At 37.6% G+C, this 71,256-nt stretch overlaps 5 protein-coding genes across 11 annotated transcripts; 3 read left to right on the top strand and 2 right to left on the bottom strand.

The window, feature by feature from the left end:
* Positions 1-1,882: 1,882 nt before the first annotated feature.
* LOC104234716 (B3 domain-containing protein Os04g0386900-like) lies at positions 1,883-2,964 on the top strand. The gene is made up of 3 exons (XM_009788332.2): positions 1,883-1,960; positions 2,059-2,226; positions 2,534-2,964. The coding sequence occupies exons 1-3, from the start codon at positions 1,919-1,921 to the stop codon at positions 2,831-2,833; spliced, it is 510 nt and encodes a 169-aa protein (XP_009786634.1). The 5' UTR covers positions 1,883-1,918; the 3' UTR covers positions 2,834-2,964.
* Positions 2,965-3,761: 797 nt separating this feature from the next.
* LOC104234715 (protein NUCLEAR FUSION DEFECTIVE 4-like) lies at positions 3,762-6,657 on the bottom strand. The gene is made up of 3 exons (XM_009788330.2): positions 6,238-6,657; positions 4,596-5,473; positions 3,762-4,499 (listed from the first exon to the last, which is right to left on the bottom strand). Exons 1-3 carry the CDS (start codon positions 6,544-6,546, stop codon positions 4,025-4,027), a joined length of 1,662 nt encoding a protein of 553 aa, XP_009786632.1. The 5' UTR covers positions 6,547-6,657; the 3' UTR covers positions 3,762-4,024.
* A 10,704-nt stretch (positions 6,658-17,361) lies between these two features.
* Positions 17,362-51,921, top strand: LOC104234714 (uncharacterized). 4 transcript variants are annotated; one of them, XM_009788328.2, is made up of 26 exons: positions 17,362-17,713; positions 18,300-18,380; positions 21,034-21,167; positions 21,956-22,066; positions 22,309-22,359; positions 22,489-22,589; positions 28,246-28,339; positions 32,307-32,438; positions 32,656-32,919; positions 33,023-33,101; positions 34,017-34,105; positions 34,189-34,272; positions 34,620-34,694; positions 34,811-34,858; positions 35,051-35,146; positions 35,292-35,521; positions 38,550-42,019; positions 42,127-42,206; positions 42,387-42,467; positions 44,644-44,715; positions 44,793-44,898; positions 45,044-45,098; positions 45,839-45,967; positions 46,058-46,175; positions 49,750-49,829; positions 51,184-51,921. In XM_009788328.2, the coding sequence occupies exons 2-26, from the start codon at positions 18,350-18,352 to the stop codon at positions 51,596-51,598; spliced, it is 6,225 nt and encodes a 2,074-aa protein (XP_009786630.1). In that variant the 5' UTR covers positions 17,362-17,713; positions 18,300-18,349; the 3' UTR covers positions 51,599-51,921. The 4 variants fall into 4 exon arrangements, with proteins under 4 accessions (XP_009786630.1, XP_009786629.1, XP_009786628.1 ...); XM_009788327.2 differs by having other exon boundaries at positions 21,030-21,167; positions 44,644-44,709; XM_009788326.2 differs by having other exon boundaries at positions 21,030-21,167; positions 51,187-51,921.
* Positions 51,922-52,482: 561 nt separating this feature from the next.
* On the bottom strand, positions 52,483-57,087 carry LOC104234713 (uncharacterized). 4 transcript variants are annotated; one of them, XM_070164713.1, is made up of 5 exons: positions 56,527-56,925; positions 55,829-55,983; positions 54,859-55,148; positions 53,446-54,117; positions 52,483-53,293 (listed from the first exon to the last, which is right to left on the bottom strand). In XM_070164713.1, the coding sequence occupies exons 4-5, from the start codon at positions 54,057-54,059 to the stop codon at positions 52,609-52,611; spliced, it is 1,299 nt and encodes a 432-aa protein (XP_070020814.1). In that variant the 5' UTR covers positions 54,060-54,117; positions 54,859-55,148; positions 55,829-55,983; positions 56,527-56,925; the 3' UTR covers positions 52,483-52,608. The 4 variants fall into 4 exon arrangements, with proteins under 4 accessions (XP_070020814.1, XP_009786625.1, XP_070020846.1 ...); XM_009788323.2 differs by having other exon boundaries at positions 54,859-55,983; XM_070164745.1 differs by lacking the exon at positions 55,829-55,983.
* A 6,471-nt stretch (positions 57,088-63,558) lies between these two features.
* Positions 63,559-64,854, top strand: LOC138872385 (uncharacterized). The gene is made up of 3 exons (XM_070150394.1): positions 63,559-63,832; positions 63,896-64,403; positions 64,518-64,854. The coding sequence occupies exons 1-3, from the start codon at positions 63,559-63,561 to the stop codon at positions 64,852-64,854; spliced, it is 1,119 nt and encodes a 372-aa protein (XP_070006495.1).
* The last annotated feature ends 6,402 nt before the right edge of the window (positions 64,855-71,256 follow it).

The raw sequence follows: 71,256 nt of genomic DNA, 5'->3' as shown, positions 1-71,256 counted from the left end.
CATAAAAATCTAAATCCGAGATTGAATACTAAAAAGTCAAAACGTGGTCAAACCTTTTAAATTTAAAGCTTCAAACTGAGAATTGTTCTTCCAAATCCATTTCGATCATCCTGAAAACCAAAACCGACAATTTACATAAGTCATAATACATCACACGAGGATAATCATGCCCGAAAACATAAAAATTATTTATACAATTAGATCATTTATTAGTTAATTACAGATAAATCGTTATGGTAAGAATTAATAAGTGATATGATAAAAATAGTAGTTAACACGATATAATAGGTTATACTGCATTAACTGATTATAGTTAAGTTTATTTTTGTGAAAACATTGGCGAAATAAAAATCTTACTTACAATGAAAGAAATTAGTCAAAAAAGTTATTACGATTAGAAACAGTTAGGGAGACTGGAGTATGGGTTTCATGGCAGGTTTTCCTCACGCTACTAACAATCTTGTTGAGCTATCAACTATTATGCAGGGTCTCAGAATTGCTAAAGCTTATAACCTCACTCCACTTGAGATCGCCAAAAACTCCACTGAGGTAATCAGAATGATAGCCAATGGCAATATAGTTTACGAGTCTATTATCTATAAATGCGGACAGCTGATGCAAGAACTTGGGAATCTGGTAATCAAGCACAATTTCAGTGAACAAAATAGAGTTGCTAATGCATTGGCCAAGGACGGTGCAAAAAAGAAGGTTTTTGAAAATCCTACCCTTTTGGCCGTTCCTCCAATATTTGTATTAAATTATGTTTGGGCAGACATTTTAGGAACATCTTTTAAAAACGAACAACAGTATGTAATAATAATAGTGAGATAATTTCCTCTAACTTTTTGGGGGCAGAATGCTCGACCACTGTAAATATTGCTAATTAACAGTTTTTATATAATATCATGACCCCCCTCCCCCCAAAAAAAATTAGGCAAAATACCTTAAACCACCCCTAAACTTGGCTCAGATTATTAGTATCCTCCCCGAACTATGCCCGGTCTTAATTACCCCCCTCAACTTGACCTTTTGAGGGTCATTACCCCACAAGACGTTGATGTGACAAAAAGTGTAGGTGTATTCACCTGCCACGTGGATTTTTCTGTCTATGTGGCATTTTTTTGAAAAATAAAATATTTTTTTATCTTTTTAAGAATATTACTTTTTTAGATATTTTTTTTCGAATAAAATTTAAAATAAAACTTGGATACAACTACATTATTTAGGCTGAATATTTTTATTTGACCAAAAATAATAAAGTTTTAGTTAATCTTTTTTTGAATTTGACCTGAAAATAAAGATTTATACAATTGAAATAAATAGTCAAGGCATCTAAAAAGTTATAAAAAAATACATAGTTGAAATAAATAGTCATTGCATCAAAAGAAGAAATAAAAAGAGTGTACGATTGCACTTGTAATTTCTTGCAATTATACACTTTTTTTATTTCTTCTTTTGATGCAATAACTATTTATTTCAACTGTGTATTTTTACTTTTTTAGGTAAAATCTGTTAAAAAAATTAGAGTACCGTAATTTAGAGTTATATAAAAAAATATAGCCAAAATAATTAATTTCAAACTATGTATTTTTTATAACTTTTTAGATGTCTTGACTATTTAATTCAATTCTATAAATATTTATTTTCAGGTCAAATTCAAAAAAAGATTAACTGAAACTTTATTATTTTTGGCCAAATAAAAATATTTAGCCTAAATAATGTAGTTCTATCCAAGTTTTATTATAAATTGTATTCAAAAAAATTATCTAAAAATAGTTTGGGGAGGATACTAATAATCTGAACCAAGTTTAGGGATAGTTCGAGGTATTTCGCCAAAAAATTAATATAAATGATACATGTTGACCCTAAGTAGAATAGGTAGTACCGAAACTCCACTCGTTTGCTGAAGAATAAGAAAATGGAACAAGAACTCCAATTATCTGTTGAAACTGCAATGGAGGTACATTCCCATGATTCCTAGCAAATTCTCTCTTCTACATTTTTTGTTTCGATTCCCTTCTATAATTTAACGGTTGTATGATCCTTTGATTTTTTCAGAGCATACCATCTTCTGTACATGTTTCAAACCACGATGATATCTCCACACCCGAGATTGAAAGCACTGGAATCGAAGAAATCGACAATGGTGAATACTGGCCACTTTCTGGCAAACCCTATGTTGATATAATTCTCACAAAAACTACTGTCAAGCCCCACTATGGCATGGTAACTTCCCCCCCACCCCCCCCTTTTTTTTGTTTCAAATCTTTGATTTATACGTCTTCCTTAGGCCGAGGTATATAAGAAACAGTTTCTCTACCTTCCCAAGTCTTCCTTAGGCCGAGGTATATAAGAAACAGTTTCACTACCTTCCCAAGATAGGGGTAAGCGTGCTCAGACCCTAATTGTGAGATTATATCGGTTTGTTATTGTTGTTGTTCTAAAATTATATTATTAACCTTACCTGTATTTGAGTTCTGAACCCGCAGCTTTTATATTGGATCAGCCACTGAATTTGTTTGTATATTGACAGTATTTACCGAGAAAAATGAACAAAGAGCTACCTGCTGCTGGAGCGCCAGCAGTTCTTACTTGTGGTCGAAAGAAGTGGGATATGTTCTACTATTCTAATAATAACAAATTTAGTGCTGAGTGGAAAAAATTTGTGGATGATAATGATCTCAAGGTAGGGGATGCACTTGTGTTTGAACTTTCAGAGTGCAGCACTAACAAAATCCATTTTAAAGTTCAGATTCTCAGAGGTGATTTCCCTTCTGAATTGCTGCCTGAAGATGAAGAGGGTGCAACTGATGCCAACCCAATAGAATTATAGGAAGTTGTAGGCTGTTTACAAATATTTGAAACCATGTTTAGACGATTATATTTTCTGTGAGCATAGTGTTACTGTTCTGTTTGGCTTAAAAGAATGACTTACTATTTGTTAATGTGGATGTGTTTTCTCTATATTGTGGTTGTTTAGTTATCTTCTACTTGTGTCCGTATTAGCTCTGATATATCATTTTCAAAGAATGGCATTTAGTACCACATATTTTGACAAGTACATGCCATTTAACATGTCAATAGCAGACAATAATCATATTGTTTGAATTTGTAATCTTGAAGCTTCACTTCTTCCATTGTTCAACCCAGCTTCTAATGCTTACTCTTCATCTTTTGTCTGTTGAAAAAGCTGATAGTGTGCTAGACTGAAGAAATCCAAATTGCTCTAGATATTTTTTCCTCCAGATCCAATCAGCCTTGGAATGGTTTGTCAGTATGTTTCTACAATCATTCTTAAGAGGCTAGAAAAAACTCTTGGCACCCTTATATAACAATGTGCTATTGCAATTCCTGCGAGCAAGTACTACAAATATAGACAAGAGAGACTGGTTTTTGGGGCATTTGAAAAAGCTGCAACAGTTAACTTGTTCCTGGGGTGCTAATTGTCTTCTGTCTTCTTCATCGGTATTGTGTTAGTAAGTGCATTCTCATTACTTTTACATAGTGATTGATTTTCTTCTTCCTGTGCTCAACTTGTGCTGTGCCCCTGCGCAAGGGCAGGAAGTGGAGGAGGGGGGGTTTATAAAATTTCTTGGACTCAGGTATCTTTTATAATCTATTTGAAGAGGCTGACAGTATTTTAGTACTCTCATTAGAGGATTAATCTTTTCTGGAGAAGCCAGCATACCTTGTCAGTAGAACTTGTAACTTCCAACAATCATATTCTGCTGTGTCTCATTATTTCTCTCTCTGTTTCTTCCTTTACAATTCTCAACTATCTCTCTATTCTCAACTCATGCAAATGGTAGAGTATGCTAACCTGCTGGTGTTACATCCTTTTGTCTCATGGTCCTCATGATATAGATGCTTCGACCCTACCATTAGTCTCAAGTGTTATACCTCTTTCCAACCTTTATTAGAATGTTATGCATGACTGTTGTTATTCGTGCTATGGGGGTTTTTCGAATGGCATCTATCTTCATATAGCTGTCACAAGTCAGTTCAGAAGTATAATTGCACTCACTTATATTAATCTCATCCAATTTCGGTTCCTTTCCTGATTGTCATAGGCAGCTTTAGTTCTTAGGAAAAGCAGTAAACTAGATGCTACTCCCAACAAAGAAATGCATCCCCACCACATAAATGTCTGAATGTAACAGTTTCTACCCATGCAAACCTTTGATCCATCCAATACAAGAACTTGGCTTGATTTTCCTAGGTTTGCTTCATAGACTAGAGCTGCAAGAAGTCCATAGAGTAGTGATCCTAGAGGAATGTTGGTGATGAGAATGTTGTGATTGACCCCTGCACTGTTGGGGCCAAATAGCTCAGAGGTTATTGACACTGCTGCTGAAAATACAAAACCAGAACTCAACCCAACCAACGCCGTGGCAGCGGTCAATGCGGCTTTGCTTCCCGATAAAACAAGCAGAAAAAAAGCCACTGGTGTTGGAATCAGCGCAAATGCAAGCCATGCAGTCCTTGCATAGTACATCTTGCTGCATCCAAAAAAAAACCATTTTCAGTTCTCTGTCAATTTTTTTAACATTATGGTGATTGTTCATTTAAAGAATAGTGAATCTTGAAATACTTACTCGCGTAAGAAATCTGGGGCTGCTGAAAGTAGGCGCCCGAAGAAGGAACATGCAGAATAGAGTGCAACAAGAAAGCTGATCTCTGAACTATATCCAAGTGACTCTGAAATTTGGCCTAGATTGTTGCTGTAAACGAGTACGAGTGTTCCTCCGCAGAAATATGCTAGGTAATATAGCCAGAAATCCCACCTACACATGAGCTGATTTGCTGAATGTTCTTCTCCAAGCAGCAGCAAACGATCTCTCAACAAAAAGCTGCTAGTCCAACTTTCCTTCTCTTTCGAACCATGAGAATTTTCGGTCCAAAGAGTCATACTTGAATCCTCTTTCCACATCATTTCTTTGTGCATTCCAAAATCATCAATATCATTGTCTTCAAGTAACATATAATTAGGATGGATTAGTTGAGACCACTCTTCTGTGCGGATAGCCCCAGGCGCAATCACTGGAAGGACCAGCAAGAACACTGCACCGACCAAGAGGATACGAGCCGTTGGTGCACTATATGAGACCGAGTTCAGGATTAAGAGATAAAGGCCGGTAAAAACTGCTAGTATAGTTAGACATAGGAAAATGAGATATTCTCGGTGAACAGAATCAGCACGAAGAGTTTGAGAGTGAGGTTGCCGGAGGATTGGCAGAGCTGCAACTGATGTGACAAGGGGGACTAGGGCATTAAGAAGAAGGTATAGAGTGTCATCATTGGAATTAATGGCATTAGCAATGAGGTTGAACAAGGCTGCACTTGCACCATTGAAACTTACGCTGAGGGATAATGCAAATGGTCTATTTGCTGGGAAATGTTTGATGCACAACACATAACATACTGTATTAAACCAGCAGATACTGCAGCCAGCCAGCACACACAACAGAAATACCTGTAAGGTAAATCAGTGAAAGGTTGGGAATAGGATGTCATTATAATGAATTTTCAATGCATAAGAGCTGAAGAAATAATCATGTAACATATTGGAAGCGGTTTGCAGTTTCAGTGGAATACACAAGCTACCTTCCCAAGGCCTCATGGAGTTTTCCACAAGAATCTTGGATAGCTTCTTCAGATTTGCAGAGAACTTTTCAAGCAACAAAATTTGATTGATTAGAATGAAAGGTGGCTGAGAATAAAATGTTCTCAAACTCTCTCCTTGGATGCAGTCACTATTGGTTGTTAACAGCAATAGAGCTTACCTAATGAGAAACCTAAAAAATGATAAACTAAGTTTTAAATTGAGTGGTATTTAAACCTTGAACTGTGGAGAATTACAGAACCTTACTCTTCTTTCCATATTAGACTATGGTTTCTGGTTGAACAATTATGTTAGTCCTCACCAGCCATATAATTATGTTTCTATTTCTTGTCTAGTACTTAGTACTCAATAAGCATGTCTAAATTAATACTAATGGTTAGCTAATTTGGTGTGGTAGCTCTAACTACTAACAACCATTAGTCCACCAAAGAATCTAGAGAGAAGAAAATTTAACTCTTAGGAAGAAAAAAAAACAAGGCAAAAAACAACTGTTTATTAAGGCAACAACAAAAATTGGATTAAGTTCCCAAATTTGTTCAAGTCAGGATACATGTTCCTAGCATCAATTCCAAAATTCAAGAAGATTTTTGGGAGAAGAGAAGGAGAAAACTAACCAAGAAATAAGGCAAAATGATGATTCTCTGAATAACAAGCCATTGAAGGCCATAACCAATAAGTCCCATAAAAGCAGCTATGAAAAGAACAACCCACAATGGGAAATACATAAGAGAAACTCCAGAACACCACCCAAATGCTTTCCCCATATCTGATGCCATTGACAGATAATTCAGCTGCACCTGTGAAATTCCTAGAACAGATTTCAATTCAGAAGAATAGGAGGAGAAGTCGAAATTTGTGCCTGTAAATGCTTGAATCCATGTGCTTGCTATCAATATCATCCATTTACTTGAATATTGCTCCATAATTCTTTTTTCTTTACTGGGGAATATTGCAGAGGCGTTCTTGTTCTTGGAAAAACTTGAAAGCAAAGAAATGGTGATATTTTAGTTCATGTTTTGGGGGTGGTTGGGAAGACGAGGGAGGTTGGAAGTTTTTCAGGTCATGAAGTCAGAGTTTTCCTTTTTCTTTTGTAATGATAAAGATTTGTTAAAACCAACACTAACATATAAAGTTAAAAATACTTCTAAGTTACTCCCACAATTTATCTGTCATTAATATTAATACTTTTTACTTAATTAGTCTAATAATAACACGTACATAAATATTCAAAATAGATTGCAAAATATGGTACAATGAAATATACTGGATTTGATAGGGTAATTACTGTTCTTAAGAAATTTAAGTATTTCAATTATATTGTTGCAGGAATGGTAACAAATTTTTTCCAGTATTTTACAAAGCCAATAAAAGTCGAATTTCAACAATTAACTAAATTTGCTCCCAGATTTTTTTATGAGTTGTAAAAAATAGTAGTAAGAAGAAGAAGGAATTCAAAATGATTAGTGTGTTTGATTTGGAACAGCACCAAATATTTATAATGCCTTTAGGTGTCAGTTAAAAAATGAATGAGTTTTATAACTAATTAAGACAACCTTTGGGAAGAGGCACTTTGCAACAACCACTTCTTTAGAAATTAAAAGTCACCCTTTTGGATTTAAAATCTGTTAAAAATGTTTTGTATAAATAAAATAAATTTTTTTAATTAAATAAACTAATGTGATGGGAACTAAAATATATAATTAATTTCAGGCTATTTAAATTTTCAATCAATTCCCATAGAATATTCATACTGCATGTGTTCATCTATTTGCCGTTAGATTCTTGCTCATCAAACCCGAGAATGACTTGAAAAATATTAGTAGTAAAATATTTATATTTGGGAGTGATATAGCACTAGAGACACTCATTAAAACAAAGAAGGAGTAGAGACACTCCTTAACTTGCATCATAAACTTGAAATCTTTAGAAGGAAAGAATTAGGATTATATCTTGTACAAGGAAAGTTGGCGTTGAGGTGTTGATATCCAAGAAGAATTAGAAATTCTATCCTCTATAGTATTAGCAAGCATGCTGGAAGTGATGACGTAGAGTCCTAAAAGAATTATACTCAATACTACAATTTTATCCAATATCATATTGCTTCTTTAAAGAAATAATTTAGGGCATAAAAGTCAATCAATATGTCAAGAATATTTTGTAACATTTAGTGTTAGAATATTTGTACTTTTATAATAATATAAATATAGATTATTCTCTATGTTCTTGCGACACACGAATATATTTATTCACGGAGAAAGGTTAAAGAATAGGGACTCAAGTAAATCTTCTTCATTTGAAAATTATATTTACAAATAGAGCAAAACTAAATTTCTTTAATTATGTATAAGTTGTTAAAATCCCTTGACATAAAAGAAAATTCAAGTAAAGAGGTAAAGTGGTTTAGAATATCTTGTGTGAAATATTACGAAGTGCGTATAAAAAATTATAAAATTTCAGTTGAATAGATATTCTGAATTGGTATTCATATGTACAAAATTTAATAACAATTTAAAACAAAGGGTAGCAGCAACGGTCTTGAATATTCGTGAGCAGAATATTCTCAAAGTGTCACAATAATGAATTCTCAATTTATGTTCGATTTTTCTTTTTCTTCCATAATTGTGCTTCATATCCACATTGAAACACTTATTAATTAATTAAGTGATATATTTAGTTGCAAATTCCAAGTTAGTTTGACCCAAAAGCAACTTTGTAGGTTTGTCAAGTGTAGTTTAAATGGGAAAAGAATTCCAGCCTTAGGTGATTTACAATTGTATCCTCAAGTTATATAAATATTTAAGGTTATAAAAGTCGATCAATATTTCGAGGATATTTTAGTCGTCCAACATTTAACATAAATTATTCGTGCTTTTATAATAATATAGATAATTAGTCTTGAGAAATATATAGTGCCTCTTAATTTAAATAAGTTATTATATTTATTTTTAAAAAAGTTAGATTGTTGTAGATGCATGCCGTGACAATATCACAAAGATTCAAAATCAGAGGTGATCACTTGAATACGTTAAGTATCATTAAACACTCCAACAAAATTTCTAATTTTGTCTCTAAGAGAATAATTGACACAATCCGAAAAGGTGAGACCGAACTCTTTTGTTCATTTGAGCAAATAACTAATATAATTTTTTATTTGTAAAAATCGAAAAATAAATTATAAGGTATCGTAAAGGATAAAAATAGAAGTACAAAAAATTAAGTTAAGAATAAAGATTAACTGGTGTAATTTGTGACAAACTCTAAAAAACAATGCCCTGCTTTTACAAGGAAAAGGAAAAAGAAGCATAACCTATAATTAAGCAATTTTTCTCTTCCCCGAAAATTGAAATCGCTCCCCATGCCACACCTAAACCCATTCAAGTGAGAGAAAATCCTACTCTCTCCCTCTACTTACCACCATCCCTTGAATACTGTCAACAAACCTCAACAATGAATTCAACTAATACAGGCAGGGGCAGATCTATCTTATGAGGTAGAGGTGTCACGCCACCCGCTCCGATAAATTTTTTAGTACGTATAGAAGATAGTTGTGAGAAAACGAATATATTGTTAGAATGGCACCCGGACATCACAAAGTACACTCGGGTGCCACTGGTTCGGCGCCTAGTTCAAAGGCCTTGGTGAGCTCACGGATGCGAGCTCGAGTCTTGTTGGAGCAGACCTTCTTTGGTTTTTCATTTTATTCTACTTATTAAGATTTTTTTATTCTTAGTTTATCTCTAGGGCCCCACCTGTTCTTCCCTTTCTTTTTTCTCCTTGGTTCTCTTGTCCTCGTTTTCTTCCTTTTATTATATGCTAATATGCTAATCTCTCTTCTTCGTTTTTTCAACTTTCTTATACGGTCCTCTGTATCTATTATTATGCCTTACTTCATGAGTTTTTTTTTTGTTAGGTAACTTAAATTGATTTTACTTAGCATATAAATTCTATCTTTTTAATGATACAAAATTTGTTTCTATATTGGAGAATAATTTGAAGACTATCTTCTATTGGATTTTAAAAAATTTAAACTGGCTTGATCAATATTTATTTTGAGTTTATTATCATAGATTAAACGTTAAAGGTTTTGCTTTAAAAGTAATTATTTAATAACACGACAATTAAAATGGAAATATTAACCCACGAATAATAAAGGTAAATTAATTTAGTCAAACTAAAAATATATAGTAATTAAGCTACTTTTGGAGGAATTTTTTTAGTTGGAGGCACTCTTTCATGAATTTTTTTTTCATTTGCAAATTTTTTAGAATATATTTAAATTTGCTTTGTGAGTGAAAAACCTAATTCGAATTAACCAAAGACTAGCTTAATCGACCAATCTTTCCTATAAACATAAAATAGTGGCACCCGCAACCTTCGAATTCTGGATCCGCCTCTAAACACAAGAGATTTATCACGGATCATCATTCTACCAAAAGCACCCGCCATAGTGAGTGACCCTTCAGTGTCCAGTAATAACTCTACCCCAACAAATACAAACACCTCCTCTTTTAAAGAGAAACTACTCTCCCATGAAAATTTAACAGATGCCCCAATTAATACAAACACCCATGTGTTTGATTATTCCGAGCCAATGACGGGTGATTCCTCCCAAAACTCCATCTCCTCCAAATTAAACATATCACTCTGACAACAGAACATAGAGGAAGAATGTACACACCCGACAATTCTCCCTTATAATCAAACTCCTGGGCAAACGAGTCATCCACCAATACCTTAAAAAAAATCCAAGACCTTTGGAAACCAAACGAACCCTTTTCATTAATTGATCTTGGATCAGATTTTTATGTAGTCAAGTTTACCAAAGAAGAAAATATGGCCAAGGTTCTACAACATGGCCCTTGGTTTATCAACAGACACTATCTCTTCGTTCGGAGGTAGGAGCCAAATTTTGTAGCAAGCAAAGCTAAGGAAGTCCACTCAGCAGTCTGGGTCTGTCTTCCCCAGTTAACCACATAATTTTACAATGGAATAGTACTTGTAGGATTGGAAACTCAATTGCTCGACTACTACGCATAGATACATGTACAAGCCCAACCCTCAGAGGAAGGTATGCGAGATTATGCGTACATGTGCGACTAGATCAACCAGTCCAAACAGCTATACAAATTGGCTCTCACATTCAACAACTAGTGTATGAACGGAAAAAATTTCCATGCAAAGTCTGTGGTAGACTGGGCCACACGGCAGCAACATGTTCCTACACTTCACTTGACCCCGTTAAACAGAGACAAGAAGGCCCGTGGGCCATCACCTCCAACTCCACAAAAAAGGAAAAAATAGTAGAAGAGCAATGTCAAACAATCTCTTCCCCAGAGATAACAAACAAAAAAATAAATCTCAACGACATGCAGCCAGTACCTCCCACGACAAAGCACAAAAGACACCCCTAGGTATTAACATCAACATATTTGATACAACCTCAGGTAAGTTTTTAAATACTCAAAAGCTTGATTTTAAGTCTAAACACTCTGATAATCTGGACTTGATGGCTAAAAATGGCTCCATTAATAAAACTAACAATAACACTAACACTGTTACGATGAACACCATAAACCCTAGCAAGCCAATCCACACTACTAACAAATTTTCTTCTCTCCCCACATTTAATAATAGTGATTTAATGCAATTAGATGATTCCATTCATATGGATTTGAACGGACAGAATCCTAATCAAATTACAAATCTAGAACAATCATTCCTTCCAAGAAACCCCTCCATTTCCCCTCCTCTTGCGTCGCCACATGGCAAAAAGGTTGCATGCATCCATCCTGATCCTACTAAAATAGCGTCCCTAGACCTTAATCCCCACACATGCACGCCACCCCTACTAACACTAATAACCCCTAATACCACTAATACACACCTAGATGACTTGTCATTTAATACCTGTCAAGTGGCCATGCAACCCAAACTACCAATAACAGGTAAGCTATCCTTGGACGAAAAAAATCAAGACATGCAAACACAATCCTTATTAATAGATACTCAATCATTAGTACATGAACCCCAACTACCCTCATCCACTATATTTTCTTCCAAACACTATGAATCCAGTACAACCTCACTACCAAAGGAGAATCCCTCTGAGTCCACTCCCTCAACACCATCGTCCATCTCTCCTCTTCATAATGGAAAATCAAATACCAAATCCCAATCTTCCAATATATGTAACCAATGACCTCCCACAAGATCACCAACCAGTGACATGGCTCGAACAAGGCCTACAAGGCCAGACAATTCTTTTTACCTTCAATATCCAGAACCAAGAAGTTTTATTTCTTCTTCAAAACCCACAGATCCTAGCAAAACTAATTTCAGAGGGCATGAGACTAGCAATGTCGAACTACATCAACCACTTTTGGTTGACAAATGTTCTGGATCCCATAGCACCAGCGTTAGCACTTGCACTTCTCCACAATATGTAAGCTCATTGGAATCTCTCACACCACTTCAACCCTCTACTGAACATGCAACTATTGGATCCCATAGCACCAGCGTTAGCACCTGCACTTCTCCATAACATGCAAGCTCATTGGAATCTCTCACACCACTTCAACCCTCTACAAAACATGCAACTACTGTATCAACTCCCATTCTTTGTTCCATAGGATCAGAACACCCCAACCTTGATCCACGCATGACAACCTATTCTTCAACACTTTCCAGCTCTAGTGGATATTCATCAGGTGCACCCATACCACCATCACAATGCACCCGAACTAGGAGAACAAGAAATAGTAGAACAAGATCTGAACATTCCACCACTAACCATAACATCATTCATAGAAATTTCAAACCTACGCGAAGTCAAAATCATATTAATCCAAGCGATGGAGGACAAGAAATATATTGCAAGTGTCCAATGGAACTATACAAGTGCTCCCTCGACATAAAGCTTCCACTAAACGAGGCAGTAGGACACTTTGTCGTAATCCTGAGCCCATCAGCGACGGGAGTTCATATACCCCAATCGATGAGCCAACTCAGTGTCAGTGATTTTAATGAAGTAATTAGCCAACAAGATAAGTGGGGTGGAAGACCTATCAATAGAAATAGAGCCTATCATTTTCAGTCGTGCATTAGTCATTGTACCCTTATAGATCTTGGTTTTAAAGGAGCAAAATACACTTGGTCTAATCACATACATACCCACTCTGACTTAATTCTTGAGCGACTTGATAGGTGCTACATTAACGAACACTGGTTAGAGTATTATCCTGACGCAAGTGTCACGCACATACCAAAAACATACTCTGACCATACCCCCCTCCTAATTTCCCTCTCTCAACAAAAAAGGAACCACACTCAACGTATTTTCCGACTTGAAACTTATTGATGCCACCATCCAGAATTCAACTCCATCGTTCTTGATACCTGGAATGGTCAAAATTTACCAAATGCCACTGCTATTTTTACTGACAAAGTTAACAATTAGGCTGCCACTACATTTGGTAATGTCATTAAAAAGAAGAAACAAATACTAGTAAGAATTGGTGGGATCCAAAAATCCACCAATTATCCTACTAGTACTTTCTTGAAGGATCTTGAACAATCCCTTACTAATGACTATAGTAACCTTCTAAAAATTAAGGAGGATTATTGGAAACTTAGGTCGCATATCAAGTGGCTTGACGAAGGGGATGTGAGTACTAAGTTCTTCCATATAAGTGTCCTTATCGGAGATGAAAAAATCGTATCTCCTTTTTCAAAGATGAGTATAACAACTAGATTAGTGCCTCTGATAAAATCCTTCACCATACCTTTGCATACTTCCAAAATATTTATCAAACAAGCCATGAATCATCTAATCAGACCGACATAAAAGCATCCCCAACTACCACATCATGCACAGACTTAACAGCCCTAGACAAACTTTTACAAAATTACGAGATCACTAGGGCTATTTTTTCCTTCAAACCATTCAAAGCTCCTGGACCGAACGGTCTATATCCATTCTTCTATCAGAAATATTGGCACATTGTTTAAAACACCGTCTTTGATTATTGCCACTCCATCTTTGTAACTCACACTATCCGGAACAACTCAATACAACCTACCTTTGTCTGATTCCCAAATTTTCTAATGCGAATAACTTTAAAAATTTCCGACTCATTGGACTTTGCAATATAATTTATAACGTTATTACCAAAATTATTGTCAACCGTATCAAACCTTTCCTTGACAACCTAATTGGCCCTTTCCAATCCAGTTTCCTTAAAGGAAGACGTGCGTTTGATAACGCCATCATCATCCAGGAAATTGTTCAGCACTAGAATAAAATAAAATGCACCAAGGGGAAAATCCTCCTAAAAATTGATTTGGAAAAAGCCTTTGATCGACTAGAATGGTCATTCATACGTAGAGCCCTGCATTACTTCAACTTTCCACCACGCATCACTAATCTCATCATGGCTTGTATTAGTACCTCCCGTGTTGTTGTCCTTGTGAATGACTCCCAAATGGAGTTCTTCAAGCCATCAAGGGGAATAAGACAAGGTGATCATATGTCCCCATACATTTTTATCCTTAGCATCAAGCTACTCTCTATCCTCATAAATTACCAAGTTGATTTAACACTTTGGGACCCTATTAAATTAAGTCTAACAGGACCCCCCCCCCTTCCCACTTGTTTTTTGCAGATGACTTAACCCTAATGGCAACAGTCAATGAGAAATCTGCTAACACAATCAAGCGATGCCTTGATTACTTTAGCTCCCTATCAGGGCAAAAAATAAACCATACAAAATCTAAAATAATCTTTTCAAATAACTGCTCTACTAACCTAAAAAATTCCATTTCTAGCATCCTTAACATCAAAGTCAGTGATAACTTTGGGAAGTACCTGGGCTTTCCAATACTGACTAACAAACCTAGACCAACTGACTTTACATTCATCCTTGAAATCTTAATAAAAGACTGTCCAGTTGGAAACCCCAATTTCTCTCACTTGCGGGTAGAGCAACACTAGTACAAACCACCCTCACTGCCCTCCCTAATCATGCTATGCAATACACTATGCTGCCTAAAAAAACCACAAACAAATTGACAAAATTCAATGCAATTTTTTTGTGGGGAAGCAACCAAAAATCCAGAAAAATCCACTACATAGATTAGGATACTATCTCAATGCCAAAACATGTTGGGGGTTTAGGAATAAGGAAAGACACTAACAAAAATACTGTCGCCATTACAGGCCTCACTTGGCGATTCTTTAGCCACCCCTCCGCCACTTGGGCTAAAATTCTCACCTCCAATTACGTTGGTTGATACTCCAAGAAATCTCATTCATTTATATGGAATAACATCCTCACGGGTTGGAAAATTTGGGAAAGCACTACTGTTTGGCATATTGGGGATGATACAAACATCGACTTCTGGCATGCAAACTGGTTGCCTTGCACAAAAATCTGCGAAGTATGATCCAAGGCCCCCTCTCACCTAATGATTTAAACCTTAAAAATTTGAATATACTTAGCAATAACTCATGGGACTTGTCAAAACTCTCTTTTGAGCTCTCACCTCATATTTCAACCGAAATTCACTCCCTGAAAACAAGTAATAACTATAACCATATTGATGCACCAATGTAGGCCTCTACCACAGATGATGTTTTTACCACAAAATCTGTCTATCCTCTTATAGCTCCAAATATTACTCAAAACCAAAACAAAAAATTCACCTAGCTTTGGAAACTAAGAACTTGGAATAAAATTAAGTATTTCCTATGGTAATGCTGCCATGATTATTTACCTAATAAGAGCTACCTATGTCACATTGGTATTGATACATCTTTGTACTGCCCGTTTGTAGTACCACTGAGGAAACACCCCAACATATATTTCTCTTCTGCCCAGTGGCCAGATATCTATGGGAAGATCTTGGAGTTAACACGCAATCCCTTGACATTCAGTCCACCCATTGTCTACAAAGTCTTTACAAACATAAGCCTCAAATTAATTGTCACTCCCTAACTTGGGACTGTCTCTTCTCCTTTGCAATTTGGCTTCTATGATTAAATAGGAATAAAAACACCTTCCACAATCTTTGCAATCCTATAAATCGAAATAATGTTATCTCAAGAGCCATGGAATATCTTCATTGTAGTAATATCACTTGTAGCAAACTAGACATACCCCTAACAGCTCTTACTAAATGGGAGCCCCCCATTATGCACCGAGTAAAGCTTAATATTAATAGAGCGTTTACAAGTTAATTTAAACAAGGGGGTTAGGAGGAGTATTTAGAAACTCCATCGGAAAATGGATTCTAGGATTTAGTAAAAAGAGTTATGGCCCATCCCCGCTCTATATGGAACTCGAGACATTATGCTACAGCTTAAAGTTAGCAAAGGACCATAACTTGACCAACCTCCAAATAGAGACGGATTCAACCTCCATACCATCAATAATTGAAACCTCCAACTACCCACCATATAATGCACTCATCTCTACTTACCGGTACTGGCTGGAGATGTCGGGGAATCCACCAATCCTACACAACTTCCGTGAAGGAAACAAGGTAGCACATCAGCTAGCACAATATGGAGTCAAGCAAGCCAACGTCTACTATAATCAGTTATATCCAGATGCCCCCGAATACCTAACGGATGCTTTACAATCTGACAAGGAGGGCATTACTACTACTAGGATCAATGCCACTAATGTTGTTGTTTTAAATAATTTGGCTATGCTTGGAAACTCTGCTACGTCTTCTTTTGGTTGTAACAATATTAGTACTAGCCTTTCTACGTCTGCTCCCAATAGGAGGACTAGGCCATGTAACTCTATTAGCTAATCGTTAAATAAAGTTTCTTTGTTACCAAAAAAAAAAACTTTTCTCTTCCCCACTTCTCTTACTTGAATAATAATATTGCGTCATTTTCTTTATTTGTTTATTGTATCTTCATAGTTAATCCATATATTGTCAATTATTATATTTACATAATAACAAAATTCAAGAAGAAATTCCATAAAACACAAATAAATTTGGAATTATTTTCCGTCAAATACATTAAGTACGCGTTTGGACATGAATTCCAATTTTTTTTTTCAAATTTAGAATTTCACTAAAATTTGAATTGAAGATGAAGTTGTGTTTGGTTATAATTTTTGCAACATATTAGGATGTCTTTTTTTTCAAAATCATGAAACATGATTTATATTCCACTAACTTGTAAAAAAAATCAAAACCACCCCAATTTGATTATCCTACTTGAAATAAACAATCAAAATGCTGTTGTTTAACTGTTATCATATTCTGCTTTACCGCAATACACAAAAGATGCAAAATCAATATCACATTTTCTAATTCTACTAACACACAGAAAAGGTGCAAAAGCAGGCATAGCCACATATTTTTCATAAGTCATAACCATATAATCAAACTTCTAGTAGGCAGAGTTCAAGTATCAATTAGGAGTCGCCAAAGATGTATCTTTCAAAAATAAAAAATTAATGGGGTCATTTTATAAATTTTAAAAATATAGGGTAAATTTGTAAAATTAAAAACTAATAACTTCTCATTTAATTATTTTAAGTGAAAAAGAAAAAAATGATAAAAATGGGATAACCAAACATTGTTTTCAAAAAAAAAATTTGTATGTCCAAACGGGCTCTAAGAATTTCCTGAAAAAAATTTAAGAAGTTCAATTCTCATAAACTTGGATTCTAATAATAATAATAAAAATAAAAATACTTTCTCCCCTTTAGACCATCGGGGGCCCCTTCTGTTCATGCGGTTTAGTGAAGAACGTATTACTGTAAAAAGTCCTCTCTATATCCGAACTGGGATTAAGCTGAGTTTTTTCAGTGAAAGATTCAATAATCAATACTCTTCCAAGTCTATTCACAGCTCCTTTCTTCTGTATCTAAGAAGTTAACAAAGCGAGTTATCGAGCAGAAAGCAATGGAGGTAGAGTTAGAGCCGAGGGTAAAGCCTTTGCCGTTTAAAGTAAAGGGTATGTCTCGAGAATCACCTTCACAGAAGGCTTCCCATGTACTTGACCCCGACCTCAGAAATCACTGGTCCACTGGTACTAACACCAAAGAATGGATCTTGCTCGAACTCGACGTATGTTATTTACCCTTTTCCTGTCCCCGTTAAAATTTAAAAATTAGCTTCTAATGTGCTTAATTCGAATTTGGGTTTGCTTAATTTTCTCTAAGGTGATGGATTTTGGGTTCATGTGTAAAATTTGGTTACTAATTAGCTTATGTTAAATTGGGTTTGCTTCATTTTCTTGTTGGGCTTGCTTCATTTATTTGTCAAGTAGACTGATTTAAGTCCTTTCATTGGGTAAACTAGTTTTGTTGTGCTTAAAGTATCATCCTTTTAATGCTTGATCAGTAGAAGCCTACATCTCAACATAATTCTTCTTATACTCAACAAAAGCACCAATTAATAATGACTATTTCTCTTACATTGTTCAGTGTTGCTGGTTAGTTGTTTGGTTTTAGATAACTTCACCTGCAACAGATGATTAAACTACTGGCTTCAGAAGTTTGATTCCGTAAGCATTTAAATGATTTAGCTAGGATGAGCCTACTGACTGCTGCTGTCATTTTATATTCTTATGCATTTTTCTTTTTCCTATTGATAACTAATTTTTGGAGTTAACTGATGGTAGTTTTTGGTCTCCTCGTGTTTGTCAATACAGGAACCCTGCTTGCTTTCACATATAAGAATATACAATAAGTCTGTGCTGGAATGGGAAATCTCAGCTGGCTTGCGTTACAAGGTTTTGTGTAAAGATATCTTTGCATCAATGATTGTACTGGTTGAAATTTTTCTTTCTTGTTTCATATACATATACAATAGGAACGCTTTTGAAGTTTAGAATCCCTATGATTGACATTATATTACTGCCATTGAGTGTGAAAAGTCTTCAATCACTATCTATTTATATATTTTTTTTAATTATCACCAACCTCCCATTGAGTTCAGAAAAATAGTATCTAACAATCATCAACCTTCTACAGAAGGTTGCTACGATGGAGGGTTTACAATAAGGGAGTTCAATTTCTGGTTAAATGATATCCTTAATATTAGGTTACTGTGTGATGAATCTGCGGGTTTCCAGAGGATACGACTTATCTATTCTCAGAATTGTAGTGGTTTCTGACCTTTTTGGTATCCTTAATCCTTGATGCTCTATGCCTCATTCCACGTAGAGAAAAATTTGTAATAATGCTTGTTTATCTCGTGTTTTTTCTTATTTATCGGCCAGGAGGGATTGGGGAGGGTGGAAGGTGGTCTGCAGAATCACTAATTATTGCATCTTCTCTGAAGGAATCATCTCCCAGAAGATCTATCAGAAGGGTCTTTATTTTTAATAAAAAAGGGATCTAGTTTATGTAAGTAGCATTTACTGTTAAAAAGGAAAGGGTTAAAACAAAGATTTATCCCACCAAAAGGTCCTATAATTATTGTGATGAGGCCCAAAAGCACCTTGTCTTGTTTCACTCAACTAAGCAAAGATTCCCTTTTTAATAACTGAAGCTAATTTAGTACCTTGTATGAAGGGAAACCTATTGTCTTCACTTTTGCCGGTGCGCAAAGGAATTGGACTAAAAGGATTGAGTACTCATAAGTCATAAGGTTGCGCCACGGAGGAGAGGGTGGTTCTTGTGGAGGTGTGTGGTTGATATCTGTTGCTGAAGGATGGTTTATGGTCCAATAAAAACCACAGATATAATAACTTCTTTGCTTAAAAAACCGTCAACAACTTCCTTGAAGTTGCTTGTGGTTACTTCTTTTGGGCGGAATGCGAAAAACATTTTATATTTTGGTCTACTGGTAAGAGTACAACAAATAAGCACCAAAAGGTGCGGCCTAGTGGTCAATGAAATAGGTTGAGAATCATGACGTCTCAGGTTCAAATCTGCTAATTCCAGCGGAGGTAAAAATGCGATGTGATTTTTTCCCATCTATCCAAGCCTGGGTGCACAAAGTTACCCGGTACCTATACTGGTGGTAGATAGCAGATATCCCATAGAATTAGTCGAGGTGCGCCAAGTTGGCTTGGACACCATGATAAAAAAGAGTACAAAAAATACATAGGTTAGGAGCACATCATGGGTTTGAATGCCACATACAAGAGTTTGATATTCAAGCGGAGAAGGTAAAACAATAGGTCTATTATGCACTGAGTTTCGAACCGTGTGCTACCGATGCTCAAGGATTTCTCAACTATAATAAAAAGCATTTAATAATGCACCTTACCACTTCTGGAAGTATCCAGAGTCCCAGTACATTTAAAAAATTCGTTTAAGTATGGCCTAACATTGCCCCTATTACCCCAAACTTATAACGACTATTATAATATACTTAAGCCATAACAATGTATTATTAAATAATTCATTTCTTATCCTTCGTGATGTATCTAGTTGTCTCATGTAAATTAGTTTGGAGGTGTGCTCCGAGTGCTTTGGTCTAGTAGTCTTAAAAGCTTAACATGTGATTGTGGGTTAGACATAGGTCGAGGGTTTGAACCGTGCCAAAGAAAGAATGCTGATATTTAAGCTGAGAAGGGTAGAGAAGCGAGCCCATTATCCACCGAGTTCCGAACCGTGCTCCGTAGGCCCTTTAGGATTTCTCGGTTATAATTTTTTTTACGGAGGTGCTATTACCCCAAACTTTTAATGATTATTATAATATGTACTTTGAGCTTTTAACATTGTATTATTAAACAATTCATTTCGTATCCTCGATGATGTATCAAGTTGTCTCATGTAAATTAATATGGAGGTGTGGTCCTGGGGCTTTTGTCTAGTAGTTTTAAGAGCGCAACACCTGATGTGTGGGTTAGACATAGGTCACGGGTTCGGACCCTGCCATGCAAAGAAGACTGGTATCTAAGCAGAGAACGGTAGAGAATTGAGCCCATTATCCACCAAGTTTCGAACTATGCGCTACATGCCTCAAGGATTTTTTGGTTTTAAAAAAAATTATGGAGGTCCTATTAGTTTTTAATTGTCCCCTTGAAGCTGGAGCCTAGTGCATGAAGAACATGAGAAAATTACGTGACTCGGTGGGATTAGTCGAGGTGCGTGCAAGCTGGTCCGGACACTTGCATTATAAAAAATTGCCTAGTTTGCTTATTACTTGCTAATTGAGATTTGTGGAGAATGCAGTAATTATGTCTCCGCTTATTGCTATTTTATTATTTTATAATGCAAGATTTTCTACTCATTGTTGGATAATTTTTGTCAAGTTCTCATAAATGTTATTATCCTTTCTTTATTTGCTGATTATTAATAGCCTATTTGTTCTCGAGCAGCGTTGTACTTCAATGGCTGTGAAACTTTAGATATTTCTCATAAGAATTCTCCCTGACGCAATTACCTGTGCCTGTTTTCTTGATTATCTTTTTGTGATTTCTTCATAGCCAGAGACATTTCCAAAAGTTCGCCCACGCTGTGAAGCCCCTCGACGGGACATGATGTACCCTATGAATTATACTCCATGCCATTATGTTCGGATATCTTGCTTGCGTGGGAGCCCTATAGCAATTTTCTTTGTTCAGGTGCATTACTTTCGGTATCATACAATGACTATATTTACTTTAAGTTTTCAGAATAAGCAATTTCAAATTGGTTTTCCCATCTTTAGTTTGAGGAATCATGTTAGATTGTTTTCATGTTCCATTGAATATTTAGAAGGGTTAACTTCCTAAGTTAGATACTATATTGGGTTTGGCACAAATGAAGTATGCTTGTACTAAATAAAGCATCAAGTCATCAACTAATCTTCTTATTTCTCATATGTCTCTCGTAGATTATCTTTGCTTAACCATGCTTCAGCAGTGTCTGGAAAACATTATTGGCTTTGTTTTTTATTTAGTACAAGCATACATTATTTGTGCCAAACCATGCTTCAGCTGTGTATGGGAAACATTTTTGGGTTTGTTTTTGATTTCAAATTGCTCCAAGTCTTCAATATAGTTCTTCTCTTCGTGGAGAAGTTTGTCATTTTTATAGCGAAACGAAAAAGAGAAAAAGGGAATCTCACTAGGAAATAGAAAGAAAGACAACTTGGGCTAGATCACGTTAATAGCTTCTATAAAACGAGAAATTTCACTTTTATAATCTAGTCTAATTTTTACCTTAGATGACACAAAAAGTGAAATTGAAAACAAAGATATTGTTGCGAACAGCTACCAATTAGAAAAGATATTGTTGTGAAGGGCTGGGCTTGACTTTTACTTTCTTCATCTTTTTCTAACTTGTCGGTTGCTTGCTGTTACTGGTGGCACTGATTAAGTTCGGGGCTCTAATTTTGTCACTTACTGATTTCTTCTCTTCTGCTGTGCAGTTGATTGGTATTACGGTTACTGGTCTTGAACCGGAGTTTCAACCGATCTTCAACTACTTGCTACCCCACATAATATCAAGCAAGCAGGATGATAATGATATGCATCTTCAGGTATAAGATACTGCTAGTGCTACTTTTCTTGCACATAATAGTTGTAAGATGCGCATGTGAGCATTGCTGGTTGCCATGGTCAGATCAATTTATGTGGTGGCACATCATTCCTTAAGTCTTATCCTTTTTGTTATGGATAGAAATGCTTTGATTGCTAAGCATTGACATGTTACTTGTTTTTGATGTATGCTAGCATGTTTTTAACTATTTCAGCTCCTTCTATCTAACCTTTGATTTTATAGTTGCTTCAAGATATCACAAACCGGCTGGGAGTATTCCTTCCCCAACTAGAGGTACTTCTTTAATCTCAAGTATATAAATAGGAGTATCTTTATTATTCCGAAATATGAAACGTGGCAAGCTGGTAGCATAGTTTTGGTGGATTACGTGGTTCTGTTGAGAATTCTGTTATATCCGTGCAGGCTGATCTTAACAGCTTTTCAGAAGCTTCAGAATATGCAACGCGTTTTCTTGCAATGCTTGCTGGTCCCCTCTACCCAATTCTTCGAATTGTAAAGGAAAGGTTGGTATCCCTTATTTCTTGTACAAGGTATTTCTCTAATAGCTCTTCAAGAATTGGTCTGTATTGGATTTTATCGAAGGTATTACCTGATGTATTAGCTATCTCGTGCACAGTGACAATTGAGTTTTATTTTTTTCCCTTAAAAGATTTCCTTCTCTTGGTTGGGGATGTTTGATTTGATTGAGAGCATTCATTGGTTAAGATTTCATTCCTAGCATTGAAGAACTCATTAATATAATAAGAAACCAGATATCTAATTTAATGGTCAACTAAATTATCATTACTTTTTTTCAGCTCAAAAATTTATTACTCAGTGATACAGGAACTATTATTGTTTTGAGGTATTCTTGTTACAAAGTTACTGTTAAGCTCAGTTGTAATGATGATGGTGTTGCCTTGGCTAATAGAAAGGAAAAGTGTGGTGATGCTGGACATTCTGGAATTGTATTGATACCGTGGTGACAAGTTCTTGCCCAGGCTGGTGAAATATATTTTTTAGGGGAAAGAAAAGGCTAGAGGTTTAACAGGTTGCTTGATCTTTTATAAAGTTCAGAATATTTTCTTTCATAAGCAGATATAAGTGTGTCTAAAAAATGGAGATTAAAACGGACAAAAAAGTCCAGTTTGTGGGAGAAGCAGGTGAATGAAGCCTTAACCTTTGTAAAGTACAAAGACAATAGAGAAATCTCTCTTATGTTGTATTCAAGAAGTAATAAGTATATATACAAGTACATAGAGCCTTAACTATGGAAAGAATCAAAAAGGAAATCCTATAAATCTGCCGTGAATCCTATAATTATGCTAGCTATGTATATTACATAAGATTATGTCTACATTCATTATCTAACACTCCCCCTCAAGCTGGAGCATAGATATTGATCATGCCCAGCTTGTTACAAAGGTAATCAACTCGAATTCCATTCAACGCCTTTGTGAACAAATCAGCCGGTTGCTCTCCTGTCTTCACGTAGCCAGTGGAGATCAAGTTCTCCTGAATCTTCTCACGAATAAAATGGCAGTCAACCTCAATATGCTTAGTTCTTTCATGATACACCGTATTTGACGCAATATGGAGGGCAACTTGATTGTCACACAAGAGTTTTGCTGGTATTGGATGCTCTAACCCAATTTTAGTCAACAGATGATGTATGATGTATCCACATAATCTCACATGTAGATTGTGACATAGCTCTATATTCGGATTCTGCACTAGATCGAGATACAACACTTTGCTTCTTACTCCTCCATGATACCAAGTTTCCTCCAACAAAGACAAAATAACCTGTAGTAGATCTTCTATCAATTTTCGATCCAGCCCAGTCAGTATCTGCAAAACACTCAATACGACTATGATTGTGATTGCTATATAATATGCCAAATCCAGGAGCTCCTTTCAAGTAACACAAAATCTGTTCCAAAGCTGCCCAATGTTTGACCGTTGGTGCAAACATGAACTGGCTAACAACACTTACCGCAAAAGCAATATCTGGACGAGTCACAGTAAGGTAGTTTAATTTCCCAACTAACCTCCTGTATCTCTCTGGATCGTTAAAAGGATCACCATCATCTTTCATAAGATGCACATTAGGAACCATTGGAGTACTGCAAGGTTTAGCTGCCAACTTTCCAGTTTCTGCAAGTAAGTCAAGAATGTACTTTCTCTGAGACAAAAGAATTCCCTTCTTGCTTCTATTTACTTCTACTCCCAAAAAGTATTTCAAGTGGCCCAAGTCTTTTGTATGAAACCTAGTATGCAGAAAAGACTTGAGGGAAGAAATCCCAGCATAGTCACTTCCTGTGATAATAATATCATCAACATATACAACAAGGAGAATAGTGCCAACTACTGATTTCCGATAGAAGACTGAGTGATCGCACTTACTCATTTTCAACCCAAACTCCTGAACTACCTCACTGAACTTGCCAAACCAAGCACGTGGACTCTGCTTTAAGCCATACAAGGACTTCTTCAAATGACAGACTTTCCCATACTCCTCTTGAGCAACAAAACCGGGTGGTTGCTCCATATACACTTCCTCCTGAAGATCACCATGAAGGAATGCATTCTTGATATCCAACTGATGTAAAGGCCAATTCTCGGACGCAGCTAGAGAAATAAATAAGCGGACAGAAGTGAGTTTGGCAACCGGGGAGAAGGTGTCAGAATAATCCACCCCATAAGTCTGAGCATACCCTTTCGCCACAAGTCTGGCCTTAAGTCTTGCCACAGAACCATCTGGATTAACTTTAACAGTAAAGACCCATTTGCATCCCACTAGTTTCTTTCCCTTTGGTAAATCTACCAAATCCCATGTGTGGTTGTCCTCTAAAGCACGTATTTTCTCAAGCATTGCATCAGACCTCCTGGATGATTCAAAGCCTCCTTCACTGTTTAGGGTACAGAGATGGAGTCTAGAGAAGCAATCATAGATCTAGACGTAGAGGATAAGTGGTCATAGGAAACAAAGTTAGCAACAGAATATGTCGATTTGCAAGTACGTGTACCTTTGCGAAGCGCAATAAGAAGATCAAGGTTATTTGGAGGATTAAGCAAAGGAGAATCAGATGATGCAGGAACTGGTGCGGGACATGCATCATTTGTCTCTCGCCTCCGTGAATAAACTTGAACAATTGGAGGTCTTGCTGGAGTAGGTACTGAAGGCATAATAGTCGATTGGTGCTCAATAGAAGAACTTGGAGATCAAAGAGTATCATCTGATTGTTCTATCCTTCTTCTTAACAAACAACACTAGCCACCCCAGGGCGAAACACAAGGTCTAATAAAATCCTTATCAAGCAAATCCTGCAACTGATCCTTCAATTCTTTCAACTCTGGCGGGGCCATGCGATACAACGGGATAGAAATGGGCTGGGTGCCCGGAGCCAAATCAATGCAAAAGTCAATATCCCTATCGGGTGGCATCCCCGACAGGTCTGTGGGAAACACCTCTGGAAAATCCCGGATCACTGCCACAGAATCCATAGAAGGAACCTCAGCACTAGAATCACGAACATAAGCCAAATAAGCCAACCACCCCCTCTCGACCATACGCCGAGCCTTCATATAAGAGATAACCCTGTTGGCAGATCAAAGTACGGGTAACCTGATATGCTAGCCACTGATCTTCCTCGCCCTGGCTTGTAGATATGGGAGGTGCATAGAAGAATGGTGGTCTCTGAAAATACCACATCAGTTGACACTATATATTTGCCAAGCTCAGTAGAATAACATCGATACCCTTTCTGAAGGCGAGAATAGCCTAGGAAAACACACTTCACAACCTTGGGATCCAACTTGGTAAGAGATGGTCGAACATCTCGAACATAACATGTGCTTACAAACACCTTAGGTTCCACCGGAAATAATGACTTGTTCGGAAAAAGAACACTATAAGGCACATTACCATCGAATACACTAGATGACATGCGATTAATCAGAAAACAAGCCGTAGAAACCGCATCAGCCCAGAACTGTTTAGGAACCTTCATTTGGAACAAAAGTGCTTGAGCTGTCTCAAGTAGATGCCTATTCTTCCTCCCAGCAACTCCATTTTGAGAGGGTGTATCAACACATGAAGACTGATGTAATATACCATGTTGTCTCATGTAGGACTGAAATAACTTTGACATGTATTCTTTAGCGTTATCACTCCTTAGAGTACGTACTGAAGCATTGAATTGAGTTTTGACTTCAGCACAAAAGGCAGAAAAATGAGTAAACACTTCAGAGCGACTCTTCATAAAGTAAATCCAAGTCATTCGAGAAAAATCATCTATAAAAGTGACAAAATACTTATGCCCAGTTTTAGAAACAACCGAACATGGTACCCAAACATCAGAATGGACTAACTCAAAAACTGACTCAGCTCGCTTATTAACCCTTGGACTTAACGAGATGCGATGATGCTTTGCATATCGACATGACTCACAATCCAATGATGAAATATTCTGAAACTGAGGACAGAGCTTCTTTAACAAAGGCAAAGAGGGATGTCCAAGTCGACAATGTGCTTCAAAAGGAGACACGATACTAGAGCATGCTACAGATCGTGGCTCCCATTCATCAAGAATGTAGAGATCACCAGATATATATCCTTTACCAATAACCTGCATCGTCTTAAGATCTAAAAACAAACAATGATCGGGAAAGAATGCAACACAACAATTAAGGTCTTTGGTAATTTTACTAACAGAAATCAAGTTGAAGGCCAAGTTTGGTAGACTTAATACATATGACAAGGTAATAGAGGAAGTTGGTTTAACAGTCCAGATCCAACACTGCTACAAGTTGATCCATCAGCTACAATAACCGGAGAGGGTGCTTTATGTGAGCGAAAGCTAGAAAAAATATTTGGATTACCTGTCATGTGATTTGTAGCACCAGAATCGATTACCCATTTATTGGAAGAGGTGATAAGACATGTTTTATCTGACCCAACAAAGGTAGTAACTGTAGAAGATTCCTTAACTGAATTATGATATTGAAGGAATTTTAGAAACTCATCCGAAACCAAGATTGTTGGACTAGTAGTTGTTGCATTATTATTCTTTACCATCATTTTTTTCCCTTTCAATAACAAACTGATTAAACTAATAGAGGTCCCCGAAGCTAAAAGATACTCAAATAGATCCTGGTAGATACGAAATCAACAATCTATTGAATAAGATTCAACTTTAATAATCCACTCAACTAAATTAGAGAACCAAACGAATTTGTCCCCAACTCAAACAAAATCAGAGACCAACAAAGTTTTTGATAAGGAAAGACCCAACAGACAATATTAAGTCACTAATTGATCACCACAGTGAGTCAAAAATAAAGATGCAAGCTTCTCACAGAGGCAGCCTCCAAGAAAAATACCACAGAATTAAAGAAATCAAATAACCAATAAACCAAACTCAAACCTGACCAAACAAAGTGAGAATAAGATCTGGTCTGAGGTTATTCTTTGCCAAAATGTGGTTCTATGATCAGAGAACTACCACAAGTCAACTGGAAATGTCAAAAAGACCTCAGATTAGCTTCCGGCCAAGGAATTTTCGGTAGCGGATTCAACCTAACTCCGGCGAGCAATAGACCTGCTCTGATACCATGTAAAGTACAAAGACAATAGAGAAATCTCTCTTATGTTGTATTCAAGAAGTAACAAGTATATATACAAGTACATAGAGCCTTAACTATGGAAAGAATCAAAAAGGAAATCCTATAAATCTGCTGTGAATCCCTATAATTATGCTAGCTATGTATATTATATGAGATGATTTACATTCAGATTATATCTACGTTCATTATCTAACAACCTTGAATAGCCCTTCTACTGATATATAAAGTTAACTTTTTGTATGAACCCTGTGTTTGCTGCGATATTGCTTCTACTAATTATTGAAAGGGGATTTCCTATTCATTTGGGTAAAATTCTCTTCTTGTGAATTGTCCACATCTTTCGGGTATCATTGGCTATTGGTAATTTTATTATTGAGCCTCTTTGAGATGGTTCCCAACCTTGATTTCAGTGAAAGAATATTTATTTCTCTAATACTAGATATGAATATTGTACAAGCTTCATCATTATCAAAAAAAAAAAAAATAGTGTACAAGTTTCATTCCTTGAGGTTAGAATTTGTTTGTTCACTGTTATTTTCTATGCTAAAGCAGGGAAATGGCAAGGTCGGTAGGCAGTATTTCAGAATCTGAAGCTTTGAGGAACAGTCAATCTGCCATAGCTTTGACTGTATCCTCGAATTTTGAGGTATGCATAGGGTACCGCTCCTCTGCTTTTCTTGGCATTCAGTTTGTGAAATTTACCTCATAACAAGTAAGTAGCTGTCTCCTCTCAAAGGAAAACTAGAAGTAGTAGTTTCCCTTCTTGTACTCTTGACAGAAAAGTGTTATTTAGGCCACAGATGATCTGTTGCTTCATTCAAACTACCCTGATTGTTAGTGTCTAGCCTAGTTTTATATAGAGTGAGAAAACAGGACTGACCTTTACTTTAACAAGTTGAACGTATGATGGACCAATTCCCATTAATCACATTAGGCAAAAAGAAGCATCTTCATATAGTTGTTTTAATGAACTCTGCCTCATCTATACTATCACATACTATTATTGATTAGGTAGTTATATATGTAAACTTATTGAATCAAAAAAAAAAGAGAGAAAAATGGAAAACAAAAAAGTTAAAACGGAATAATATCAGCTATGAGTCATGCACATTCCATCATATGTTTGCGGAGGAACCATGGAGGAGGTTAATCGCAATTATGGGAGAAGCATATATTAACAAGAAGGGTTGAAAAAAGATTAGCAGGCTGACACAAACGGTAGTTGTCAAAAGGCGGTAAGGAAGTGCTTATTAAAAGCACTTTATCGAGTATGCCCACCTATTACTTGTCCCTGTTGCAAGCTCCTGTGAGCATCACAAATAAACTGGAACGGCTTCAAAGGAATTTTCTTTGGAATGCGGCCGATGGAACTAGAAAGTTTCATCTAGTGAATTGGCAGACACTCACTTCCCCAAAGAAGTGGGGTGGACTTGGAGTAAAAGATCTTAGGTATATAACAGAGCTTTGTTGGGGAAGTGGCTGGAGAGATTCGGGGTAGAAGAGCATGCTCTATGGAGGGAGGTCATAGTAGAAAAGTACGATTCCATGGGAGGGAATTGGAGGACCAAGGCAATCACAACACCTTTCGGGTGTGGAATGTGGAGGAGCATCATGAAGAATTGGGAAGCCTTCAATGGCAACATCACTTACAGGGTGGGAGATGGAAGTAGAATCTGCTTTTGGAATCACAGGTGGTGTGGAGAGGATACTCTGAGGGTCTCTTTCCCCACGTCTTCAAAGTTCCAAACCAAAAGGAATTGATGGTCCAACAGATTCGCAAGGAGCATGAAGGGAGGGTAGTATGTGACCTCTCATTTAGAAGGAACATGCAAGATTGGGAGATTGCAGAGCTCCAAAATTTGTTGGCACTGCTATATGGGCAAGACAGGCCCCAACCATCTTGTGATTCTTGGAGATGGGGTTGCGTGGCGATGGTTTGTTCACCGTAAAGTCCTTTTACCAGAGTATGTTGGTGAGACAGGAGGCCACTTTTCCACACTCCTCGATCTGGATTCCTAAGGCGCCCACGAAGGTGTGCTTTTTTGCATGGCTAGCGGCGAAGGGAGTGATCTTGACTGTTGAAAATATGTGAAAGAGAGGAATTACACTTGTTAGTTGGTGCTATATGTGTAAAAGCTCAGGGGAAGAAGTTGATCATCTTTTGTTGCATTGCCCTGTGTCTTTGGGTTTTTGGAGGGCAATCCTGAATCTTTTTGGTGTTCAATGATTGATGCCAAACACTGTAAAGGAAATGTTATATAGCTGGGCCGGTTTCCGTAGAAGAAGAAAACAAAAGGCGTGGACGTTCGCCTTGTTAGCTCTCATGTGGATAGTTTGGGGGGAGAGAAATAGGAGATCTTTTGTATATGGAGTGAGAGAAACACAAGATGTTTTGAGGGCATTTCTACTCCAAATTACATACTTAAGGCTAGATGTTTAGCAAGTTTATGTAGCTGGATTAACCTTTCACCTGTAAATTCCCCAGAAGCTTTTTTGGAGTTTATTAGCTCCTTAACTTTAGACTAGGCCTTTTGTAATAGAGCTAACAATGTTTTTACTGCACTGTACATTTTGCATCTTCTTGATGCCTTATATGAAATCCATTATCTTATCAAAAAAAAAAAAATAAAAAAAAATGGGAGATCTTTTGAGGGGATTGAGTCTCCTTTTTCACATCTTAAGAATAGTTTTTTTAATCTTTGATCGCTTTTTGGTGCACTCATATAGCCCCTACTTGTATAGAAGATTGCGCGTCTTTTGTAGAGAATCATGTTTTGATGTAAATTCTCTACTTTTTGGTATACTTCTTGTATACGGGAGTTTTTTCTCCCTTTTGATTAATACAATTTACCTTATAAAAAAAACAAAGAAGTTTGGTTGAGTCCTTTTTATTTTATTTTATATGATCTAAATGTCTAGTTCTAAGTATGGGGGATGTATTAAAATCCCACACTAGTTAAGTGTGCAGGTCGTAGCTCCTTATCTGACCTTGGAAAATCTTACCAATTGAGCTAGTTTTTGGATTGAGTTAGGTTTAAGGTCCATTTCTTAACAGGGTATTAGGGCTGAAGCTAAATCCATCCCTGATATTGGGTTAGTCCTATATTGGCCTCTTCAATAGTTATTTACGCTCCAAATGTCTTGCTTTGGGCATGCCGGGGTCAGAGTGCTACATTGGTTGAGGTTACAGCTGTAGTCTCTTTATATGTTCTTGGACAATCCTCACTTAATGAGCTAGCTTTTGAAGTCCAAAGTTCATTTTCTGGCATATATATTAGAGCCAGAGCCATCCCTGAGGGTTATTGTATAGGATGTAGTCAACATACCTGCTTCAAGGTCCATTTCTAACAAAATTGTGCAATTTTTTATGTAGCGTATATGGCTTGAGTGCAATGTCAAAGACTCCTGAGCAAAAGCATGTTTCCAACTTAAGTTTGTCAAAAGATTGGTTCCTCGTCATTGCATTGGTGTAAGGCAAAATGACTGCTTATTCTATAACGTTGATAGACCTCAAAGCAACTGTCATGCATTTCCTGTTTAGGCTTTTTTTTTGTTTAGATCCTGTCCTCCTCTGTACTCTTAATTTGAGCATGTGATTACTTCACATATAAAGAAACAAGATAACATAAGAAAATTGGATAAGGTTTGAAGAGATGAAGAGAAAAGATGAAATACAAGAGAGGCTAATCTGCCTTAGAAGTCTAAAAGTCTTACTCACTCCTAAATGGCGAAGTCTACTCGTAGAGGTGGGAATTAGGCAGGGAAAAAGCAGGGCAGTTCTTAGAGACATTGGATTCTTGGGACATCCCATTGTACACATGAATGGACCACATCCTCTTAATTTAGCATGTGTTTATTGTAGCTTATTACCTTCATAGCAAAAAGTAAAATAGAGATTTTTCATGTGTTCCTTCTCATTTGCCAAAACACTTCTCTGCTGAGTGGATTGCTTAGCTAGCCTTCATTGTCATTGGCAGTTGTGTAGAAAGGCAGAAGAGATTTGGCTGGCTTCCAAATTCTGACATGATTCACAGTCCTGTCCAAGTGTATATGTGTGTGCTGTATTGATTGCCCTTATATCCTTGTAATGTTTATTTCCTGTACATGTAAATGCCTCTTATAAGAGTGGGAGGGGGGAGTTTGACCTAACGTAGACTTATTGCATCGGTTCGGGAGTTTCCCTTTATATTTATGTATCCACTTTCTGGCTCAATACTTGATGCACACGGGGTTGCCACTTTATGTTATCTTGGGTAAGTCTCATTCTTTATTCTTTTTTTTTTTGAGTCATTTTTATTTTATTTCTAATCCTTTTAACCTCTATTTAATAAAGAACTTTGCCAGCCTTTGTAATTCTGCAGGCTCAGCTTAGGAACTTATATTATGTTTTATATTTGATAGATCTGGTTACATGTTTCTTGTGCTGATGAGGGTCTCTAAATGTGCTCTATTGTTTCATCTATTACTGTTTTTGGGTCATCGTGGAAAGATATCAAGGGTTTACTGCCATGTTGGTGACATGCAGAAGGATTTAGGCACAGTTGTTGCTAAGGGTTTACATTGCTTACTTATATGGCATGGCTGCTGGCTAATTGTATATGTTGTTGTGGCAGCCGAGGAGATCACGCAACATGTCATCCTTGAATTTTCCCACATCTTGTTACTTAGCTTTTCGTCCAGATGCAATCTTTATTTTACTGAGGAAAGCTTACAAGGATTCTAACCTGGGAAATATTTGCAGAGTGGTAATACACTCTCTTTCTCCCTATTATTTTTTCCCTCTGAGTAGTTAGAAGACATAGCAGAAAGAAAATAAATCAAGATTCAGCTAGATGCAAATATTTCCTTGTGTCTCTTCCATCTGTTGTTTCCAAAATATTGATAGTTCAGAACTGCATGCTTTGAAGTTTCTACAAGTACCCTTTACTTTTACACTAATTTCTATTCTTATCTTTTATCTAGGCCTCTGGGATTCTGTTAAAGTTTCTGGATCCTATTAAAGCACCTGAAGCTTCACTTTCATGTAGTGAAATTACAACTTCAGTGCCTGATGAAGGATCACAATCTGAGCCTTGCACCCCTGCTTCTTTTGCTGATTACTCAGATTTGTTTGGAGATGAATTTCAGATACCAGAATATCAGTGGGACTCCAAGTTCACTAACGTTTTAGATATTGGGCTAGTGGAGGAAGGGATTTTACATGTTCTGTATGCTTGTGTATCCCAGGTCAATCACAACCAAAGCTGTCTGCTACGGATAAACCATCGTAGTTCATATATGTACTTATACATGTTGCTTCGTTTGACATTCAACATTTCATTTTTAACAGCCTCTGCTCTGCAGCAAGTTGGCAGAAAACACTTCTGATTTTTGGTTGGCATTGCCCCTAGTTCAAGCATTGCTACCAGGTATATCGCTTTTGCGGTTCCATAATTACTCGATCATAGCTTGATAGTCTGCGTCCTTGATTTAATATTCACTCAAAAATGGTTATCTTTTTTCCTTTCTCATTATAAAATAAACTGACATGCTTTATGCTACAAGTGCATATTAACATGAGACCTTAGGGTTTTGTGGAAAGTTCTTTTTCCTCTCTGTCAGAAGTGTTTTCTAAGTTAGATGGCTTCACCATTGAATGTTAACCCTTTTTGAGTATTTTAGTAAATACCGGGCATTCATCATCCTTATTACTAGGCATGTAAGTATTAGCAGTTAGAATGCCAGCGTTAATGTTAAAGTAGTCCCTTGTCAGCTAAATATAGATGTATTGTATCTTAAGGCTTTGAATTTATATCTCTTGTATTCCATTGTCAGCATCTTCTCCATTCATTCTTTGTCCTTCTCTTTATTTTTTTTCACTTGGTATTAGAGTCTCTACAATCTTGGTAGAGATTTAAGTGGCTTCCTTCTACCAGTAAACAAACTTATACTGTATGGCCGACTTTGGATTTTTTTACTCTTGCTTTTGGTAATTGCTCTGGTGGCACAAATCCTCTTTCCCGTGATTTTTGACGACGGCACTGAGTCTCCTTTTGGTGATTGTTCCGCATAACTGCTCCTCTTTCTGTGACCGTTTTGGCAACGCTGTGTCTTGTTTTGTGACTGTTGGCAGTACCGTCTTTTGGCCTGCATTCTGATCATTCTTCTGACTAATGTTCCAACAGCAACTTTTCTGTTGAAATTCTAGTGATAGGTACTTTTGAGTCAGTCTCTCATTGGTCAGATATAGTATGTGAATTTTACCCAATTATTCCATTATCATCAAGTTATCTTTTAATTCTTTTCCCTTCTCTTATTCTCTCTTGTTTTTTTGTGACACGTAGCACTTCGCCCTAGCATCAACAGTAGTGACCCAATTGATGAAGATTTATCTCTGTGGAAGCAACCTTTTGTACAGAAAGCCCTGTCCCAGGTTGTTCCATGATGTTGTCATAAACTTCATTTGGTTGTTCTTTAATCTAGGATCGCAGTGTAATTACTGTTGCTATTGTGCAGATTGTTGGAACTTCATCTTCATCAGTTTATCGTCCTCTGCTTCGTGCTTGTGCAGGTTACCTATCATCATTTTCACCATCAAATGTAGGTTCTCTCACTTCCTTTTAGGTTCCCTTCTGTCAACACATCTGCACTTTGGTTAATGCGGAACATTTTTCATTTGTCTTTCTCTGCCTTTGCTTGATTATCCATTGGATATTTATCTGGCAAGATCAACCAAGTTTATTTGCTCTGCTGTTTGGTTAATTCTAACGTTCTCAACGTGGTTCCTATGCAATTACGTAATTATATACAGAGCTAGGAAAGAAGGCATACAACAGACGATGTTACGAATGAATTGAAATAATATTTTACATCAGTATCTAATTCTGTCCTTTCTTTTTCTGAAGTTGGTTCTCTTTACTGAAAATCTATTTGACACGTACTGACAGGGGAGGGCTGCATGTGTGCTCATTGATCTTTGCTCTGGTGTCTTAGCTCCATGGATGCCTCAAGTAATAGCAAAGGTTATTCAAATATCTCGCCTTAGTCTCTGCTGTGTAGACTCTAGTAGAATGTAGGTTTTCCCTTGCAATCTTGCTTGTGAGAATCTTCTAAAATTCTAGGATTGCTTTTATTACAGATTGACTTAGCACTTGATCTTTTGGAGGACCTTTTACCTGTAATCCAGGTGTGTCTTTTGTGATAAGTCTCCAGGTCATGATTTGGTTTTATCTTTTCCTATTGCTGTAAAAATGGGATCTTTAGCGAAGATCATTTCTAACTGTTACCATTATATGACCATATTATTGTTGTTGAGAGCCTATTTTCGTTATGTACTCTTTTATTATCGATACTTACCTTTGTCTAAAATGTATATCAGTGTGCTCGCCACTCATTTGCTCGTGCACGTGCAGCCCTTAAATATATTGTCTTAGCTTTATCTGGGGTTATGGATGATATTTTGGTCAAATATAAGGTAATCTTTTGACTAAAACTTTTGTCAACTATTATTCAGGGAATCATACAATTGCTCTTTAGTTTATGTGAAGAATCACAGTAAAGTTTTAGCTGTTCGATTTGACTCCTTTAAGCTTTTAAATTTGGGAATTTTATTGTTTCAGGATGCCAAGCACCAAATGCTTTTTCTTGTTGAGATGCTAGAACCCTACCTTGATCCTGCAATAACCCCTGTACAGAGCATTATAGCCTTTGGGAACGTTTCTTCAGTTTTCCTTGAAAAGCAAGAGAAAAATTGTGCTATCGCATTAAATGTGATTCGCATAGCTGTACAGAAGTCTGCTGTCCTTCCTTCTCTGGAAGCTGAGTGGAGGCGCAGATCAGTTGCTCCAAGGTAATAGAAGGATAATTAAGTCTTTCTTAAAGCATTGAGTTTTATTCATGGGAGCAACTTCAGTCTATGAGGGTGTTTGGCTAAGCTTATAAGCTGGTCAAACTGATTTATAAGCACTTTTTGGCTTATCTACGTGTTTGGTAAAATTAAAAGTGCTTATAAGTTAAGTGCTTATAAGCCAAAAATAAGCCAAAAGCCATAAGTTGGTCTCCCCCAACTTATCAAATTTCAGCTTATAAGCACTTTAAGTTTGACCAAAATATTTACTATTCTATCCCTAAAATACTTCTTTTTAAAACAAAACTCTTTGTATACCCAGTTCTTCAGCTACTTGTTATTAATTTCAGCTCATTTATCCAAACACGTAACTGCTTATTTTTTAAATCAGCTTCAGCACTTAAAAGTGCTTTTCAGCACCTAATGCATATCAGCTATTCTAAATCAGCTAAGCCAAATAGGCTCTATGTCCTATTTCGAAATTAAAGAACTTAGACCCTCTTGATTCAATGCGGTTTGATTTTAAGACTGATTTTTAGCATAATTCAAATACATTTTTGTAATACCCCAGACTATAGACAGAGTCCCACATCGGCAAAACACAAGAGGGATGCTGGGTATATAAGTTAACAAGCCTTAGACCCTAGTGACGAGTTTTAAACCCTTGAGGGCCTAGGCCCAGAGCGGACAATATCACTAGCGGGCTGGGCTGTTATAGATGGTAGTAGAGCCACTCTTGTGTTAGCCTTACCGATGGTGGGTCAGAGTTCAACCGAGTTTAGACAAATCCCGGTTAGGTGGGGCAAACCTCAGTGCTGAGTCTAGGCAAATCCCATGCGGTGGGGCAAACCTCAGCGAGGACGCTGAGTCCATAAGAGGGGGTGTATGTAACAACCCAGACTATAGACAGAGTCCCACATCGGCAAAACACAAGAGAGATGCTGGGTATATAAGTTAACAAGCCTTAGACCCTAGTGACGCGTTTTAAACCCGTGAGGGCCTAGGCCCAGAGCGGACAATATCACTAGCAGGCTGGGCTGTAACACCCCAGACTATAGACAGAGTCCCACATCGGCAAAACACAAGAGGGATGCTGGGTATATAAGTTAACAAGCTTAGAACCTAGTGACGCGTTTTAAATCCGTGAGGGCCTAGGCCCAAAGCGGTCAATATCACTAGCGGGCTGGGCTGTTACAAATGGTATCAGAGCCACTCTTGTGTCAGCCTTGCGGATGGTGGGTCAGAGTTCAACTGAGTTTAGGCAAATCCCGATTAGGCGGGGAACCTCAGTGCTGAGTCTAGGCGAATCTCATGCGGTGGGGCAAACCTCAGCGAGGACGCTGAGTCCATAAGAGGGGGTGTATGTAACACTCTAGACTTTAGACAGAGTCCCACATCAGCAAAACACAAGAGGGATGCTGGGTATATAAGATAACAAGCCTTAGACCCTAGGGACGCGTTTTAAACCCGTGAGGGCCTAGGCCCAAAGCGGACAATATCACTAGCGGGCTGGGCTGTTACAATTTTTTTCTTTTTGGAGCTTGGATCATTAGGTTTAAGTAACAGTGCCATTAATTGCTTTTGTATCCTGTTGTATATGTTGCTCTACTTTTTGGAAGTTGTGAAATTGCAATATGGTCAATTGAGCTGCCTATCTATATACTTGAGAAACAGTCCAACCCAAAGAAAGAAAAATTTGACTGTAGCCTTTTCCATCATAACTTCCTTTACATTGGCTGTGGCAAAATAATAAAACTGGTGCTTCATTTTCGAGGTGTTATGTAATTTGAAAGCTAGTGTTTTTCCCTTCTGGAGTGCTTATTGCACTTCTTAATTGAACTAATGTTATCAAAGGCGAAAAGCAAATAAAAGCCCGGGCTTCAATGAAGAAAGGCGTAACTGAAGGGAGAGATAAAAAATATATATGTAGTTAATAATAATAACTATAAACCCAAGCCAGAATGATGCAGACAAATGAACAGACAATGTTATAATTAGGTGAAATATTTATTGGACAGTGTTGCTCTCTTCAGGACAGAGCCCATGGGTGATGAAGTGCTTGCATTAGCGCTTGTAGCGAAACGTACGACCTATTTTGCAGAACTTATTTCACTCCTAGCTTCAGGGCTTAAACCCTCTTTAAGCGAGTTTCTGAGACTAGATCAGATAGTGCTTGAAGGGAGGTGCTAGTTTTACGAAAGGAATAACTTTAAGTTAAAAGCCATTTGGGGAGTCTATACTCAGTAAAAGAGTAAGATGTCATCAATCTGGAATCTGGATGGTATCCTGATATTATAATCTTATGCATAGAAGATATTCAAATGGTCAAAGATGATCTTACTGTGAAATGAAGGTTTTCAGTTTCTTCTGAAAATATCCTGCATCTTGTTCAATTCTGCTGCCAATCTACTTTGGCATTTTCCCCCTTGTATTCCTCTCAGCAAGATAGATTTCCTGTATGAAGTACTTGATTAAAGCAGGTATTAGTACTTATAGGGAAATGTTATTCTATATTGAAAATAGGATTGGTGCTAAGCACCTTGTCAGTTTTTTTTCCTAAAGAAGGATTGGATAAGCAATTAAGAGCTACTTTTCTATGTCCTATGACTATTATTATTCTTAGTATTATAATTCGAAAAAGACTTTTAAGTAATGTTGGCGCCAATGTGCCTAGCCTGGACATAGTCTGTATACTGTTGATTATCTTGGAAAGGGATTTTTGTGCTACATTCAGAGACAAACAACTGCAAAATCTTTGTTAGGTTAGAAGTAAAATAACTTTAACGGGAATGATTGTTGTGGCAAGATCTGATTGGGCTGTTTTGCTAGCCGTAGTCGGTAAACCAAATAGTTCTATTTCATTGAGCTGATTCTTTGTTCAAAAGAGTTTTTAAGTGTCATATTGAAAGAGTTATCTGGTATCCTGAAGTCTGTCTGGTAACTAGTGCTTTAGTGCATATGATAATAAGCTTTCCCAAGATATACAATGCTGCTTGACTTGACTGAATATGTCGAATCAATGAATATGCAGTGTACTTCTCTCAGTTTTGGAACCTCACATGCAGCTTCCTTCTGACGTTGACCTTCGCCAATCTCCTAGTGCTGAGCTGCTAGGACCACAATTATTGAATGTTTCACCCTGCAGTGGTGGAGCTTCTTCCAGATCTGGCGGTCATGATGATTCGGACGCAAAAGTTGATTCCGATATGACTGCACAAGCAGACATGCCTGAGGAAGTGAGCCTTCTCTTTGCTCCACCAGAGCTCAATAGAATCTCACTAGTCTCTGGCAGCCTGGAGAAAAAGTGCACAGACTTAAGTTCTGATGTCAAGAAGGAAGTTAATCACATTGACGAACAGGCTACAAACAATCAGTTTGACAATGGTGCGCTATCTGCTAGTGATTATACTGTTGAGTATTCTAATCTGCATGCTGATTACTTTCAGCTTGTGAGTTATCGAGATTGTCAGATGAAAGCTTCCGAATTTAGGCGTTTAGCTATGGACTTGCATTCTCAGTGTGAGATCACTCCCGAGGGTCATGATGCTGCCATAGATGCTTTGCTTTTAGCAGCAGAATGCTATGTTAATCCATTCTTTATGATGTCTTCCCGGGACAGTTCATCTATTATGAACAAACTGAGTACTAAGAAGCCTAGTAAAAATCATGAAGTTTCTGTTCTTCGAAATCTTTTTGAGGAGGACAATGACTTCAAAATTGTAGCAGATCTTGAGAGGAAAAGGGACAAATTTGTTCTTGAAATAATTCTTGAAGCAGCCGAGCTTGACAGGAAGTATCAGCAGAACTTGGACGGGGAATATCCGACTCCCTATGTTGAAGGGAATGACGAAAAACTTGAATTGTCTCAGCAAGATATAAAATCAGCAGATGCTATCACCTTACTTCGTCAAAACCAAGCACTTTTATGCGACTTTTTAATTCATTGTCTGCAGAAGGAGGAGCACCCGACACATGAGATACTACTGCAAATTCTGCTGTTTCTATTGCACTCTGGAACTAGATTGAACTGTCCCCCTGAACTTGTTGTTGACACTATAATAAAATCTGCGGAGCACTTAAACCAGCAGCTGAGATCTTTTTATTATCAATTAAAAGAAGGAACTGGCCAGTTGAATGAGCAGAAGCTGCAAGCAGTTCGACGTCGCTGGATCCTTCTTCAAAGATTGATAATTGCTTCAAGTGGTTGTGATGAAGTGTCAGAGCTTTCAATTAACTACAGGAGTGGTTTTCGGTTTGCTAATCTAGTTCCTGCTTCAGCTTGGCTGCAGAAAATACCTGCATTCTCATCTTCAACTTCTCCCCTTGCCCGATTTCTTGGCTGGATGGCAATATCTCGTAATGCTAAACAGTATCAGAAGGAGAGACTCTTCCTTATCTCAGATCTTCCACAGTTGACGTATCTTCTGTCTATATTTTCTGATGAGCTTGCTGTAATAGGTTACCTGGAGAAGAAAGATGACAAGAAAATTGAAGAATCTGGTAGCAATTCAAATTCCAGGAAAGGGGCTGAAAGTTGTAGTCCACAGAGTGGAGATCAGTCTTTTTCTGTTATATACCCCGACATACGTCAGTTTTTTCCCAGTTTGCAAAAAGACTTTGAAGTTTTTGGGGAATCGATATTGGAGGCTGTTGCTTTGCAATTAAGATCTCTTTCTCCTGCTATTGTACCTGATTTATTATGTTGGTTTTCTGATTTTTGTTTATGGCCTTTTGTTCAAGAAGAGAACCAATTTTCTTGTAGAAAGTCTAGTGGGTTTGCAAAAGGTTTTGTTGCTAAGAATGCAAAAGCAATTGTCTTTTATGTGCTTGAAGCCATTGTAGCTGAGCATATGGAAGCAGTGGTACCAGAAGTACCGACTTTGATGCAAGTTCTTGTTTCCTTGTGTCGGTCTTCATATTGTGATGTGTCATTTCTCCGCTCAGTGTTACAATTGTTAAAGCCAATTATCTCATATTCTTTGGGAAAATGTGCTGCCAATGAAAACTTAGTGAGTGATGATTCATGTCTTAATTTAGAAGCATTATGCTTTGATGAACTTTTTGACATCATCAAAGATGAGAACCACAGCACTCCAAGAGAGGATGGACTATGCAGGGCAATGCCAATTTTTGTTTTGGCATCAGTGTTTCCTGATCTATCCTTCCGTCGCAAAGTTGAACTATTGCAGTCTTCTATATCCTGTGCTGATTTTGCTTCTTGTGGGCCAACAACTTCATTTCATGATTATCTTTGTGCATATCAGGCTCTTGTAGGAAATTGTAGAGTTTTGCTCCTCGAGACATTGAGAGCCTGGGGTGTCATTCCCTGCACTATATCGCAGTTGTCTGAAACGGATATTTCTGCACCATGTGATGATAGATCTGAACAGTACTCAACTTTTCTTTCGGATATCTGCTGCTGTTCAACTGAGATGAATGAAACGAACATGGACGATAATGCTGTTGTGAACAAAAAATCTCAGCTCAAAGCTGTAGAAGTTGGAATGGTCTTAAAGGACCTAGAGGCACTCATTTCTAAGCTCAATTCAAATATTGAACGATGCTTTAGGATTCACCATAAATTGGCAAAGAGTCTAGCCCTTGTTTCTGCAGAAAGCTTTGTGTACTCAAGATGCTTAACTTTGGTTGCTGAGAAAGTTCCAGTTTCTGAAGGCAGTGAGGAGGGAATTCTGCTCAAGACAGAATCTATTTCTGATTTCACTTATTGTTGGAAAATCAGTCTTGAAGGACTTGCAGAAACGATTCTAGTGCTTCAAGAGAACCATTTGTGGGAGCTCGCTTCTGTGATCCTTGGTTCGGTACTTGCTGTTCCTCAACACTTTTCTTTGGATAGTGTAATTGGCAATGTATGCTCTGCAGTTAAAAATTTCTTGCATGGTGCCCCAAGTATTACTTGGAGGCTTCACAGTGATCAGTGGATTTCTATGCTATTTGAAAGAGGCATCCATAGTTACCATGAATGTCAAGGTTCTCTGATTGATCTGTTCTCTTTCATGCTTTGCCATCCAGAGCCTGAACAACGATTTATTGCACTTAAGCACTTGGGGAAGCTCATAAGCCAAGATGGACATTCTGGGTCTGCTTTATTATGTTCTAGTATTCGTGATAAAGTAACCTTATCAGTAAGCGAGTCTTCTGCATGTGAGCCGATCATATCTGCTATTGTTTCTGGATCGTGGGATCAGGTAGCTTTGCTGGCATCATCTGACCCATCACAGCGTTTAAGAATCCATGCAATGGCACTTCTTGTGAACTATGTGCCATTCTCTGAAAGGCGCAACTTGCAATCATTTCTTGCAGCAGCTGATACAGTTCTACAGTGTTTGACAAAACTATCACAACCAACCTGTGAAGGCCCATTAGCACAGCTCTCGATGTTACTTTTTGCCAGTGCTTGCCTGTACTCTCCAGTTGAAGATATTTCGCTGATTCCTGAAAATATTTGGAGCAGTGTTGAAAGTTTTGCATTAGGAGGAAATGGTATTGTTTTCTTGTACTTTTCTATTACAACCAAAAGCAGATATAAGATTGAAGTGGGTCAGTATCACGCTTATTGTGCCATCCCATTTGTTTCATTTATTTTCCAGAAAGAGTCCCTGTCAGCCTTGAGAAAAGAATTTGTCAAGCTTTATGTAGGCTGAGAAATGAAGGGGATGAGGCTAAAGAGGTAATGGACCAATAAGGGGTCTGATCTTCATTTGTCATTTTCTTAGTAAATTATGTATGATATATTTCGAACATCAAAATATGGGATTCCTTTATTGATTTATTTATAAATCCTTACTATCAACTTGATAATGTTATTTTGTGATGTCCATCTAACGTCAACTTCTTGTATGGATTAAAGATGTTGAAAGAAGCTCTCTCTTCAAATTCGCAGCAGCAAATCGATCCAGATTTTGGTCATACACGCGAAACAATCCTTCAGGTATAATCTTAATCCAATCTGTCTCTTGTTAAAGATCCATGTTTCATCAAGATATCACATTTTTCATCTGACGCGACATGTATAAATGAACTCCAGTTGGACCTTTGAACTTTGTTCAGAACACATATCGTATTAGGTTTGAATAGAACTAATTATTGCTTTTTGTGATTAAATAAGCAGCTCTTTTGATATTTGACTTTAAAGTAGCAATTAGCATCAGCATCATTCATTTTAGTTCAATCACATATCGTATTAGGTTTGAATAGAACTAATTATTGCTTTTTGTGATTAAATAAGCAGCTCTTTTGATATTTGACTTTAAAGTAGCAATTGGCATCAGCATCATTCATTTTAGTTCAATGTCTGATGTGGTCTTTTCCTACTCCATGTTTGTGTTGATTTTTCTCCTGGAGAAACTAACAGAAGAGAAGAGAATCATAGGATACAAGATACATGTTTCATAGGATTGTATTACATATAATACCTTTTTCCAATGTGGGACAATATTTGTAATATTTCAGTACACACACAGTCTTATGGTCTTAACAGTCCTTTCAAACTCGAGGTGGATAAGTCAACATGAAGTTACAAATTATGAACACACCAGAATAGGAAAACCAGAGCACAATCAAAATGCTAACAAGAAAAGTTGGTAAAATACAGTCTTCCTTATTTAGCTATTCCTTGAACCTTTCATGGCCTTTCTTCGTATTAGTGTCTTGTCTCTTGTAGCAACAACAACAACAACAACAACCCAGTGTAATCCCACAAGTGGGGTTTGGGAAGGATAGGATGTACGCAGCCTTACCCCTACCCTGGAAGGGCAGAGAGATTGTTTCCGAGTCTTGTCTCTTGTAGAATAATAAATAATGAGCACAAGGTAGTTTATATTGTTTCTTGTTTCTGAACTCTTCATTATGTCTCTTTCCCTTGTCTTATTAGTTGTTTTATTTCGGGGTTTGGCGCAGAGGCGGATCCAGGATTTGATGATTACGGGTGCCACTGTCTTTAATGCAAACCTACTATTAGTGAAGGATATATTGAATATTTAAGATGTGCATTCAACAAGTTCGATCATTTTAGATTAATTAGGTTCGGCTTGATCCATTTTGAATTATTTCGATTTGGTTTACAGTATTTTGGTGCATAAATAAATACATGATCACCAAAACGGATAAAATTTATCCAATTTCATCTAATTCTCTCGATTCAAATTTTATTGAAAAATTTATAACAAAATAAAATTTTAAATTAGCACTTACACCCCTTCAATGTACATGTACTATGTCCAACGATGCCATCACTTTAAAAAAAATTGAAAATCAAGATAAAAAAACATTAGATGAACAAAAAGGAGAAAATGGTTACAATTATATGCAAATGAAATTTTAAAGATCTAGAAACAGAAAAAAAAGGAAGCAAATATATAATTTAAATAGATAATAAGAATGGGGTTGCATAAAGAGAGAGGAAATACAAAAATAAGGTAATAAAAGAAATTAAGAAAAAACATGAAGAAAGGAAAGAAAGGAGAAAAGTGAACAACTAGGGACAAGGATAAATAACATCAGTTTGGAAATCAAGAAAAAGATAACATTAGGTAGATTTTTTAAAAAAAAGGAAAATGATTAACGTCACATTGAAATAAAATTTTGAAGATCTAGAAACAGCAAAAGGAAGCAAATATATAATTTAAATAAATAATATGATTATAAGAATGGGGTTGCACAAAGGGAGAGGAAATAAAAGAATTAAGAAAAAAGGCAGAAAGAAAATAAAGAAAAGGGTAAAAGGGAACAGGTGGGGAAATAAATAAATAGACCAACATCGAAAACCAATGAGTTTCGATCCCAGGACATAAGTATGGGATTTTGGCACTTCAACCGCGGCACCTACAATTATTATGTGATTTTGGGTGCCATCCTTTACTTATATAGGTTTTTTTACCAGTACATATATAAAAGTTTACCCCGAGCGATCGGGTGGCGTGCCACCTCCAAAGTCCTACATAGATCCGCCCCTGGGGTTGGGATCTTTCTGCAGATAGTTCAATGAACTATTAGTTAGTACCCTCTACTTTGCATTTCTGTAAACCATATTTTCACTAATTTGGCCCTCTTCATTGTCTTTTAGAATGCTGTATTGAGTATCCATTTTTTTGCTTCTAATTTTTCAGGTCATAGCTGATTTGTCCGCTGTCAACTCATATTTTGACTTTTTCTCAAAGGAATGTGACCAAAAGGTTCTGGTAGGAGTTTGATGGCTTTGTGATATTTGAGATGATTACTTGAGTTTTTCTACTGACTGTAGCTTCAATTCTTGAAGGAATTGGAGGAGGCAGAAATTGAAATGGAACTTCTTCAGAAGGAAAAAGCAATGCAGGAATTATCGGCTGAATTTAAAGATTTGCATCAGCTTCCCTTCCTCACTGGTAATACTTTTTCTAGTAGTTTCTGCATATGTTGTCAAATGTTTTGGAACACAAAATTCTATCCATCATGTCAGTGCATGTTTTCTTGTTAATTGAGGCACTTCCATATTTTCTGACATTCATCTTTCTAAATTCTGTTGTGCAGATTCGGCAAGGCAAGATAACCGCTTGCAGCAAATCAAAGAGGAAATCAAATCCTTGTATGCACCTACTACAAACTGTATATAAATTAGATCAGAGTTGTATTTCGTGGCTGTATTAATTGAAGAGTTTTCTTTTTCTTTCTTCTGGCTGAATATTAGTTTATGATGGCTGCTGTATACACCCACATTTCACTGTCACTTTGTAACCCTCAGGGTGTCACTTATTTGTCTAGGCATGCTGACAATTTCTAAATATATCTTTTTTATCCATCACTTCGAGTTTCCTTGCCCCCCCCCCCCCCCCCCGCCCCAAAAAAAAAATAAAAAAATAAAAAATGAAAGAATCTCTTTGTTGCCTCTTTGCCCGTTTTAGTGGTTGGAGAATTTATCACACTTGTTTAGATTTGTACATTTGTTTAGGGTAACTGTCTTTCAATGTCTGAGATTCACTTGTATAAAGCGTGGGGTTGGTAGTTCCTGTAGTTTGATGCAAGATAAAAGATTGTTTTTACATTAAACTGTAGTTTCTTGTTGTTTACTTATTCGTTCCGGTAAGTTCTCTCTATCCATGCAGCTGTGCTACATTGAGCTGATGTAGCAATTTAAATTTCAATAGAACATCTTGCCTTTCATCTCCTACCCCCTTCCCCACCCATGGACAGTAGAACTGATTGATTGAAGGAAAAAAAAACACTATTCTATCTGAGGGAGCTTATTCTAAACTTATCTTCCCAAAGGAAAAAAAGCAGGTTGAACTCAAACTAAATCTTTTTTCGGTCTTCTCCTTGTCTAACCAGAGAGAAGGCCAAACTCAAAGAGGAGGTTGTAGCACGCAGACAAAGGAAGCTACTCAGTAGGCATGCCCGTCAAAAATTCTTGGAAGAGGCAACTCTTCGCGAAGCTGAACTTCTACAAGAGCTGGATAGGTTTTTCCTGGGACTTCCTGAAATCTCTTACTTACATTATTAGACGGTTGCATGTTGATTGTAAATGTCTATGTGATGCTACTGTGTCAGAGAGAGGATAGCTGAAGTAGAAAAGGAAATCGAGAGACAACGTGTGCTGGATCTTGAGCGCGCAAAAACCAGGGAGTTGCGACTCAGCCTTGACCTAGAGAAGGAAAGGCAAACACAGGTAAGAAAGATGATTGAGGCTTATTTGTCATCCCTTGCTTATATGATGGATTTGATGAAGTGTTCCAAACTAGACTGATGGAAATGATGCCTAGTGGATGTTTAGGTTTTGTTTGCTTCGATGATATTTACCTGTCACGACCCAGAATTCCCACCCTCGGGAGTCGTGATGGCGCCTACTCGTAGAAGCTAGGCAAGCCACGAACTTAGAAATCTTTAACTCTTCTGTTTTAATCCTTTTTACAGCTTATATTAACAAGTGATGAACATCTAAATGGCAGCGGAATATGAGATTTAAGCGGAAGTCTTAAATAAATATAAAACCAAAATGTTTCGAAAGTCAACACATGTCTCTACCCAGAAACTGGTGTCACAATATCCACGGACTACTAAGATCACTACACACAACTGTTTGAAAGAAAGAAGCACTGTCTGTTTCGGATACAAGAGATAACAGAACATAATAAAAGATAGAGGAGACGCCGGGCCTGCGGACGCCTGCAAGGCTACCTCGGTATCTCGGTGGACTGAAGGCTGGCTCCCCTAATGCTGCTGACCAAGCGCTGCTCCTGTAATTGCACATAAGTGCAGAGTGTAGCATCAACACAACCGACCCCATGTGCTGGTAAGTGTCTGGCCTAACCCCGGCGAGGTAGTGACGAGGCTAGGACCAGACTCCAGATAAACCTGTACAGTTATATAATATACAGCGGAAATATAAACAGGTAATAACAGTTTAAAAGGGAGGGGGAAACATGCTTCGGGGAAATATATCAATTCTATCAGAAACTTAATAAAGTATGAAAGAACACTCGATGTCTACAATCAATACAATGACAATACTGTTGCGGCGCGCAACCCGATCCCTTATCATTTAACATTGTTGCGGCGTACAACCCGATCCGCATATATAACTGTTGCGGCGTGCAACTATAGTCAACAATAGTCATAATTAACCGTCCCGACAAGGGATCAACAATAGACTACACTATCCCGGCAAGGGAACTCAACAGTACAAGTATATACGTCCCGGCAAAAGAGAAACAGCCATAACCAAACTTGTTCCAACATCTAACTATCTCAACTATAACTCAACTAGTTTCAACATCTAACTACCTCAGCTATAACTAAACTTGTTACAACACCTAACTACCCAGCTATAACCAAACTTATTACAACACCTAACACGAAGAATCATCAACCTAAGCGTCTGTAATATCAATTAAGAACACAGTGCAAGGGAACCTCAACTCAACCATAGCCCGGCAAGGGGGCAACATAATGATCTCTTCTCCTTCTCACTTTTACTTCACAATTCACTTCACAACTCGAGCCAATGCTCTAGAGTTTCAATTATCACTTATACTTTCACAATTCGTTATACAACTGGAGTCAACGCTCCTCAATGTTCATAGGTCACAATTCTTTTCACAACTTTACACAACAAATAGAAATCTTCACCAAGGCATGAATAATACAACGAGATCATGAAAATCACAAGATAAGACTCACGGTCATGCTTGACACCAACGCATAGATACTCGTCACCGTGCCTATACGTCGTACTCGACAAGAAACAAATAGCAAATAGGACACAACTCTTATTCCCTCAAGTTAGGGTTAGACCAAACACTTACCTCTTACCTCGATGCCACGAACACAACTCAAGGTTCAATTATAGCTTTACCCCTTGATTCCACCGCCAATTCGCTCGTATCTAGTCACAAATTACTTAATTACATCAATAAACGCTAAATGAATCAACCCTAATGCATGAAAATGAGTTTTCTAAAGTTTTACCCAAAAAGTCAAAAATCGCCCCCGGGCCCACATGGTCAAAACCCGAGGTTCGAACCAAAACCCGATTACCCATTCCCCCACGAACCCAAATATATGATTTGTTTTGAAATCGGACCTCAAATCGAGGTCCAAATCCCCAATTTTTTGAAAAACCTAGGTTTTACCCAAAACACCCAATTTCCCCATGAAAATCTTTGATTTTAAGTTGAAATCATGTTAAAAGATGTTAATGATTGAAGGAAACTAGTTAAAAACAACTTACAATTGAATTGATTTGGAGAAGAAAGGTTGTTTGAAAAATCACATCTTATATTTTAGGGGTTTTGAAAAATGAAAAATAACTGAAAAGTCCGTTTAAATATACTCCTCTCAGACCCTCTCCGCGGACCGCATAAAAAAGACTGCGACTGCGGAGCTCCACCGCGGACCGCAAGAAATCGAGCGCGGCCGCGAAAGCTTGGCCTTGCTCACCGCGGACCGCACAAATCCCACCATGGTCGCGGAGTCCCCACCGCGGCCGCGAAGCTTCTACCGCGAACCACGAGACCTGGCTTCAGAGACCTGCAACTTCTCTGAATCTGCAACTTTTTCCTACGTGTAAAAACATCCCGAAACTCACCCGAGCCCTCGGGGTTCCAAACCAAATGTCATACTAACTCAAAAACATCATATGGACCTACTCGTGTAATCAATTCATCAAAATAACATCATGAACATCAAATTAAATCTCGTGATCAATGAAACTTTCTCAAAACTTCTTTAAACATAAATTTTGCAATTTAAGTCCGAATCACGTCATATGACATCCGCTTTTCACCAAATTTCACAGTTATCTTTCAAATACGATAACAAGTTTGTACCGGGCTTCGGAACCAAAATACGGGCCCGATAACAATGGTTTCAAACATTAATTCTTTTCTTTATTCCTTAGATAATTCAGTAAAACAATTTCTTTCAAAAATTGATTTCTAAGGCTTGGGAGCTCGGAATTCATTTCCGGACATACGCCCAAGTCCCATATTTTACTGCGGACCTTCCGGGATCGTCGGAACACAGATCCGGGTCCGTGTGCTAAGAATGTTGACCAAAGTCAACCATAATCAAAGTTTTAACTCTAAAATTTCTATTTCTCATATTTTCACATAGAAGGCTTTCCGAATATAGGTCCGGACCACGCACGTAAATCAAGGTGGGGTAAAAAGGGAGGTTTTTAGGCCTTGGAACACTGAATGCACTTGCAACACAAGTGAAGACCTTTTGGGTCATCACATTACCTCTATGCCGAGTGACTTTTCTGAGTATAGTGAGATCATACACATTTTTTAATATGTAAATCAGTAGTACACCATCATATCAGCTTTGAAAAAAACTTTCTTTTTTGCATGGGGAATTCAGACTCCAAATCTGCACAAGTTATCTTTTTTACTTTGTTTAAGTTTCTCCCTGAGTTTTTTCTCCTTGCTTTTCCTTTGTCTTCCTTTAAAATTTCAAACATTGCCTCAGTTTCTGGTTGCTTTCTCCTTTGAATTGTTTGTCTTAATCCAGCCTTAGCAGCCTAATCACACATTTCCATCAGTGGAGAGTGTGTGGACCTTTCACCCTTGCTGTTATACTTGAATTTAACAATTTCCGTGTAATCTTAAAAGTTAACATGAGCCACCATCCGGTATTTGTAGAGAATCTTGTATCCTCATCATAAGTGATTATGCTAGATTGATTTAAGTTTCATATGGAGTGGGAGTCTTGCATGCCAATTTCAGTTGATCTTCTTGCAGAGGGAACTGCAACGAGAACTTGAGCAAGTTGAATCTGGAGTTAGACCATCGAGGCGAGAATTTTCATCCACACACAGTAGGTAAATTTTGTTGCCTATTACTTTTGTTTCATTATAAACTATAGTAACTATGTTTTTGGCATCTGACGTCAATTTTCTGTGTTGAGAATGAGCAAACTATGTTAGGTTAATCTTTGGCTCTGACTCCTTCCCCCCCCCCGGGTGGCCTCTCACCCTCTTCTTTTTTGCTATTTTCAACTGCAACATTTGCTTTAGTTATTGCCGCTGGAATTGTCTCATCATCTCATGTCTAGTTTATGTGATTTAAGGGTAAGGATAAATTGTCAAGACATAAATGGTTGGAACCACTTGCCATGCACAATGAGGCTTTCTAAATTGGTCAAACTTGTCGTTTGGGTGTCACATAAGATTACATCATTTACCTTCTTTGGTCTAAGATGAGCATGGGATTTCTTTAATCTTCTGGCAAACAATTTTGTTTTTATGGACAATGAACATACTTCATTTTCCAATGGTTGAGTCAGTAGTTCTCTTCCTCTAGGTTTTTTTTTCTTCTTCTTTTGGTAGGAAAAGCTAGCCTTATGTATTATGCATCATTACAGAATAACAAGGTCCCTTCGGACTAAGGAGTTTGTACTGAAGTAGCCTCTAGCTTTTCTTACTCATCGCTATTGAATTTTCTTCTGGACATAGAAGAATTCCTACTGTGTCCAGTGGCAATAACTAAAGCAACTGCACGCTGGCTATGTGAATTGATCAAGCATGTCTTTTTAATGTCATGTAAGATTGGAAGAGTCCCTATGTTGTTCCAGGATGATAATTTTGTATACAACAACCCAATGGAATCCCACAAGTGGGGTTTGGGGAGGGTAGTGTGTACGCTGGCCTTACCCCTACTTCGGAGGAATAGAGAGGCTGTTTTCGATAGACCCTCGGCTCATGTATTATGAACTATGAACACACTAAATTTGACTGATAGTTGAACTAGTAATTCTTTTCTAACTCATGTTTATTGGATTTTCTTCCTGTGGCAACTGATATCACGGTCTCAACATCATGGTATATTCAGAGGCCGTTTATTGTAGATCTCACATCACAGCCACCAAAATGGTGGTAGTGGGAGTAAATGAATCATGTTTGTCCTATTCTGCCTTCTCCTGGCAACAAAAGGTTGCAACATCAAGCAGTAAAATAGTCTGTTGCTTGGCAACAAAAAAAAAGTCCGCAAAACATCAAGCAGCAAGTAACTTGGTCTGTCTCTCAATCAGTATTAGGTGTCAACTGGGAATGCTGTTCCTGGCTGCACTATTGCATTAACTTTTGCATTTGACAAGTGATAAATACAGTGGTTCAGTGCAGCAGAATTTTGAAATCCAAGGAATCCTCTCTTGATGTGTTTTTCAATCTAATGCAGTAGGCCACGAGAAAGATACCGTGAAAGGGAAAATGGAAGAGCAGGTAATGAGGGGACCAAAACAAGCACGGGGATAACACAGCCTGAAACTGCAACGAGCTCATCAATGGTTACCATGCCTACTGTGGTTCTATCAGGGGCTAGGCAATTCTCTGGCCAACTTCCAACTATTTTGCAATCCCGCGACAGATCAGATGAATGTGGCAGCAGCTACGAAGAAAACTTTGATGGTAGTAAAGACTCGGGGGACACGGGAAGTATCGGGGATGCAGACTTGGTATCAGCACTTGAGGGACCGTCCATGGGCTTTGGGTCGTCTCAAAGGCATGGTATCCGGGGGAGTAAGTCTAGGCAAATTGTGGAACGAAGAGAACGGGATGGCAGGCGGGAAGGTAAATGGGAGAGAAAACATTAGGAAGCACCAACAAGATCAATGGCCATTGCCTACCAACTTTGACAGACTATACACTTCCATGACAGGTAGTACTGTAGTAGTGCTATAGAATGGTTATTAATTTTTGGATAACCATTTATTAGCATTAGTAAAAATGTTGTTGTAGCCTTGTAGGTATAAATTATCTGTAGAGAAGAAGCTCTAGGAAGACTGTAAAATCAGGACAATTTCCTCATTGTAAAAGTGAACTTAAATCCGTTACCTAAATTAATTGTACCATGATCCATTGTAATGACATGTGAGTTTTATGTTAAGATCTTATAAATCTCTCGCTTTTGCTCTTAGATTGTTTTGGTTACAGTCTTTTGTGTGTGTGTGTTCTTTATGTAAACATTCTTTCCTCACTTTACAATATATACAAGTAAATACCTTGTTGAAAGTTTCTTTGTGGAGACATATAATACTATGGTGAATGAAATTTTATTATTTTTCATCATTATTTTACCATGGATGGTGATACTAAATAAATTAGTAAAATGTTACTAGAATATTTATAAACCTCTTTTAACCCACAATTCTTATTCTTTGGAATATTTCGCACATCTTTTTGCCTTAAGACAAAATCCTTTTAGATTTAGTTTTGTAATTAAGTACGTGAATCCATTAGTATTTGTTAATGTGGAACAGTTAAACTTGAATCTAGAACTTCGTCTTTCCTAATACTTTGTCTAAAAGAGCATGTCAGTTTCTCAATCTGCAGTATCAACAATGTAAGCAAAGTAATTTTTTGCTACAAAAACCCCCAATTGTGATGCTGTCCTTTCAGAATTGATTCAGATGGCGAGGACAAAACCATGATGGTCCTGACTCCTGAGGGTCTCAGCCATTGGATCGCGTGGGGCCACTTGAACCAATTTAAATATAGATTAAGTTGGTTACTACATAGCAAAAGTAAAGTTGTTACAACAATCAGGAGAAATACAGGAATGGGGTTGGATATCAGTATATCTCCCATTATGCGTATACATACATCACCAGGAATGGCGAGTACTTCTCCGTAGCTTTCTGCGAAAAGGCCTGCATGCCTCAATGCTAAGATCAACTGCAGCAGCAAGCGCCATGAAAATGGCTGCATCTTCCACACAGGTGATGTGTCGCATGGCAAGTTGCACGAGGGGTTTGCTGCATTTCCCTTCCCCTTGCACTCGACAGCTCATGACAAAACCGCCTGCAACAGGACTTAGTGCTGCAAAGTCTCCGCTGCTTCTTGGACTGGGCAGTGGACTCGCTGCTGCTTGTACCTGTCTGTCCGTGTCAATGTAGAACTCACCACCCTTCTCTGCACTGATCAAGATTTCAGACATGAGAAGATCACCACCACATTCCTGCCCCTCTGATAGAAGATGGAAGCGACAGCAAATGGAATCTCTGATCCCACGTTCACGCCATGCTTCAAGCTTTCCCCATGGCTGCCAACTTTCGGGCCTGCAAATATCAGGACGAACAATCAACCAAGCTCCTGGGTTGGATTTGGCCACCCAATCACAACCTGTTGATGGCACAAACGGAGTTGTTATGAAGGCTGCTGCAACAGCCGACCCAGAGAGATCGTGTATCTTCACCTTCCATCCCTTCCTCTCTCTTTTCTCTACCTCTAGTTCAGAACCGTCAAATGAACTTGACCAAAAATTATTTAATGGATCTACCGGAGATACCCTGTAAGTTCAGCATAACACACAACTCTTAGAATTAGAACTGAAGCAACTTAAAAGTTTCCCGGAAAAAGTAGACTATAACAGTAGAACTTCAATTCTACTTATACGCTACTCATCCCTAGGAAAGGGTAAAAGAGCAAAACAATGATTTACCTGTCCTGACTAAACTCGCAACTGAAAATAGGTTGCTTGATGGTTCCCTGAAGCTGCACTATTTGAGGGCTTAGTTTCGTTTTATCTTCAAACTGGAAAACATATCTTGGATCAGGGTCCAGCTTCACTCTCAAATGAAGCTCCGCTCCAGGTTTTCCAGTCTCCAGCTTGTTCTTGCCAATTCCTATCCAGCCATTAAACAGAATGGCTGGTTTTCCTTCACCCCATTCGGGACCTACTTCCAACTTAAATGTCCCAACTTGCTGCCTCTTAATACCAACACCACAGTGGCCTCCTTTGCGTCCTGTGTAAACAACTATCTCTAGACATGCATGAGCCGCATAAAAACAGGGGGCAGGTGCCAGTAAAGCTTTCAAATCAGATTCTTCAAGATAAAAGCTGGATGCAACGTTGTGAATATCCGGTGTAGCTTCAGGTGAGGAAATATAGGGAATAGATGATGTCTGCACAGGGAAACCTCGAAGACGGATCTCGCACACACAGGGAGAAGAGACTGCACTTATCCCTGTTTTTGTACTGTTCAAAGTAGTTGTTCCAGACAGTCTCAACCCCAGCGACCCTATTGACAGCCTAATGAAAGCCTGAGGATCCATTCTGGTCAAAACACCGCCATATGTTGTATGCTTTGATCTCACTGTCTATTTATTAATCCTGTCAGTTCACAAATGATAGTCAAGGTGATGACATTTAAAGTAGTTAATAAAGCCAAACAGGAAAAATCACAAATTTCACATTCTATTGCAGAAAATAGGCTTCCCTATTATTCACTCAAATAAATAAAAGAGCTTCCAGTTCAACCTTTTCTTAAGAAGGCTAATAAGCTGAAATAACGCATAGAACCCTTTGATATGACCAGGCACTGCAAGATTTAAATTACAAACAAATAGGATGAAGAAATTTTCACAAAGAAAAGAGAAGGGCCACACTTTCCACAAATTTGAGTTAATCCAAAGTTGAAATCATACACATCCAAATTGAAAAAACAAACTGAAACTCACCCTCATAACTATAAGGAAGAATAGAAAAGAACAAGCAGTTGCATTTCTTTATGGTATCTCTATGAATAACACTGTGAACCATTTTACAACCAGCCGACTAATGAGGTCACAGATTTACTTGGCATATGCTGCAAATTTTCACAGGGAAGTTTTGACAAGCCCCACAATCAGCTATTTCAGATCCAGCATTATTAGGTGAATTATTCAAAATAGCAAACAGAAGTTGAATGTGAACTGGTCAATATCAATCCCCCCTGGTTTGGATAGTACCGTATCAACACTTAATGTTTAGTAATCATCAAGCATATATATCTATTATACAAGCGATACTGTAATACAAAACATTTCCTAAGGGATCAAGTCCACAATTTTCAGCAGATACTAATTATCATACCTGTGTAATCTTAGAAGAAACAGACGGTGTGATCCTTTTAGAACTAGAGATATAGGACATCAACATCTCCATGAAATGCCGATGCGGATAGATATGGCAAGACGATAAGTATTTGCAAAAAATGTTACATCCCTCTCAAAATTGCACCGCTTCTTGAAGTATCAACAAAAACAATAAACCCAGTAGTTTCCCACAAGTGGGGTTTGGGGAGGGTAAGATGTACGCAGTCTTACCCCTACCCCTGGAAGGGCAGAGAGGCTGTTTCCGATAGACTCTCGGCTAGAAAACGGCTGAAAAAGAAAAGATAATTGCAACATGTAGGAATAACAACAAGATAAAATAAGATCGAATCCAAGAATTCAGTTAAACTCTAGATAGTAACAGCACTCTATGAATAAAAAGATATCATACTAACACTAATGCTAGCGAACTGAGTAAGGCAAAGAGAAACGCTCGACCTACTAACCTTCTACCCTAATCTTTGACCTCCACACCCTCATGTCTAGGTCCATGTCCTCAGTCAGCTGTACCATGTCCCGCCTAATAACCTCTCCCTAATACCCTAATCTTTGACCTCCACACCCTCATGTCTAGGTCCATGTCCTCAGTCAGCTGTGCCATGTCCCGCCTAATAACCTCTCCCCAAGACTTCTTAGGCCTACCTCTACCCCTTCTGCTATCCACCGAAGCTAACCTCTAGCACCTTCTAACTGGGGCTTCTATACTTCTCCTCTTAACATGCCCGAACCATCTCATTCTCGCCTCCCGCATCTTTATCCTCCACATGGGCCACTCCCACCTTTCCCCGAATAACTTCATTCCTAATATTATCCAATCGGGTATGCCCACACATCTACCTCAACATCCTCATCTCAGCTAATTTCAGCTTTTGGGTATGAGAGTTCTTGACCGGCCAACACTCTGCTCCATGCAAACATAGTCGGTCTAACTACAACCTTGTAGAACTTACCTGTAAGTCTCAGCAGCACATTATTATCACACAAGACACCCGAAGGAAACCTCCACTTCATCCATCTGGCTCTGATACGATGCATGACATCTTCATCAATCTCCGCGTTACCTTGTATTATAATCTCACCGGCACCACTTCTTGAAGCCTTTTCACTATAATATGTAAAAGTGCCAGACTATTGTAATCCGTGCGAATTGTATTATTAGGTAAAATAGCTCAACAAGGCTCATAAAGAGCCTTTTCTTCACTAGAAAAAGTTAATTAAAGCTGTTCCAGAGCATGTACAATTCGCCTTAAAACTCCTTTTCAACTTTTACAGTTTACACAAGCAATCATATCTAGGTTACAATTTAGAAACTTCATGTTCACAGTATTCAGAAAAACCATAGTCAATTCTATATAGCAATAAAAAGTTGGCCAATAACAATAGCAAATTCACTTGAGCTAGCATTTTGCTGAAAAACCAGCTAACTAATAGTATTACAAAAACATTTAAAGATACAATTTTTACCCATTAATTGAGCTTAACATGTTCAAACAAGAATTATACAGTGAACAAAGGTCAACCAACTTTAACATTTACTCAGAATTAAGACATAACCAAAGTCAAACCACATAATACATGAAAACTACACACCGGATTATAGATTAATATATACTGTAATAAGAGAAGAAAACAAACCAAAAGAACCCACCTTTATATTACTACTATGAAGCTTTATCTTCTTTTATAGCAAAACCAAAGCTGCTTTTTGAGCTGCTATCACTCAAATCCTTCCAAAAGCCTGGCAAAATCCTCATAACTTTGTCATTCAAAAATGTTTCACTTTCAAAATCAATACCCAAAACTCCAAAATGGGTCTCTCTCTCTCTCTCTTCTTAATTTAGTAGATCCCAATTATAAAGTGAATGATTCAAAGATAGGTGGATATATAGCAATGATTGAAGTAAACCCAAGAATTAGTATCATGTAGACTATGCACAGATCACGAGAAGAGCCAACTTTTAATATATATAAATATGTACATATATTATCCTACTTTGTGTACATGCATATGTGGAAACACATGTGTTACAATACTGAAATTAAGAAAATACCGTTTTTAGATTTATTATATATAAAACACATATATATATATGTGTAAAAGCAAATCTCACGTATATAAAAATCACAAAACCATTTGACTATGTGTGTATTATATCAAACAAGAAAGAGAGAGAAAATAAAGGAGACATGGGGTTTCATTATTTAGAACGAAATAGGCGGAGAAAGTAAAGGAATATTATTAATTTAATGTTACTACTATAACAAACTATACAAAAATTGTACATACTCATATTTATTGCTTTGTAGTTCATGAAATTTATAAATTACTTATAAATAATTTTGTGCTACATAGATAGTATGGAATGAAATTTATTTTCGGGTCGTAATAGGATTTGAATTGCAATGCATATTCTTGTCTAAGCAAAAGTAAAAAAAAAAAAAAAAAAACACATGGAACAAATAGTACTATAAAGTACTACTCCCTTCGTTCCAATTTATATGAACCTGTTTGACTGGGTACGGAATTTAAGAAAAAATGAAGAATTTTGGAATTTGTGGTCCTAAACAAGTCTAAAAGGGGTGAGAGAGGTTGTAAAAGCTTCTCATTAAGGGTAAAATTGAAAGTTTAAGCTAAATTGTTTTCAAATTTAGAAAGGGGTCGTTCTTTTTGGAATGGACCAAATAGGAAATAGGTTTACCTAGACTAAAACGGAGGGAGTATAAAAAAGTGCTAAAAGATCAATTTCTTTTTGTTTCAACTAGTTAAAATTTGAGTAGGAAAAACTTAATTAAATAGAGGTGATCCATTTGCTATTGAAATTCAAACTTATATTGTAATTCGACTTATCATTGGTTAGTGATTATGTTATTTATGGAGTACTATTTATAAAAAAGTACCTCTCATGAGTCGTGATGTAAGGACTTGAATATTCGTAATAGAGAGATTACAATTAATTTAATTTATATACATTGACACTGTAATAACTTTTATCAAATTTAATTACGTGTAGTTTTGTTGATATAAGTGAAAGAAATACATCTATCTATAATATTTATAGGTAGTAATTATGGTAGATATAAGTCAAAATCCTTTGTATTCCAAAAGAGACAATTGAGATTGGTGGGACCTGTTTTAAAGTAGTACTAATAATTTCCTTATTTGCCTAGTAGGAAGTGGAGAAGAAGGACTAGAAATTTGGATACAGCTGTATCCAATCCTGTAGTTGTAAATGAGAAAATCATTTTCAAGTACAGCTAAGTTGGTGGTGAGAGTGACTTCATTTCCTTAACCAACTAATAGTACTATTCATTTATAATATTCTAACTCAATATTGGCTGGGAAAATGAAAATTTATACTCTATGATGGAGATGCTAGACGACTTATATCATTATTAAAATTTAAAAAATAAAAAAGAGATTCCGTCTTTAATAGGCAAACCATATATTTTATTTGAAGAAAAGGTACGTAAAATTATGATTGACATTTTATAACCCTGATAAATACTTTCTCTTAGTTGTGAGTATAACTTATTTAGTTTTAATCTGTAAGTAGAATTTTTTTTAAAGATAATTTTGGAAACGTATAAAGCCCTATTTTACTAAGCCCCTGTTTCCCAAGTTTTTTCCAATTTTTTTTGGCAAAACATATTTGTTTACAGATTTTATCCATAATTTAATAGATTTTGAAAACAAAATTTTCAAATCCCGAAACTAACTCTAGGCTTGTTTTTGGCCGAAAATATCACTATTTGATTTTTTAACAGTTTCAAAAATTATTCCAAACTTTTGTATTTTATAAAAAAACCCACCATCTATTATGATCCAACTAACCACCAGCTAATTACTATCATTTTCTTTTGGACTGATGGATCTTGTAATATTATTGCAATTTGACGAATTATAGTGACTAGTAATTATGTTATTAGCAGTTGATATTAAAATCTCATGTTATAGTTTTAGGATAGTGCATTATATAGTTCATTATAAAAATGATAATTTTATGCCAAACTTTTCTATGTTCAAGACTATGGTTTGTGATAATAATAATGAATGACATCGATGAAGGTTCTGCATATAGAGGATTAACAATTAACAAGTTCATTTGTTTGGTATTATTGGATATTTTTTAATAGTTTTTAGAACTTATGGGTATAAGTCATATTTCATATTTTTTCAAAAAAAAAAGTGAAATATATTTTGAAAAATTATGTCCAAACATATTTTTATCTTCAAACCAAACTTCACCGAAATTAAATTTTTTAAAATAAATTTGAGATTTTATAGCCAAAGACTAGCTAAGATTTTCAGATGAACTTGAGAAAGATATGGTTTAACTGGCACGTATTAATCAAAAGTTTTAGACAATTGAAGGAGTTTTGACTTATAGTGGAGAACAAAGCCCCAAGTTGCGGGGCTTAAGTTTAAGCCACACGATTTTGAGCATCGTGTTTAAGCCCCAAGTTCCAAAAAACAGTTTAAAATATGAAAATTTAAGAGAATAATATATTAAAAATTATATTCTATTTATTTCAAAATTAGTATTTGGGGAGTCAAATAAGATTTTTTTTTTTACCAAAGTTTTTGCAAATAGTTTTTAAATATTTTAAATTATTAATTGTAATGACAAACAATACTTTTTTTATTTAGTTTCTAATATATAAGTTTTATTGTAAAATATTTGAAAGAATATATGTTCGAATTCACACTCAATATTAACTATTTTGACTCTCGTACTCCGAAAATATTCAAACAAATTGATATAGAGAGTATAAAATTTGAAAGAAAAGTACAAAACTTGATTTCACAGTATACGTGTGTACATAATGGAGTAATATTTTAGGTTATTAAGTTTTTTTAATAAAAAATTACTAACTTTTTTTTCTCTTTTACACATTTGTATCAAATGGACGCGTTCATCTTCTTTAATTTGTTCTTTTTAATTTTTGACAATGTTATTAAAACTTGCTAGAGAAGCCTAGTGTTAGCCCCTCGGATTGATTGATTCGAACATGGCATGGGCATGACGAGGGAATTATATGATGGACCTCGGTACAACCCTATAATGACTGTGGCATCATGTTGACAAAGCTATCCGGCATGGGCAGGTGCTGATGGGCATGGACTGTGGCAGGTTAGGATAGCCGATGGGATGCCGCTAAGACCACTTGTGTAACTAGACATGGGAGCTTTGAATTTTTTGTAATGCCGTTTGGGCCAACCAATGCCCCGAAAAGTTTCTGTAATTTAATGAACAATGTTCTTTACAAGTATCTTGATGACTTTGTAGTTGTTTACTTAGACGACATAGTCATCTATAGACGGACCCTTGAAGATCATTTGTCTCACCTAAGAAAAGTGTTGGAAAGACTTAGAGCCTATCAAAGCTATGTCAAAATGGAAAAGTGTGAATTTACAAGTCGCGGGATAAAGCTTCTAGGCCATTTGGTTAGTGAAAACCAAGTGCGGATGGACTCAAAGAAGGTGCAAGCAATAGTTGATTGGCAAGAACCAAGCGGGATAAAGGAACTTAGATCATTTTTGGGCTTGTCAAATTACTACCGGAAGTTCATTGCAGGCTATTCAAAAAGGGTTGCTCCTTTGACGGATTTTCTGAAAAGAATATCAAATGGGTTTGGTCGGATTCGTGTGACAAGGATTTCAATGCATTGAAGAAGACCATTGCATCCGAACCAATCTTGAAGCTGCCAAATTTTGATTTGCCGTTCGAAGTACACACGGATGCTTTAGATTATACTGTTGGCGGTGTGCTGGTCCAGGAGTATCATCCAGTTGCATTTGAAAGAAGAAAGTTGAACGCTGCGGAGCAATGTTATTCTGCACATGAAAAAGAGATGGTTGCAGTAATTCATTGCCTTCAAGTTTGGAGAGTCTACTTACTAAGAACAAAGTTCGTGGTGCGGATGAACAATGTGGCTAAGACATACTTCAAGACTCAACAAAAATTGAGTCCAAAGCAGGCCCGATGGCAAGAGTTGTTGGCTGACTATGACTTTGTTTGGGTGCACAAACCTGGAAAACAAAATCAGGTTGCCGATGTACTTAGTCGCAAAGAGGTATTTGCTCCAACTTATGCGCTTACTCGAATTGAATTTGATTTTCTGGATACAATCAAGTTGTGTGCTGTGAACGATCCATTGTATGTAAAATTGATGGATCAAGTGAAAGACGGAACAATTAAATGGTATTGGATCGAGGACGATCTGCTGCGCTTCAAAGGAGGGAGAATTGTGGTTCCTCAAGGTGCTGGATTGCATCGTTCTCTTCTAAATGAGACACATGATACTCCTTATGCTGGTTATACGGGTGTTGAAAGGATGTTGGCATTGCTGTCTCAGAATTACTTTTGGCCGAAAATGAAAGATGATGTTGAGTCCTATGTGAAAACTTGACAAGACTGAACGGAAGAAGGAAGCTTGTTTTCTACAACCTTTACCGATTCTGGAGTGTCCGTGGGCATCTGTTTCTATGGACTTTATCAGCGGGCTTCCAAACGTTGATGGCAAAGCATCAATTATGGTGGTGGTAGACAGGTTCTCATAGTATGGGATTTTTATTGCTGCTCTAACCATTTGTTCTTCTGAAGTAGCTGTTGAACTATTTTACAAGCATGTTGTGAAACACTTTGAGGTTCCAAGAGATATTGTGAGTGTTCGGGATGCGAGATTTATAGGCCAATTTTGGACTGATGTGTTCAAATTCTTGGGGACTGATTTGAAATTCTCGACTGTAAATCACCCAGAAATCGATGGGCAGACCAAGCGTATCAATCATCTGCTTGAAGAGTACTTGAGGCATTATGTGACTGCTAATCGAGGAATTGGGTTGAGCTACTAGACAGTACGCAATTTTGTTACAACTTGCACAGGTCTTCGGCAACTGAAATGAGTCCTTTTGAGATAGTGTTGGGAAGATAGCCTGACACACCGCTGGAAGCCGCTCAGATGAAATAAGGGGGCAAGTGTCCTGCTGCTTATAGATATGCTCGTGACAAGCATCAGTTGCTGGCTGAGGTGCGAGACAACTTGAGAAAAGCGGCTAAGTGAATGAAAAGGAACGCTGACAGAAACAGGCGGCCTTTGGAGTTCAATGTTGGTGACAAGGTACTGCTGAAACTTACTCCACAGATTTGGAAGAAAATCAGTAGCAAAATGCGCCATCGTTTGCACGTCCTCGATGAGCGGATATCACTCGTTCCCGTTGCAGAATTTGGCCATTGAGTCGTGCCAATTCGGCCGATGTTGAGAGGTTGACACGTCCTATAGAACCCTAATCGATATAGTTATCAGGATGTGACGTCATTCCCAAGCGCATCATCATTACGCACCTTCCCGAGATAGCATCTGATTGCTTGTCGCTTTGGTTTTAGCTTCACTGGCAGTCTTCTGCTTCGATTCCCGCACCATCCAACCCTATAAATAGGTGAAGGTTTTGTTTCTTCAGAAACTTTTAGCCATTTCTTTATGTACACATTTCCAGCGCTGATCATCTTTCTTAGTTCTTTAGCTCAATTTTTGTGGTTTCGCTTTTCATTTTTTCTGTTCAATCACCGTTCCTCATTTTAAGTTTTACCAACACACCCCCTATTACGAAGATGCCTAGAACACTTCGAACACTCGAAGAGGTTTCTGACGCCACTTCGTTATCCATGGTTCCCCCTTCTGGTGGAGAGGATATAGCGGTTGAGGAGAAGGTGATGGGCTTAAGGTCTCTTAGTCTACATTTTGATGATCTAACAAACTTTCTGTATAGAACCAGATAAAGGACCTGATACATGCCAGGTACAATCATTCAGCAATGGACTCAAGATAATCTGGGCAATGTGCCTTTGGATTCACAAGAACCAGTTTAAGGACCTGATCCCTTAGTGTTTCCCTGATAGAAGTATAAGTCAACTCTACAGCTGGAAAGCAATTGCAGAAAGTAACTGCCTGAACTGCGCACGCTACAATGCAACAGTCACTTCTCATTGGGAAGAGGCGTGTACCAACCAAGAATAGACATCATCCTTGGGATGTCTTTTGAAGTATAATAACATTGTGTAAGGCATAAGATATCCACTTGAGCATTTAGTGATATTCTCTCAAGCATTGAATATCTCATCCAGCATTGAAGTTACAAGTGTGTCAAGAACAAGAAGACAACTCTACTACAGACCAGTTTCACTGTGAGTCTACGTGTGTCCTTAGTTGAGTTGTAATCTTGTGCTTTGTTCTTTATTGTAACTCCTACCTTGCTTTCTTAGAAGTTTTGTTTTAGGAAACTCAAAATTATAAACCATCCGAGTTTGTGTTGTGACTAGAGTTAGTTATAGGTTGAAGTTTTTGTAACTAGTGAGTGACAAAGTGGCTTGTGATAAGTGTATTACAAGTTAGAGTGATTGAAGTCTTTGTAATAGAGTCATTACAAAGTGGCTTGTAATAGTGTAGTTACAAGTTAGTGAAGTTGAAATCCTACTAGTGTAGGTCGTGGTTTTTGTCCCCTTGAGTTGGGATTTTTTCACGTAAAAATTGTGTGTCTTATTTACATATTGTTTCAGTAGTTAGCACTGAGGGAACTGATATAGGACCAGATCTCTATGTAGTTGGTGAACTCATATAAACTATTAATTGGTATCAGAGCACGTTCTTTCTAAAAGGTTAACACCTAGAAAGGATCTCAATGGCTGCTCCACCTAACTTTGAGGAAGGACAATCAACCTATAGACCTCCTAGATTCAATGGTCGGTATTACAGCTGGTGGAAGACTCGTATGCATGATTTTATAATGACAGAAGACTCCGAGTTGTGTGACGTCATTTGTGATGGTCCATATGTTCCTATGAAGATGGTTGGAGAATATGGACCAATGGTGCCGAAAATCAGAAAAGAATACAACGATATTGACAGAAAAGCTGTTGAGAAGAACTTTCGTGCCAAGAAAATCTTGGTATGTGGTATAGAATCTGATGAGTACAATAGAATCTCATCCTGTCAATCTGCCAATGAAATATGAGAAGCATTGCAAACGGCACATGAAGGAACTACTCAAGTTAAACAATCCAAGATTGACATGCTCAACACCGAGTATGAGCTTTTCAGGATGAAAGATGATGAGTCTATACCAGACATGCGCACTAGATTCACATCTATCATAAATGAGCTTCATTCACTTGGAGAAATTATTCCTAGAAACAAGCTTGCAAAGAAGGTTCTCAGTGTTCTACTTAGCTCTTGGGAGAGTAAGGTGAATGCCATCACTGAAGCTAAAGATTTACAAACTCTAACCATGGATGAGCTGATTGGAAATCTGAAGACATACGAGATGAAAATAAAGAAAGACAGTGAAAAAAGAGAGCCAAAGAAGGAGAAGAACCTGGTGCTCAAGGTTGAAAACAATAACTCAAGTGAAGAAGATAATGATATGGCCTATCTTACTAAAAGATTTCAAAAGATGGTTCGAAGAAATGGTGGTATACCTAAGAGGGGCAGTTCAAATAAACCAAGGAACTATGATCTCTATCATAAGTGCGGAAAACTAGGGCATTTCATCAAAAACTACCCACTTCTGAAACAGGAGCATTACAAACACAACTCTGACAAAGCAGCAAAAAGGAACCCGGTTCCTGATAAATGATTCAGCCGAAAAAGTGCAGTCGACAATGTTGTGAAGCAAGTTCTTGCTGCATGGGGAGACTCCTCTAGTGAATTAGAAGAGGAACCAGATACAGGGAACAACTCTATGATGGCATTGGAAAATGAAGCAAAGGAATATGATTCATTGTTTGCATTGATGGCTCAGTCCGATGATGATGAAGAGGATGACAATGATGAGGTAAATTTCAGGGATGTTCAGAGAAATCTGAAGTTCTACTCTTCTAATAAATTCATGTCTTTAGCAAATGTTTTAATTGATGCGTATTATAGTCTTGTTAATGATAAGTATGCCCTGACCATAGAGTTAGGAGATGCTGAATAATCTAGAGATGAACTGGTAGTCTGTGTGGTTGATTTAAATGAGACCATAGAAAATCTTGAAAAAGAAAAAGAAGTTCTAAGTGGAAAAATAAATAGTATAGAAAATGAGAGAGATGACTTGATGGTAGTGGTTGTTGACTTGAAGGAAACAATAGAGAACCTTAGCAAAGAAAAGAATACTCTAGTAGAGAAAATTGCAGTTACTGAGTAAGAAAGGGATGACTTTTTGGTGGTAATCACAGACCTAAAGGAAACAATTGAGGGACTCAAATCAGAACATAGGCATGTAAGTATTGAGAAAGGGAAGGAAGTAGCTATTTAGACACACACCAAGCTTGAAAATGAATTAAATGATGTGAAAACTAGTCTATGTGGTGAACTCGAGAAAAATAAGCAACTTCAAGCTGAATTGGAGAAAGTAAAAATTGATCTTGAGAAATCTCTTAAGTGGACCTGGTCCTTAGATGCTGTCACTGCCATGTACTTCAACAATAGTGGAAACAAGCAGGGAATCGGGTTCCAAATGGAGAAAATTCCTTACAACCCTCACAACATGTACGTCACTGTTCCTGATAACTGGCTTTATACCCACTGTGGGAACAATGGACACTTCAAAGAAAATTCCCAGGCCAGGGTTCAATCTATTCAGAAAAATAAAGTGTTTGTTGAAAAAGTGAATACTAAAAGGGGACCAGGTACCACTCGCAAAAATCGCGTATTGCCTGCATGGACTAGAAAAACTCTTATCCACCCTTTTCCTCATTACAAGGGACCCAAACTAGTTTGGGTTCCTAAAATCTATCCCATAATCTATATGTGCAGGGAACAGTGAGAGGAAGCGGACTGCAATGTATCATGGACAGTGGATGCTCAAAGCACATGACTGGAAACACCATGGATGTTCTCTCACTGAAAACCTTGTAGGGAGGGAATGTATCCGTTGGAAATGGAAAAAAGGGTACATTCTCGGTGTCAGAAAGGTTGGAAAGTTTCTTTCACACTCAATTAAGAACGTGTACTATGTGGATGGCATAAAGTACAGTCTCTTGAGTGTCTCTCAAATTTGTGACAAAGGGAATAAAGTAGAGTTCTTGTCTAAAGTGTGCACAATTACTAATCTTGTAACTGGTGAAGTGGTTCTAGTATCCAAAAGATACAAGAACATCTATGTTGCTGATTTTGAATCTCTTCAAGCTGGTGATATGAGCTGCTTGAAGGTAGTGGATAATGATGCAGAATTTTGGCATAGAAGATTGGGGCATGCAAGCTTCTCACTTCTGAATAAATTGATACAGAAGGACCTAATTAGTGGTCTGCTTTATTCAAAGTTCAAGGAGCATAGAGTGTGTGATGCATGTGCTAAAGGAAAACATGTGAAATCATCCTTTAAGCCAAAGAAGGATGTTAGCACATCAAAACCACTCGAACTCCTTCATATGGATCTATGTGGTCGTATGAGAATACCAAGCAAAGGTAGAAAGAAGTATATTTCTGTGATTGTGGACGACTATTCAAGATTCACTTGGACACTGTTTGTCAGAACAAAAGATGAGACCTTCGAGGTATTTGTGGCCTTTGTCAAGAAAATCCAAGTGAAGATGGAATTGAAAGTAGCTTGCATCAGATCTGACCATGGGACAGAATTCGACAACGCCAAAGTTGATGATTTTTGCAATGAAAATGGGATTACTCACAACTTGTCAGCCCTAAGGACTCCGCAGCAAAGTGGTGTTGTTGAAAGAAAGAACAAAACTCTGGAAGACATGGCACAGACAATGCTTATTGACTGTGAAATTGCCAAAAATTTCTGGGTAGAGGCAATAAACACTGCGTGCTACTTGGTGAACAGGTGTATGATCAGGTCCCTCCTAAACAAAACACCTTATGAGCTACTCAATGGAAGAAAATCAAAGATAACTCATCTGAGAACCTTTGGATGCAAATATTATGTTCTCAACAACGGGAAGGACCAGCTTGGGAAGTTTGATGCAAAAAGTGATGAAGGAATCTTTCTGGGATATTCCTCCCAAAGCAAAGCCTACAAAGTCTATAACAAAAGGACACAATGTGTGGAAGAAAGTGTTCATGTGATATTTAACGAGACACTCTCTTCTAGAAAGAAAGGAAACAATGATGATCAAGACAATGAACCACTTTTGGTTCCTAGGGAAATATCTGATGTTTCAAATGGCAAGGCTGATATGAAGAGCCAAATGAAGGAGAAGACAATGTAACATCCTCTTCCATTTCTCAAGAGGAACCTGGTACTCAAATTACTACCACTGAAGTTGAAGAAAGAGTTGGAGATGCAGTGCAAAGCACTCCACAGGTAGCAGAACGAGGAGTGTAGGAAAATCCATCCAATTTTCCTAGATCATCTACCAATCAAACTTCAGTCCAGAATTGGAAACGCAAAAGCTCCCATCCACTTGATAATATAATCACCCTCTTGATTCTAGAGTTCAGACAAGATCAAAAACCAGAAATTCCCTAGCCTTTTCAGCATTTCTATCCCAAATAGAACCCAAAAATATTAAGGAAGCCTTGAAGGATGCAGACTGGATTACGACAATTCAAGAGGAACTACATCAATTTGAAAGAAACAAGGTATGGCACCTGGTACCTAGACCCTCAGACAGAACCATCATAGGGACCAGGTGGGTATTGAGGAATAAGCTGGATGAACATGGAAATACTACAAGGAATAAAGCAAGGCTTGTTGTCCAAGGATACAATCAGAAGGAATGGATCGATTATAATAAGAATTTTGCCCCAGTTGCTCGCATAGAAGCTATTAGGATCCTCATTGCCTTTGCATCACGTATAGAATTTACCTTATTCCAAATGGAGGTGAAGAGTGCCTTCCTGAATGGTTTTCTTAAGGAAGAAGTATATATCAAGAAACCTCCAGGTTTTGAATGTCATGTACATCCCGAACATGTATTCAAATTGGATAAGGCACTATACGGATTGAAGCAGGCCCCTAGAGCCTGGTATGAGAGGCTATCTAAGTTTCTTTTGGAAAATGGTTTCCCAAGAGGAAAGATTGACAATACATTGTTCTTGAAGAAACAGAGAAGGAACCTGCTCATTGTTCAGGTTTATGTTGATGACACCATATTTGGGGCTACAACAGACTCGTTATGTGAAGAATTTGCTAAACTCATGGGAAGTGAGTTTGAAACGAGTATGATGGGGGAACTGAACTTCTTCCCGGGTCTTCAAGTAAAACAGTCCATAAAGAGAACGTGCATCAGTCAGCAGAAATACATCAAAGAACTTCTGAAAAGGTTTGATATGGATGAATCAAAGGTGATTGATACCCCTATTGCTACTGTTACTAAGCTATACATGGATGATTCTGGATCACCTATAAATCAAACAATGTATCGAGAAATCATTGGATCTCTCCTCTACCTTACCGCCAGCAGGCCAGACATTGTATTTAGTGTGGGATTATGTGCAATGTTTCAATCAAATCCTAAGGAATCTCATCTGAAGGCTGCTAAGAGAATTCTGAGATATGTTAAGGGCACACAGGACCTGGTTCTGTATTATCCTTCAGGTGATAATTTCGACCTTATTGGTTATGATGACGCTGATTATGCAGGCTATCTGGTGGATAGGAAAAGCACATCTGGAATGTCTCATTTCCTTGGATCATGTCTAATCTCATGGGGTACAAGGAAACAAAACTCAGTGGCTCTCTCAACAACTGAAGTAGAATATGTTGTAGTTACCTCGTGTTGTGCTCAATTATTGTGGATCAAGCAACAATTGGAAGACTTTGGCGTATACATTGATTGTGTACCTCTTCTATGTGACAACACCAGTACTCTTAACATGGCAAAGAACCTGGTTCAACACAAGAGAACCAAGAACATTGATGTCAGACATCATTTTCTCAGAGACAATGTGGAAAAGGGATTTATTTGTATGAGATTTTGCTGCACGGAAGATCAAATTGCAGATATCTTCACCAAAGCTCTAAGCAGGGAACACTTTGAGAGAAGTAGGATGGCACTGGGGTTAATTAAACCTAATTGAGAACCTAGTTATACTCATATGGCTATAAAAGTCATACTCAGGTAAAATTAGCTAAAGTGTTTTCTGACCAGGCCTAACTCATATCTATACCGTTGTAGGTAAACACGCATGATGATTATAGAAGCTAAAGGTACAGAGTTGAACTGCAAAAGAGAGCTGCAAAATCCTTTTACAAAAATAGGTCAGGAACCTGGTTCCTGTACCACAGGTTAGTAGTAATGTGTTTTTCTCATGCTTTTTCAAAAGACAACAAAATTAATGCAACTGCCACATCATCTGACTTCTCAGAGTTTGTATATCGTGTCTCTCAAATCCTTTCACTTCCTTTGCACGCTATGTATTCCCACAAACCTACCATCATTTCAAAATTCTTCAGAACTCGTTCCTTTCCCCTCTCATTATTATCTCTTCCTTCCATAAAACCCTCACACTCCTAGCAGTTCTGAACCATTATCTCCCATTACATCTCTGTAATTTCTTTTCATAACCCTCTAACACCTCTCTCACCATGGCCAACAAACAATCTTCTCCTTCTCTTATCAACAACACCACTCCTACATCTCCACTTTCCTTAACATCACCACTAGAAATCCACTTCTCCACTATCCCTGATACTATTGTCCCCACACCGGTTTCCTCCTTATCTCTAGTCGCCCTTACTCCTTCGTCAAACCCTGCTTTATTTCCATCTCCTCCTTCTTCTGATCAAACCAAAGAACACCTGGAGAGTGCTACCCCTCAGGCGTCAGAGGTCTCTGAGGAAGATCCTGATCAATACTTAAACTCCTCTGTTCTATAATCAGTGGCTTCCATGGAGTCACCAAAAAAGGAAGCGGCACAAAATATCATGGCTATCGCTGCTGAGAGTCTTATGAATGAAGGAGCCTCCCCTCTACTTGAGTCTCAGGGGGAAGAAACTCCATTCTTAGAGGATGAAAGGACTATAGTACTTTTCGAGTCTCCAGTTCATGAGACAGTCACAACAAAACCTATTGGAGAACCTGATTCTCCTTTAGCCGAAACAAACTAGGAGCCCATCTTCTATACTAAGCCCTTGGAGTCCACTCCTCCTATTGTGGTGCCTTTTGATGAAGATGACATGGTTCTTAGTGCCCGTTTTAAGATATGCAAACCAACAGTTACTCCTGAGTCTTCTTCCAAGCAACCCACTACTAGGTTGCAGAAGAAAGAGCAAGTCTACCTTGTAGAAGAGTAAGCGGAGTATTAAAAAAAAGAGGAAGAGGTTGATAAAACAGGGGAAAGTTGTGGCTGACAAAAATATTCCAGTGGTTGAGGTTGATGAAGATGTTGTGGAGGAACTTAGTTCCTTAGTGAAAAGATCTACAAAAGTCCAAAAGTTGTGGTTGAAGTTTCAGAGGAAGCTGTGGAAAAATAAAGTGGAACATTTGTGAAAAGTGGTGGTAAATCTAAGAAGGTTGTGGTTGAGAAACATTTGTCTGAAGGTGATACTGTGGCTGTTGCAAGAAGGAAAGGGACGTCTATTGAAATGTCTAGAAAACAAAAGCGGAAAATTGTGGGAGGACCTGGTTCAATGAAGACCATTCCAAGTGACAGTGGACTTGGGTAGGAGAGATTGAGAACTCAGAAAGTCTTATAGGGTCGCATGTTTGACCCGACAATCTCGGAGATGGAAGGTATGAGGCAAGTTTTGGAGATGGTGGAATGCCAACAATGGCGTCACTTATTTAAGGAAGATGTGCCTAAGGTATATAAAAATGTGGTGCAAAACTTCTATACAACTCTCTTCATTGTTGAAGGGGATCATATCTGCATGTCGGTAAATAGAGTTGACATTGTGCTTGACGCTTCAGCATTGCTTGACATTGTGAGGTCAAGGGTGTTTGTGGAGCTAACTTTAGGAAAGCCATTATGAAAGAGTAGGCTATCCAGTAGGGGGACCTGGTGCATAAGAAGGCACTACTCCCGGTGTATCAGCTTCTCTTTGAACTGGTCAATAAGGTTCTTTTACCTCGTGCTGAGAAGAGGTCAATCGCTTCCAAGGCTGATCTGGTCTTAATGGAGGCTCTTTATGAGTTCACACCGATAAATCTGCCAACAATTATGATAGCACACATGCAAAATTTGGCGAACTTTCAAGATGGAAATCATGGGCTTCCATGCGGATTTCTCCTCACTCGGGTGTTCCAGTTTTACAAGGTACCTTTGGCCAATCCAAAATTAGGCACCCGCAAACAAACCTTCTCCAAAACAACTCTGGAAGAGTGTGAGTGTGTAGAAAAGATTGGGGAAGCACTTCGACAATTTCTCAGCTGATAAATGCTCAGAATGCTGCTAATTAAGAAATCAGAAGGTTGAGGGATCAGAATGCCATACT

This window comes from Nicotiana sylvestris, chromosome 1, assembly GCF_000393655.2.
Source record: "Nicotiana sylvestris chromosome 1, ASM39365v2, whole genome shotgun sequence".
Classification (NCBI taxonomy): domain Eukaryota; kingdom Viridiplantae; phylum Streptophyta; class Magnoliopsida; order Solanales; family Solanaceae; genus Nicotiana; species Nicotiana sylvestris.
This window is presented reverse-complemented; position numbering and strand designations above follow the sequence as displayed.

Bases quoted from the DNA above. Each gene is read 5' to 3' on its own strand.
- LOC104234716 (XM_009788332.2), top strand. From the start codon at position 1,919: ATGGAACAAGAACTCCAATTATCTGTTGAAACTGCAATGGAG. The intron at 1,961-2,058 runs GTACATTCCCAT...TGATTTTTTCAG, and splicing joins CTGTTGAAACTGCAATGGAG to AGCATACCATCTTCTGTACA. The intron at 2,227-2,533 runs GTAACTTCCCCC...GTATATTGACAG, and splicing joins TCAAGCCCCACTATGGCATG to TATTTACCGAGAAAAATGAA.
- LOC104234715 (XM_009788330.2), bottom strand. From the start codon at position 6,546: ATGGAGCAATATTCAAGTAAATGGATGATATTGATAGCAAGCACATGG. The intron at 5,474-6,237 runs GTTAGTTTTCTC...TTTACCTTACAG, and splicing joins TCATTTTGCCTTATTTCTTG to GTATTTCTGTTGTGTGTGCT. The intron at 4,500-4,595 runs GTAAGTATTTCA...TTTTGGATGCAG, and splicing joins GCCCCAGATTTCTTACGCGA to CAAGATGTACTATGCAAGGA.
- LOC104234714 (XM_009788325.2), top strand. From the start codon at position 17,549: ATGGAGGTAGAGTTAGAGCCGAGGGTAAAGCCTTTGCCGTTTAAAGTA. The intron at 17,714-18,299 runs GTATGTTATTTA...TTGTCAATACAG, and splicing joins GGATCTTGCTCGAACTCGAC to GAACCCTGCTTGCTTTCACA. The intron at 49,830-51,183 runs GTAAATTTTGTT...AATCTAATGCAG, and splicing joins TTTTCATCCACACACAGTAG to TAGGCCACGAGAAAGATACC.
- LOC104234713 (XM_009788324.2), bottom strand. From the start codon at position 54,059: ATGGATCCTCAGGCTTTCATTAGGCTGTCAATAGGGTCGCTGGGGTTG. The intron at 53,294-53,445 runs GTAAATCATTGT...CTGAACTTACAG, and splicing joins TGCGAGTTTAGTCAGGACAG to GGTATCTCCGGTAGATCCAT.
- LOC138872385 (XM_070150394.1), top strand. From the start codon at position 63,559: ATGGCTGCTCCACCTAACTTTGAGGAAGGACAATCAACCTATAGACCT. The intron at 63,833-63,895 runs GTATAGAATCTG...AAATATGAGAAG, and splicing joins CAAGAAAATCTTGGTATGTG to CATTGCAAACGGCACATGAA. The intron at 64,404-64,517 runs GTGCGGAAAACT...TAAATGATTCAG, and splicing joins AACTATGATCTCTATCATAA to CCGAAAAAGTGCAGTCGACA.